This window comes from Diceros bicornis, chromosome 24 (genome assembly GCF_020826845.1).
Source record: "Diceros bicornis minor isolate mBicDic1 chromosome 24, mDicBic1.mat.cur, whole genome shotgun sequence".
NCBI lineage: Eukaryota > Metazoa > Chordata > Mammalia > Perissodactyla > Rhinocerotidae > Diceros > Diceros bicornis.
The window spans coordinates 37950028-38022116 of NC_080763.1; the positions used below are offsets into that span (position 1 = coordinate 37950028).

At 40.8% G+C, this 72089-nt stretch overlaps 1 protein-coding gene across 1 annotated transcript; it reads left to right on the plus strand.

Moving 5' to 3' along the window:
- The first annotated feature begins 317 nt into the window (after positions 1–317).
- CPSF2 (cleavage and polyadenylation specific factor 2) lies at positions 318–29808 on the plus strand. The gene is made up of 15 exons (XM_058567576.1): positions 318–381; positions 5107–5289; positions 6680–6839; positions 7237–7342; positions 8359–8488; positions 9962–10077; positions 11311–11498; positions 12186–12476; positions 20028–20128; positions 20470–20670; positions 23376–23528; positions 24975–25200; positions 26571–26870; positions 28341–28475; positions 28844–29808. The coding sequence occupies exons 2-15, from the start codon at positions 5141–5143 to the stop codon at positions 28934–28936; spliced, it is 2349 nt and encodes a 782-aa protein (XP_058423559.1). The 5' UTR covers positions 318–381; positions 5107–5140; the 3' UTR covers positions 28937–29808.
- Positions 29809–72089: the final 42281 nt, after the last annotated feature.

Sequence of the window (72089 nt, forward strand, 5' to 3'; positions counted from 1 at the left end):
CTGTAACATAAACTAATGTCAATTTTTAAAATCTTATTTCCTAAACTGCATATTGCAGCCTCTGATAATAACTAATTTGGTTCATTATTATTTATTTTTGTCTTTTGTTATTATCTTTTATTATTTTATTCTTGTTTTATGTAAGCTTAAACTTCCTAAAATTATGGTTTCTTTTTTAAAAAAGGACCATATATTATACTACTTGTTGCTGCTCACAGTGTTCATCTTAGAACAAGACATAGAAGTTAAACACCATAATTAATAACAGAAGTAAATTGTTATACCATGTTCATGAGACCCTTGTTTCTTCACTTTTTAGATTTATAAAGAACTCTTCCTTTGAATTCATGGTGTTTCATCCGATATACGACTGAGATATCAGTAAGTAATGAATATCTAATAAAGATATAGTTTTATTATATTATGAGAAATTGTAATAAAAATATATTTTCATCTGTTGAAATCTGGGTCTGTCTGCAAAAAAATTTAACATGAACTCATTCAGTTCTATCTGCAAGATACTTTTTATTTTCACTTCGTAATCTAAATAAAGACAGTGAGAGTTAAGGTAGATTTCAGTAGAAAAAGAGTTTCTCTTAGGCCATGAATATAATTGTGGTACAGGAAGCTTTCTGGCAGTGAGAATTTCTTAGGTCCTTTCCAAAATTATATTTATAAACATTTTTCATCAAATAGAGAATTAGTATCTTTGTACTTCTCATACCTGACAAATAGGAACATGTTAAGTCAGTATATTTTTAATTTGAACTTGTTTGTTTCAACAACAATTTATTGACCAACCACTATGTGTAAGACGTGCTAATATAGTAAGGATACAAAAATAGATCAAGCCTAGTCCTGCACTCAGAGAGCTCTCCCAAGCAAGGGGAAATGCATGCAAATAGGTAACTGTTAATAGTGTGGTGAGGGCACTAAGCTCAGGTAATACTAGTCATGCTTCATGCATTTATTCAAGAGGCATTTGTTGACCGCCACTCTGTGTCAGGCACTATGGAGGCACTGGAATATAACTGATCCAAATAGACAAGGTCTGTACTTTCATGGAGTCCATATTCTAGTGTAGGGGTTAGGAAGAGAGAAGAGGACGGACAAGGAGAGTAAACACAGACGTTGCCAGAATAGAAAGCAGGAAGTATTTTGAGGGCGTTAGAATGATGTCATAGGCTGTAACTGAGGTGGGGAAGGACGTTAGGGTGGTCAGAAAACTGTGTCTGAGAGAATTAAGTTTGAGGCAGGGAAAATAGACAAACTAGTTAGAGGTCTTGGTGACAGTGGAGATAGAAGGAAATTTGAGAAATAAAATGGAGGCAAAAAATGCAGTACTTACTGATGGATTGGATGTGGGAAGCAAAGGAAGGAATCAAGGACGATGCCATCAGAGATCAGATGATATTTAAAGCTATGGAACTGGGTGAGATTACCTAGAAAGAGAAGAAAAGAAGTCCTGCTGAAAACCATGGCCACATTTAGAGGCTGAAGAGCGAAAGAGGAATTAACAAAGGAGATTGAGGAGTGGCCAGTTAGGTAGAAGGAAAGCCAAGAGAGGGTTGACACAAAAGCAGAGAAAGGAGGGCGTTTCAAGGAGGATGGAGCAGTTCATTTGACTGAATGCTGCTGTGATTTCCAGAGAGTTGAGGCCAGAGAAATGTCCATTGGCCTAAGTTGTATAGAGGTTTGTCAGTGACCTTGGTGAAAGCACTTCTAGGATATCGTGGGGAAAGATGCCAGATTTGGTGGTGTGAATGGGAGGAAAGAAAGTGGAGACATGTTTGTGGGCAAATATTCTGAGAAATGTTGCTGTGAAAGGGGAGCAGAAATGAGGAAGTGGTTGGAGGGATTGTAGGATTAAGAGAGGGTTATTTTAAGTTGGGAAATTCTAGAGTATCTTTGTATGCTAATAGGAATGGTGCATCGATGATACATAGATGATGCAGGGGAAAGAAGGAATGACTGAGGAAGTTCAGTCCTTGAGAAGGTAAATGAGAATGGGATCCAGAGCACACATAGGACACTGGCCTTGGACCAGAGCAGGGCTCTTTATTCCATATAATAGGAGACACAGCAGTGTACACGCAAATAGGTTAGTAGATATGGTATTGGAAGATGAGAAGTGACTGTCTGATTACTTTTATTTTCTAATTGAAGAATGAAGTGAGATTACCAGCTTTGAGTAAGGTGGAGGGGGTGGTACATGATGCTTGAGCAGAGAAGAGATGTGAAATAACAGTCTCAGAGATGGAAAGTCAACCTACTAAGAAAAATCAGATTCATAGGTAGCGCTTAGTGCCTGTTTGAGATCTTTGGTCATGAATTTAAAGAGCAAACAGCACAGTTGTGTGATTGGGTTTTTTCCTTTGGCAGCGTTCAGCTGCTGGAAAAGACAAAGTGAAGGACTGGAGTCAGTTAGGGTTGGGGTTTTGCCACGCTAGTACAGAGAAGGGCTAGGGCATCAAGGTACTTGAGAGTGTTTGCAAAATAATCCTGAGGGATCGTGGATTGATGGCAAGACAAGAATGGAGACAGGAGGGGGTCATGGATAGTGAAAAAGTGGTCAGTGGGTTAGAGATACCAGTGAGGCCAAAGGATTTTTGCAGTGGGAATGCTAGAGTAAGTAAGGTGGTAGTGAGAGGGTGAGGTGCTTGAACGTGAAATTTTGAAAGTGGCATGGCTTATTGGTAGTGATAAGGTCTAGGGTGTAAACGTGATTGTGGGTGGCTGAAGTGAAGTGAAGATTGTTGGAGTTGAGAAAGTCAGGGGACTAAGAAGTCAGTATTGAAGCTCCTGAAAAAAAAAGGCTGAGTCAGGAACTCAAGTCCTCAATGACAGGTCAGATTACTGCATACCAGCGATGATGAGGAAGTGGAGAAGGCTCATAGTGAACTAGCTGGGTAGCGTGAGCTGTGATGGGACTGGAGTATTTGAAGGGGGAAGGAGAAGACATGGTTTGGAAGCTGCAGTGAGGAGCAAGGAACACATACCTCCTGCTTTTGCGGTGCAGTAGTCCCCCCTTATCCAGGGGGATACGTTCCAAGACCCCCAGTGGATGCCTGAAACCGCAGATAGTACCAAACTTTATATATACTATGTTTTTTCCTATACATACATATTTGAGGTGCAGCAGAAAAACTAGGACAAATTTTTTTCCTTCACATTTTCACAGAAGATTCCTTCTTACTGTAGATCTTGGCAACCTCAGCATATGATTTTTTTCTTTCCTTATTAAGTCGAGAACTTGCACATTTTCACTTAAAGGAAGCACTTTATGGCTTCTCTTTGGCATATCCGAATTGGCAGCATCAGTACCCTTGCGCTTTGTGGCCGTTGTTAAGTAAAATGAGGGTTACTTGAACACAAGCACTGTGATACTCCAACAGTCATTCTGATAACTGAATTGGCTACTAAGTAACTAATGGGCGGGTAGCGTATACACACATACAGTGTGGATATGCTGGACAAAGGGATGATTCACGTCCCTGGTGGGCCAGTGTGGGGCAGCATGAGATTTTATCACGCTACTCAGAGATGGCGCACAATTTAAAACTCATGAGTTGTTTATTTCTGAAATTCTTCATGTAATATCTTCAGACTGGCTAACCTCGGGTAACTGAAACCACGGAAAGCAAAACCGTGGATGAGGGGGGACTACTGTACAGGGAGTACAAGAGGAAAAAAAGCCTTCAGAAGGCTGCAGGGGAAACAGTATCATTTGGGAAAAGCCGGGTGTCTGTGAAGGTAAGCAGGTGAAGAAAACCTTCAGAAAGAGGTTGAAGTTAACAGGTGAGTATAATCATAGTTGCAGAGGGCATACTGGAAGGATTTGGGAGGGAGAAGAGGTAGGGGATTGGGTCCAACTAGGAGATGTACACATGAGTGATAATGGAAAACCTAGGAGTCTTGGATTTTTTGGCGTTACTGAGGAGAACAAAGATGGGAGATATGGTGGGATGAGTCTCCTGATAGCCTGTTATGGAAGGTGGGCAGTCACTTTACCTTACTTTGTTGATATGACCTTGGGCGGATGGTGGTAGATCATCAGGTATGCAGTGACCTCTCCTACTTGCATGGTTAGCCAGGAAAGGCTAATTTATTTTAAGTCACTAAGATCTGAAATGTTGCTGTGGAGCTCTGCTTTGCCAATGAATATTTTTATAACTTCTATTTAATAGCACGCAATTCTAGGTCCTAAATCCCAATAGATGTGTTCATGTTATATCTTCTTGAAATATATTAGTAGGCATCCCAACATACATGCCATCAAATAAATGTTGAACACCTATTGTGTGTCAAGTTCTTTTTTAGGAATTGCAAACATAAGATACTATCTCTATTTTTCAGTTTCTCGCATTCTAGTGCAAGGGTTCTTAACATTAAACTTCCTGAAAAGTAAAGTGAATTTCTGAAAAGTATGTGAATTTCTATGTGTATATTTGCCGTTTTTATTTTTGTTTTTGAGGGCTGAGGGGATAAAGAAGAGTCCATAGCTTTTTATCAGATTCTCAAGGGAGTCTGTTTATTTAAGGACCGGTGGTCTAATAGGAGAGAAACACTTCTAAACTAACAATTGTAATGCAATGTAATCACTGCTATCATAGAACAAATAAAGGTGAACAAATTCACCTTGAAAGATGAGTTCATTAATTCGGTATACATTTATTTATTGAGGAACTTGGTGGTCTCTATTCTAGGTAATTTACACATTATTTGAAATCTTCGAGCATCCTTTTTATGTATATATTAATACTTATGTTTTATAGACTGAGATACATGAGTGAGGAAAGGTTTATTAACTTGCCAAGAATCACACAGGAGTAGATTCAATTGTGGGTCTGTCTGATTCCAAAGTCCACTGCTTTTTATTAAACCACACTGGGGAGCCACTGAAGGACTCTTTGTAAACCAGAGTGTGTAAGATCATGTTTGTACCTTGAAACTTAGCAGTGATGGAAATGGGTCTTTAAAATCTTTGCTTTCCATGTTTATGGAAATTCTGTGCACTTAGAAATCTGGTATAATTTCAGTTAATTTGTCTATTATGTATATTAGACAGTGCTTTTATATTTAATTATATTTTTATTTCTTTTGAAGGAAGCTTTTGGATTGTTGTTATTGGACCAAGAAAATGACATCTATTATCAAATTAACCACCCTCTCTGGGGTCCAAGAAGAGTCTGCTCTTTGCTATCTTCTCCAAGTTGATGAGTTTAGATTTTTATTAGACTGTGGCTGGGATGAGCACTTTTCTATGGATATTATAGATTCCCTGAGGAAGTAAGTTACTTCTCATATTTCTAGACTTTTATTAAATCAACTTCTCTTTTCTACACTTAATACCATTTTGATGTTCCACAGTGTTTGCTTTTCTGCTCTTATTTAGTTTGTAGCAAAGACTTAGTTTTACTTATGCCAAAGAGCCAAACAGTGACCATTTTCACTTGTAAAGTTTTGATTGACTTAGAAGCTATGTTTATTGAAATCAGCAAAACTTTAATTGTTACTTGGCTTATGGATCTCAGTAGCGATTTTTGTACCCTAATTTTAGGAAAGAGCAAGATTAAGTTTGTAAGAATTTGGAGAGGAAAAACCTTCCGTGTGAAAGTTCTGCAGTCAGATCACATTAGGATACTTTCTATAGCTTTTTGATGCTAGACTTTGAAAATTGGTTCTCAGAATAATGACCATAAGATACAAAAGGATCCTAATCCACGAAAGAAAAATTCAGTTATGTTTGCAGTATTGTACTAATTATGGAAGGAAAGAGGACTTCGACATTTAAAAAACTTAGAACTTGGGGCCGGCCCGGTGGCGCAAGCGGTTAAGTGCGCGCGCTCCGCTGCGGCGGCCCGGGGTTCGCTGGTTCGGATCCCGGGCGCGCACCGACGCACTGCTTGGTAAGCCATGCTGTGGCGGCGTCCCATATAAAGTGGAGGAAGATATGGAGGAAGATAGGCACGGATGTTAGCCCAGGGCCGTCTTCCTCAGCAAAAAAAAAGGAGGAGGATTGGCAGATGTTAGCTCAGGGCTGATCTCCTCACACAAAAAAAAAAAAAAAAAAAAAAAAAAAAAAAAAAACTTAGAACTTGTAGCATAAAAAATTTTTTTCTAACTAGAAAAACTATTTATTAGTTAAATAAATTAACTATTTATTAGTTAAATAAATTAACTAATTTATTTTGTCAGTGACAGCGTATGCGTCATCGATTAATTGAGGTTTTACTATAATGAGTATCCTGTCAGTCAACATGCTAAAAAGCTGAGGCAAAAATTCATAATAAATATGTGGCCATTTAAATATCCTCCCCCTGAACAATTTGTGAAATTCCAAGCTGAGTTCTTGAACTTAAATAATTATTATACAAGATAGCCATTTGAAATTGGCTTACGTGTGGTGTCTACTGTTTCTCTGTCTTTTTTTTTTTAGTGTGTCTAGACACCATATATTTGTGTGCAACTTATAATTTTAATATTTATGCAGGACAGGGTAGCAATAATTGAAATTCATAGGTATAATTTTAGCTCTTAGTTTTGCTCTGTTACTCCAGCATAGTCTTCAATCCAGAATACTAAGAGGAATCAGAATTGGTGAATTGATTTTGAATATCTTGCCTTTAACCTTAAAAACAAGATTTGAGAAGTAGTCATTTTGATTGTGTTCTCCTAGGCATGTTCATCAGATTGATGCTGTCCTGTTGTCTCACCCTGATCCTCTGCATCTTGGTGCCCTCCCGTATGCTGTTGGAAAGCTGGGTCTGAATTGTGCTATCTACGCAACCATTCCTGTTTATAAAATGGGACAGATGTTCATGTATGATCTCTATCAGGTAACTTAAGCAATTAAAAAAAAATTTTAGGGGCCGGCCCTGTGGCTTAGCAGTTAAGTGCATGCGCTTCGCTACTGGCAGCCCGGGTTCGGATCCTGGGCACACACCAACGCACCGCTTGTCCGGCCGTGCTGAGGTGGCATCCCACATACAGCAACTAGAAGGATGTTTAACTATGACATACAACTATCTACTGGGGCCTTGGGGAGAAAAAGGGAAAAAATGGAGGAGGATTGGCAATAGATGTTAGCTCAGATGTTAGCTCAGTCTTCCTCAGCAAAAAAAGAGGAGGATTGGCATGGATGTTAGCTCAGGGCTGATCTTCCTCCCAAAAAAAAAAAAATTTTACACTCCTGCAGTGATCATTTTTAACCTTTTATTTGTGTTATTCTTTTAGTCTCGACACAATACAGAAGATTTTACACTCTTTACATTAGATGATGTGGATGCAGCCTTTGATAAAATACAACAGTTAAAATTCTCTCAGATTGTGAACTTGAAAGGTAAAAGATGTTTCCAGTAGTAAATAATTGGACTAATGGGGTTTAACTTACTGAAAAGTACAAGGGGAATTTGTAGTAAAAATTATAGGCACTATGGTCTGAAGAATAAATAATTAGCATTTTCTGATATGGAGCTCTGAAATTCTCCTAAGTCATTTGGATTTTAAATTCTAGACCAGATACTAACAAAATGTTAACACTTAGGCCTTTTCACATTTAACTTGAGAAGGACTTATTTAGTGTTTATACTGTATAATGCACAAAAGTAATGTGGCCAGATCTTCCTTGTAGGAGCTCACAATTAGGTTGAGGAGATAAAGTAGCTCAGATGACTAAATATAGTGATTGAAGTAAATGATGTGCATTGGTAAGCACAAAGTAGAAAATGACTGAATTCTAGAATTGGACGTTAAGAAATTTATTATTTAATTAGGCTGGGAAGTCATATATTAAGTGTGTATTATATCATCTATAGAGATAATATTATTAAAGATTTTCATAGATATGAACCCCGGCATTGAAAAACTGGTGCAACAATGGATTCTGAAGATGTCGCCAGGAAGTAACAGTGGTCTCAACAGTTTTGCTTGTACTTAATTTTTCCATAGGATAAATTCTTTACCCTGAGATTTGAACTGTTGTTTTGTCAGTTTAGAGGTTAGCGAAAATGGAAACACTTGATAATTATATGTACAATATAAATATTAAAATTTATTAGTCCATATTAGGTAATTTAATAGTGTACTAGCTTTTAAGTCCAATCACTAGCCTTCTGTTTATAAGCACAAATATGTCTGCAAGAATGCATAATAAAATGATAAGAGTGCTTGCCTCCAGTGAGGGAACGGAGTCACTAGGGGACGGGAGAATGAGACTTGCATTTCACTGAATGCCTTTTTACTTTTTAATTTTATATCATTGCATATATTACCTATTAAAAAATAGCTTACAAGTAAATAACTTTTCTTTAGGGTTGTAAAAGAAATCTGAGTGTTGTCATTATCTTGTTGACATAGGTAAAGGACATGGCTTGTCTATCACACCTCTGCCAGCTGGTCATATGATAGGTGGAACAATATGGAAAATAGTCAAAGATGGAGAAGAAGAAATTGTTTATGCAGTTGACTTCAACCACAAGAGGGAGATGTAGGTATATCATGACAAAAGCTAATGGAAATGCAATTGCTGTTATTTCATTCTTTGGAGGGAAAATTAGAAACAAAGCAATTTTTTTAACCAGAAATATTGAGCAATTTAAAAGCATCAAATAGTGAATATTTTCAAAATTACATAATTATTTGCATTGTAAGGGAAAAAGTTTGCTATCAGAGATAAAAGATATTAAAATTTATGTGTAAGTATCCATTCTATAAAACAGATCTCTCCCTGGAGATGTTGCAAAGGAGATTGCTTTTTGTACATCAAATTATATTTTATATGCTCTTGATCTGCTATTTAAAGGAACTTTGTGGATTTTTTTTTTTTTGTAAAGTTAGTAATTACCATCTAATATAACTGTTTTTAAAGCCAGACCTCCTTTAAAAGGGGACACAGTAGTATAATTTTAAATACTTCATTTTGTACTCACAGCCTTACACTATAAAATTGTTTTGGTGTTTAGTCTAATACAGTCTTCTTTTGTTATTTCTGTAGATTAAGTTCATAGCTATTTTGTATTAGAGTACAGTAGCCTCAAGATCTTTTGTGTCTTATATTAAGAAATATTTAAGACTAATAAATTGAATTTTAGGCTCTTGTAATCACAGATTAATGAGGAAAGGATGGATATTGGAGTAAGTGGTATTCAACCATTTTGGGAAAAAAGTCAGTTTGTGTCTTTTTTAACCATATAACGAAATGAATTTCAGGTGGATTAGAGTTAAATAGAAAATGAAACAGTGTTGGTAAGTCTGATCTCTGATTTGGAAAAGACTTTGTAAGCATAAAGGCAATGGACCATGTTATTGAGTTGGTCAGTGTTTCTGGTTGAACCTTTCTGGAAAAGGGAGAGCTTCCTGGAAAAGGTTAAACCTTTCTAGAAAGCCATTTAGCAATAGAGTATATTCCAGTAAATACATTTCTAGGAATGTGTCCTAAGGAAACAATCAGAAATGCAATTGAAGCTTTTTGCAAAAATATTCTTTGAGAGATTATTCATAATGGCAAAAAAAGTAACCTAAATATCAATAAAGGGAAATGATCAAATAAATATAGTACAGACATAATAGAAAGTTTTTACAATTTTTAAAAATTAGATTTAGAAAAAAATTTTAATGTCATGGATTAAAAACCAGGATATAGAACTGAGTATATAGGAGAATATATGGGAAATCACCTTTGTAAAATACATACATATAACTATGCAGAGAAAAATTTATTTATGTGCTTAGAAGGATGTACACTAAAATATATCGATTAGCTCTGAGTGATGATACTCTGGAAGATCTTAATTTTCCTCTATACTTTTTCGAATTTACCAGATTTTCTTATTAATAAACATGTATATTTTTATAGGTAGAGGAGGAAAAAAATCTTATAAAAGAAGCTTAATTTTTAGGTAAGATAAACTTGTTTATTTGAAGTGATATAAAATATTCCTCTTCTTCAACTGTGTTATAGCCACTTGAATGGATGTTCCCTGGAAATGCTAAGCAGACCCTCGCTACTTATCACAGATTCATTTAATGCTACGTACGTGCAGCCTAGGAGAAAACAGAGAGATGAGCAACTTCTGAGTACGTATTCCATAATGTCCTTTTTAAAGAGCTGTGGAAGTGCGTGGTAATTAGTGTTTATTCTGTGTAACACTTGGTCAGAAGAGATTTGCTAACTCTATTATTTTTGAAAAAATATGTGACCCTATCAATATTTTGTACAAAAAGATACTTTAGTTGGTTTGAATTTAACTTGTGTGGGATAGGTATCAAGATTGGCTTCTCCCTGCCATTCATCACATAGCTAGCTCTCCCTGGTGCTCAATGCTGTGTGTCTAGGGAACACCAAAATATATAAAGATCTCGTATAAATCAATTAGAAAAACATATACACTAAGAGAAAAATGAGCAAAGGAGATAAATGAGGGTGCAAATGGTCCTTTGATTTTGGTGATGGCTGTTTTACACTGTAATCTAGAAGTCTTGGTTCTAAAGAGGTGCCTCTGGGCCATCCCTGGTTGCTTCTGCTTTGATTTGAGCTGCTTTCTCTTATTATTCCCTTTTTATAAGGTAGATGGAATTTCAACAGGGAAAATTGGATTCCACTTATAAACGTCTTTGAGACCACTGCCTCTGTCTATCCATTTAAAAAGTATAACTTGTATTCTGTGTTGCACTAACTTTAAGAAGGTCTTCAATTCTTGGGGTTTTTTTTGTTAGTTTTTGCTGGAGTTTGGTTTTACCAAATATTTCTAAGCAGACTTTCATCTAGAGCAAGGAAATCTATTTATAAAGATACTTTTATTGGAAGAGGGAATATGATCTATATTTTATTCTACAGGAGTACATACATACAAAACATGCATTATAAATATAAAGTGTATTGTGTGTGTATGTAAATTTGGGAATTATTTATACCAAAGTTCACTGAGGGGACAGGTGAGACCAGGGTGACCTGGAAATCCCAGGCTGGTTGCATTTGACCTAGTCACCCAATTTTCCCAGTGTACTATATAAATACCATTTTCTATGTGTGCTATGATGTGAAAAGGGTTAAGAACTACTGATTTGTAATTTTTCAGTGAAAAAAATTGGGAGTTAATGGCATTGTTTTTCACTCCTATGAAGATGTATTGACAGAATAAAAAGTAGTTATAATAACCTGAATGAAATTCTTTTATTTTGTCCCTGACATAGTAATTGCTTATTTATAAATTATGATCTTTATAGTAAAAACAGGGAGATAAAGTTATCTTTAATTTTGTAGCAAAATATTATTATGTTCTATAGGGATTTTACATTCTTGTTTTCTAGCAAATGTCCTGGAAACACTTCGAGGTGATGGAAATGTATTAATAGCAGTGGACACTGCAGGCAGAGTTTTGGAACTTGCTCAACTTCTTGATCAAATTTGGAGAACTAAGGATGCAGGATTGGGTGTTTACTCATTGGCACTCCTAAATAACGTCAGTTATAATGTGGTAGAGTTTTCTAAGTCCCAGGTTTGTTTTCATGTTAATCATTTGTAATAAAGAAGTTTGCTACAGTGATTGAGCGTATGGAAAACAATGTCTTAATTGCCCTTTGGATTTTATTATTCTGTTGAAGAGGTTGATAATAATAATAATAATAGCTAAAAATTAACCACTTACTGTTGTGTGCTTTACATACACTATTTCATTTAATCTATATAGTATATAATACTTATATACTATGAAGTAGTTTCTATTTTTGTCCTCATTTTACAGATTGGGTGAGTTGCTTCACCTCTAAGCCTTAGTATCCCAATCCATGAAATGGGGACAAAAATAGAACCTACCTCATAGGCTATAAATGTTAGAATTCATTTTTCCCTTCCTTTTGAGTAAACTCTTTCCCTTGAAATAGCAATCTCTGCGGTAAGATGTTCATTTAGAAACTTATACACTACCTTCTCAATAAGATTTAAGGTGACTTGTAACTGAAACATAATGCAAACTTGGATTTTAGGGGTGAACGTTGGGGTGGGAGGATCTAATGGAGAACAGAAGCAGAAAAAAGCTGCTTGTCAAAATGGTGCAAATTTAAGCAGCCGATGGGGGGAAAAGACTTACAACAAGATAGAACTTGGACTCCTTGACTGTTGTAGAATACACTGAGGTTATAATATAGTATTTTCTAATTACTGTCGTCTTTTCCCCTTATATTAGGTAGAATGGATGAGTGATAAATTGATGAGATGTTTTGAAGACAAAAGAAATAATCCATTTCAGTTTCGCCATCTCTCTTTGTGTCATGGTCTTTCTGACTTGGCTCGAGTACCTAGTCCTAAAGTGGTACTTGCCAGCCAACCTGACCTGGAATGTGGATTTTCAAGGGATCTCTTTATTCAGTGGTGTCAGGACCCTAAAAACTCAATCATTCTAACTTACAGAACTACTCCTGGGACTTTAGCACGTTTCCTAATTGATAATCCTTCTGAAAAAATTACAGAAATAGAGGTAAGTACTTGTATGTGAACTATCTTAAAACTATTTGGGGGATACATTATGCATGATGTTTATAAAAATCAGTGACCAAAAATAAAACTTGAAATTGTTTCAGGATTTTTATTAGAGTAATAGTAGAGAGCCTTTAATAGCACAAATTTCAGAGCTCCTTAATTGGAAATTCTCGTTTTTGAACCCGTCCGTGGTACCCTCGGGAACCATGTCCAGAGGGTATACATATACACTGTATTGTCAATCTCTCTTTGAAATATTCCTTTCACATCCTTTCCTTAATTGAAATCTGGCTCTTTCCTAGTGATACTCTTTTTCCTGTAGCCCTGTCAAGTGGAAGCTCTTTTTTTCTCTTTCACACTTCATGTACCTTGGGTGAGGTAAGCATCCTTGTTGTGTTTTTTTTTAAAGATTTTATTTATTTATTTTTCCCCCAACGCCCCAGTAGATAGTTGTCTGTCATAGCTGCACATCCTTCTAGTTGCTGTATGTGGGACGCGGCCTCAGCTTGGCCGGAGAAGCGGTGCGTCGGTGCGATCCCGGGATCCGAATCCGGGCCGCCAGGAGCGGAGCGTGTGCACTTAACCGCTAAGCCACGGGGCCGGCCCAGCATCCTTGTTCTTTATTGCAGCTTTCAAGCCGTTTCTCTTTCCTCTGTAGTTCGTGCCACCAGACTTGACAATACTCTGACCCCTCCTTGTTTCTGGTACTTGCTGATCTCTTGGTCATTCTCTGTCATTCATGGGTGACTTTAGACCCTGATTTACAGTCTTCCTGTCCACTTACACTTAGGACTCCATTCTTGATGACATTAGCATCCATATCTATGATCTATCCAATTCCTTGGCCCTCAGTTCCTTGACACCCTGTTTCTTTTTTTTTTTTTGTGAGGAAGACCAGCCCTGAGCTAACATCCAATGCCAGTCCTCCTCTTTTTGCTGAGGAAGATTGGCCCTGGGCTGACATCCGTGCCCATCTTCCTCTACTTTATATGCGACGCCGCCACAGCGTGGTTTGTCAAGTGGTGCGTTGGTGCACGCTCAGGATCCGAACCTGCGAACCCCGGGCCGCCGATGTGGAGTGCATGCACGTAACCGCTGCACACTGGGCGGCCCCAACACCTTATTTCTTAATGATCTTTTCCTCCACTTCACCTCAGCCATCCATTCCCACGATTATGCTGTGCACTCCTGTGGTCACACCTTTAACCTTTTTAGGATTAAACAATCTCCAGGTCTCTACCTCAAGCATCCCACTGTGATCCTACAGCTGACTTTCTCTATTACTCCCATGCCAACAGGTCTTTGGTCCCATTGGGACTGTCGATTCATGAACCTCACCACTTTTACTATCCATCATCCCTCCATCTTCGAGTCGGTGGTCCATCATTATTTTGCATACGCTTTTAGCTCTCTTACTCTCTTTGTGTTTATAATACTCACCTGGCAGAGCCTTGACTCTAAACCATTTGCTTAGTCTGTGCCTATACCCAAGCGGCTTTATGTTACTGAAGTTCAACACACTACTGTGTGGACAGGTTTCCCTTCACATGCATGATCTCACATCTCAGAATGGCACCCAATCAGCATCAACACTGTAGGATATTCCTTTTCCCACTCTCTAGTAAGAAAATTTCATACCTTCTTTCTGCTCAAGTGTCCTACAACTGAATCTCAGCCCTCACCCAGAGCACGTGACCTTGTTTCAAACTTAATTGAGAAGTAGAAGCAGTCAGACAGGAATTCCCTTACTTCTCACCGCTAAATATCCTAATCTACTTCTGCATCTGCATTTGCTGCCTTATCTCCTGTTATAGAACCAAGACAATTAGCCAAATGACCAGTATGCCAAAAGATCATTTTGCTTAATAGCCAACTCATCAAGTCTATCAATTTTCCAAAACTAGTATCATTAACTGTAAGGTTTATAGCAATTAAGAATGGGTTGGTTAATAACTGCCAGAATTGTGCAAAGTTTTAGATGACTGCTTTTCATTTTGCCTTCATAGCAGCCATTTTAAGGAAGTTGCAGTTTGTTGAAAGCTGAGTGGTAAGGGTATCTTAGCCTTATAACTCTGCTTAAGACAAGCATAACAAAAGTAACTAAAATCTGATATGCATGCATTGTGAATACAGAATTGTTGAGGAAGGATTCAGAGCAAGCATACCAAAGTAAAATACTGTCCTTTGGGTTATTTAACAGCTTAGAAATACAAAATTAAAAGAACTCAAAAATATTTGAAACAGTTTGATGAGATAGGAAATACTGAATTTGAAAATATTAATTACTGGAAATTTAATTAAGGCTGATATGCCATTTGAGGAATTAACAAAAGATTATTAAAAGTGGTTTAAGGTTGAAAAAAAGAAAATGACATTCAGAAGCTTTCCAAAGAAATCAGAAGCAGCTGAAACTTGAAACGTTAGGTTTTTGATTTTTAATAACTAGTTGTTATGCTCAGGATACTTTCCCCTCTCACCTTGTTAGGAATATTTCTTCTGTAGTTATCCCTTCTCCATTATCTATCAGTTTTTCCCTCTGCTTGGTCACATCCAAAATAATTTTTACTGTTCCTTCTCCCCCCACTCCCAGACTTGCTCTTTGCTGGGTCTTCCTCATCTCAGAGCATAGCAGCACTTTCCACATATTTACTCTAGCCAAAAATCTCGAAATTTTTAAAATGTTCATTGAAATATAGTATATACTGAAAAGTGTGCATATTGTAAGTGTACAGCGTGATGAATTTTCACAAATTGCATACACCTATCTAGTCTCTACCCAGGTCAAGAAATAGAATATTACCAGTACCCCAGATGCCCCTTCCTGATCCTCCCTGTCCCTGCCGAGGGTAACCACTATCCTGACTTCTAATGCACAGTTATAAAAACTTATTTTTAATTCCTTACTTTTCTCTCAGCACCCGTATCTAGTCCAGCAACAGGTTTTGTTGACTCGACCTCCAGATATATCCTAAATCTCTCTACTTTTTTCCAGCTCCGCTGCCATCATCCTAGCCCAAGCTAAGTGGTCTTGCCTGGACTGTGCAGTGTTTTCCTAACTGGTTTTTCTGCTTTTACTTTTTTTATTCTCTCAATCTTTTCTTCTCATAGCAGCCAAAGACAGCTCTCTCTGTCTCTGTCTCTCTCTATTGTGGTAAAAACCACATAACAAAATTTACTTCCTTAACCATTTTTAAGGGTATGGTACAGTAGTGTTAACTTATGAACAGCATTGTACAACCGATCTCTAGAACTTTTATCTTGCAAAACTGAAACTCTATGCACTGAACAGCCCCCAAAGGCATGTTTTAAACATTCATTGTTTCATGTCACTCCCTTGCTTAAACCCTCCAATGGCTTCCTTCTGCTCTTTGAATAAATTCCAAACTCCTTACCCAGGCTTTCAGGATCCCACATGATCTGATCTCCACCCACCTTTCAGATCTTATCTCATTCCACTTTCTCTATGCTCTACACTGTGTCAGGATCTTTGCACTAGCTGTTCCTTCTGCCTATAATGTTCTTTCCCAGCTTTGCACGTGGCTGGCTCCTTGTCATTCAAGTCTCAGTTTAAGGGTCACCTCCTCAGGTAAGCCTTTAATCTAAAATAACTTCTCAGGTAGCTGCCAGCCCATCCTCTTAATTTGATTATTTTTCCTAGCCCTCATCACCGTCTGATATTTTCCTTGTTTGTTGTCTTCCTCTTCCTACTACCAACTAGACTACAAGTTCCATGAGAAAAGAGATCTCCTTATTTTACATCCCTAGCACCCAGAACAGTGCCTGATACGTTGAAGGTCCTCAATAAATGTATTGGTTGAGTTCGTGAATGACTAAATGAGTGAATATGTAATAAACCAGGTTTCTGAGCATGTGAGACAAGAGTTTACTGTGTATGATATTTTTTCACCTACGTTTATCGCTTTCCTGAATCCAGTCTTACTCATTTAAAAAGAGCAAAGACAGTAATTGAATAAAGATGAATAAATTGGAGCAGATTTGATTAGGAAAAGGAATAACTTGGAGGTAATACAATGAAGGAGTAGGAAGAAAAGTATCGTAGGGTGATTATTCTAGAAATCTGTTTCTGAGTATAGTCATTAATTTTAGATATCGCAAATGAAAAATAAGATGGAGAGTAAAATTTATGATAGCAACAGGCATAAACTAAATCATGGGGTAAATTTTCTGTTAGAACTTATTTGTGGGTAAGACAGGCATCTGTATAAGTTGCTAACTGTAAAATAAGGAAAATAATGACGCTTTTCTAAATGAAAGTTATTTTCAAGTAAGCAACTAGGCAAATGTTGAATGCCAGATGTAAAATGTAAATCACTCAGTCATCCTGTACAGGAGAATCACTTGATTTTGGTTTAATTTGTTTTTTTGTTACTTCTTATTTTGAAAAAATTTCAAAGTTAACAGAAAAGTTGTAAAAAATAGTATACCCAGATTCCCCAGTTGTCAACATTTTACTGGATTTGTCTTATCACTTCTTTACATACACATAGATACAATATTAGATGTTTTTTTCTGAACTATTTGAAAGTAAGTGCAGATATTCCATCATTACCTGTAAACACAGCAGTGTGTATTACCTAAAAACAGGGACACTCTCCTGCAAACCAGAGTACATCCACTGAAATAAGGAAACAAGCACTGATACTGGACGACTGTCATCCGCTGACCCCATTCGATTTTGCCGGGTTACCCCAACAACGTCCTTTATAATTTCCCTTTCCCTTTTTGTTCAGGATCCCATTCGGGATTACACATCGCATTTAGTTGTCATGACTGTTGACATTTTTGAAGCATGTATGTTCTGTATTTTTTTCCTATTCACATACAGATATCTGTATGATTTTTTTAAAAAAGAAATGGGACCAAATTATCCACATATTCTTGAACAGTAGAAGTAGAGACAGATTCACATTATGTAGTACTTGCTTTGTTATAAACATTCAGATGTTTTTGAATGAATGAATGCTTTTTAGTAATTTTATAATACATGGTATATACGTACTGTGATTATTGAATCCAGTGGTTCTCAAAAGTGTGATGTGAGGACCCCTTGGGGGGGTCCTTGAGACCCCTTCAGGGAGTCCACAAAGTCAAAGCTATTTTTCATAATAACACTAAGATGTTATTTGCCTTGTCACGGTGCCTACATTTATATTGAATAAAAGCAGTGGTGGGTAAAGTGCTGGTGCCTTAGCATAAATCAAGGCAGTGACACCAGACTGTACAAGTAGGCACTGCATTTTTCATCACCACACACTTGTAGGTCCAAAAAATAGGTCAGTTTCACTTAAGAATGTCCTTGATGAAGCAGTAAAGGTTATTTTATTGAATCCTTCTAGTAAAAAGTTTTTTAATAAACTGGGTGACAAGATGGAAGTAGGCATAAAGCACTTGTGTAGCATACTAAAGCGTGATGTTTGTCTCGAAGAAAGCCACTTGTATAATTGAGTTGTGAGTTAAGCAACTTTTTTCTTGTAACACTATTTTTACTTGATATAATAACATGGTTATTCAGACTTGGATATTTGGCAGATATTTTCCAAAAATGAATAAATTGAGCTTGTCACTCTGAGGAAGACAATTGATAGCATTTGTTGCTTAAATCTGATAAAATTCAAACTTTCAAGTGAAAATTAGAATTTTGGAAAACTTAAAAGTCTTTGCTAATGAGATTGGTGTTGATATTTGCAAATATGATTTTTAAAATATTGTCAACATTTGTAGGATGTGTATAACTTGGTGAACCAGTATTTTCCAAATAACTAATCCATGTAGTTACAAAATAATACACAAATAAAAGATCCATTCAAAGTGCAAGATAAATCAATAAATTTTAATATAATGGTACAAAAAGTTATTGGTATGGTTTCAGATTCCATATTACAACTAACCTTTAAGAAACTACCACTTTTTGAGTTTTAATGTAATATCAAAGGAGGATATTCATGAAAGCCTATTTAAATATTTTTCCCTTTTCCAACTATACATTTGTGTGAGGCTGCATATTCATATACTTTAACCAAAACAACGTATTGCAAGAGATTGAATGCAGAAGGAGACGTGAGAATCCAGCTGTTTTCTATTGAGCTAGACATTAAATGGCAAAAATGTAAAATAATGCCATAGTTCCCACTAATTTCTTTTTTGCTTTTGGAAAATATAATTATCTTTTGTAAAAATATGTTAATGTTAACATGTAATGGTTTTATTATTTTTTAGTGAACAGATAAATATTTTTAAAATTTTTCAGTTTCAATTTCGGATATGGTAAGTGTTAATAATGTAACCTACAAAAAACAAAAACTCTTTGGAGTTTTCAGTAATTTTTAAGTGTCTCAGGCAATCCTGAGATCAAAAAGTTTGAAACCTACTGATCTAATCATTGATGGATTTTAAAGTTGTGTCCAATTTTTGACTATTATAAACATTGCTGCAATGTACTTTTTTTCTCACATTTGTGTGATTGTTTCAGTAGGATAAATTCCTAGAAGTAGAAATGCTGTGTCAGATGACAAGCGCATTTTTATATTTAGATGTTGGCAAATTGCCTTCTAACGTAGTTGCAGTCATTTTCCCATAGATAGTGGATGAAGGTACATACCGTTTCCATGTATAGTAATTACCATTGCCAATCTCATAAATTAAAAGATGGTATTACATTTTTTATTACATTTAAAAAATTCTGCATTTTTAAAAAATCATTAGTGAAATTAGACACTTTTCATAGCTATTATTTATTTTTCTTATTTTGTAAATTGCTTATATGGGTATTTTGTCCTTTTTTATTTCTTAACTGATTTGGAAGACCTCTTAGGAAAAAGTAGCTTTTTTGTGAGGGCTGCATGTAGGGCTGCAAGTAATTTTCTCAGTTTCTTTTAATTTTATGAGATTTAAAATGTCAAAGAGATGTTTTTTTTCATGTTGCCATATTTATTCATTTTTTTCTTTATGGCTTTTGGGTTTTATATCATGTGTAGGCCTCAACTACTCCAAATTATAAAAATATTTTCTGGGGGCCGGCCCTGTGGCTGAGTGGTTAAACTTCCGTGTGCTCTGCTTCGCCAGCCCCAGTTCGCAGGTTCGGAGCCCAGGTGCAGACCTACTCCGCTCATCAGCCATGCTGTGGCGATGTCCTACATACTAAATAGAGGAAGACTGGTACAGATGTTAGCTCAAGGCTAATCTTCCTCAAGCAAAAAAAGAGGAAGATTAGCAATGGATGTTAGCTCAGGGCAAATCTTCCTCAGCAAAAAAAACAAAAACAAAAACAAAAAACTTTCTGTATTTTCTTTTCCTGATTGGTGCATTTTAACCAATTTGATTTAAATTAAACCCATCCTGGAAATGTGATAGCTAAATTTTAGTACTGATCTACATAGGATCTGTAATTGCATGTAATGGAAACTTGAATAATTTCAGAGGAAAATTTAGTTAAAGATACTGAATCAATTTAGAGATGTGATATATCTCACACCCCACTGCCTTAACCCCCTAATATTGATGTTTCCTTTCGTCTGCTATTTTTCTTTAGTTGAGGAAACGTGTGAAGCTTGAAGGGAAAGAACTTGAAGAGTATTTGGAAAAAGAGAAACTAAAGAAAGAAGCTGCTAAAAAACTTGAGCAGTCAAAAGAGTGAGTTATTTTCAGACAGATTAAAAGTTTATATATATAATTTGAGAAGAACTTGTTTCTGACAAAAACTTTTAATTGAAAATGTTTAAATTTTCTTTAGATTCCATTACTTTTGTTACATCTTTCAAGTGCTGCTAGAATGCCACATTTTTTCAGTGCTAATATTAGTATGTATTTATTTAAATGGCAGTTAATGCTATGTTTGATAAAATATGAATCCAATAATATTGATTATTATTATATTATGTTATCATTGAATTAATTCAATAATAATTTTCTAAATATTAATTCAAAAATTTGGGGGGACTTTATAACCTTTATCTATTCCAAAATCTTCTTAGGGCAGATATAGATTCCAGTGACGAGAGTGACGTTGAGGAAGATATTGACCAGCCGTCGGCTCATAAGACTAAGCACGACCTGATGATGAAAGGTGAAGGTAGTCGGAAAGGAAGTTTCTTCAAACAGGCCAAAAAGTCTTATCCAATGTTTCCCGCCCCAGAAGAAAGAATTAAATGGGATGAATATGGAGAAATTATCAAGTATGTGAGCAACACCAGCTTTCTTTCTTACAGATTAGAGGTACCAACTGTGTTATCATTTGAGCTCAATGCATTTGGTCTTTCTGGTCATCAGGTACTTGTTAGTTTCTGTGTACCTTACCCTGAAAGATACAGGCGACTTGTAGTTTGAAATGCAAAAATAGAAAGGTTGAGGAACATCTAGAGAACTAATATTAAAGGAAAACTGGTAGTTTTATTACTTAGGTATGTGAAACATTTAAAAAGATGATCAAGACTTTTTTTTCCCATTTAAGAAGAGAGATAAGGACTATGCATTGGAGAAAGCCATAGGATAGGAAGGATTTTTTTTTTTTTGTGAGGAAGATTGGCCCTGAGCTAACATCTGCCAATCCTCCTCCTTTTTGCTGAGGAAGACTGGCCCTGGGCTAACATCCACGCCCATCTTCCTCCACTTTATATGGGGCGCCGCCACAGCATGGCCTGACAAGTGGTGCATCGGTGCACACCCAAGATCCGAACCGGCGAACCCCGGGCCGCCGCAGCGGAGTGCATGCACTTAACCACTTGCGCCACCGGGCCGGCCCCAGGAAGGATTTTTGATGGATGGTGACTGTGTTAAGTTTGGGAAATGGGTTATATCTCAAATAGTGTTGCACACATGTTTTAGTTACAAGAGGAATACGAGATAGCATGAGTGGAGCCATTGAAAATCTATACCCGCTATCAGAAAAACAACTGAAATCACATGTTCTGATTACAGAGTTGAAAATGCTGCTATCCTGTGTAAAGATCTTTCAGGATTACTGTTGTTTTCAAATGCGTTAGCACAATGCACAATGTCTTTCACGATCTGCTTTCTCTCTGCTTTCTGTTATGTTTCTGTATATTTCTGTTATGTCAGTGTGTGTTCTCCACTCTGGTGGTACCAGCCTTCTAACTGGTACTTTCCTTCTGCTTGGCATTTTCATGTCATGCCCTTGCCCCCGTTTTTCCTTCAGCCTTGTTCTACCTTCCAATCTCAAGCTTCCAGGCTGCTGAATCCGGCCTCACAAACTACTGGAAACCTTTCCTGTTTCTTCATTGCCACCCCAACACAGTTAGGTCCCTCCCTTGTACTTTCTTTGTACTTCCATAATGCTTCTTTTTTTTTTCCCCCCAAGGAAGATTGGCTCTGAGCTAAAATCTATTGCCAATCTTCCTCTTTTTCCTTGAGGAGGATTTGCCCTGAGCTAACATCTGTTGCCAGTCTTCCTCTATTTTGTATGTGAGCCACCGCCACAGCATGGGCACTGGTGAGTGGTGTAGGTCCATGCCTGGGAACCAAACCCAGGCCGCCAAAGCAGAGCGCACGGAACTTAACCACTAGGCCATCAGGGCTGGCTCCCATGATGCTGTCTTGAGCATATAGTGGTCTTAGGTCATTCTTGGATTTAATTAGGAAAATTCCACTGTCTACTTGGCCCTCTAAAATAGTAGGGAGAAACAATAATCTAAATAGCGTTGGTGAGTTTGTTTACCATTCCACTTAATTAGTAGCCAATCTGTTTAGCATATGGACAGTGTTCTCTACCTTCAATTTCCTTATCTAAAAAATGGAATAAGAATTAAATGAGGTTGTGTTTTTAAGGCACTTAACATAGAACCTGACTCACAGTAAATGCACTTTACGTGGTTGCTACTGCTATTGTTAATATGTGGATTATAGTTGGGGATATTGGACTCCAGGGGCTGAGAAGCTGCTGCAGCAGTCTAGGTGTTGGGTAACAGAGGCCTGGATTCTCAGAGAGGAGTCTGAGTGGATTTGGGGATGAGGCATAGACAATTGTAGGAGGTTAGAGAGAACGTTTTTAAAAGTTTGTTAGTTTTAACATACAATTCTCTCTGATACTGGAAGTAAAAATGGGAAGATAGATGCGTCAATAGTTTGTTGAAATAAAGTTGAAGGCTTTTGAGGGAGCTAATGGTTTTGTAACTCAATCTTCTTGGTAATGTGCGAATGGAGAGTCATCTGCTTTCTTTGGGGAGGGATGGAATAACTGGGGGTCTTTAAGGAAATCAAAGGAGGTCTTGGATTTATAAGAATTGGGAGTTGGCAAGGGAAACCACAGAAATTGAGAAAAAAGACTGAAACAAATGCAGGGCCAGGTTGTTACAGTACTTATGATAGCTCCTAAGATCTTCTAATGATCTGTCCTGGGCCTTTCCCTAGTCAACATGATGTGTTTTAAAGAGCACTCCTGGGGCCAGCCAGGTGGCATAGCGGTTAAGTGTGCATGCTCCGCTGTGCGGCCCGGCGTTCGCTGGTTCGGATCCCGGGCGGACATCCACGGACCACTTGTCAAGCCTTGCTGTGGCAGCGTCCCATATAAAATAGAGGACGATGGGCAAGGATGTTAGCCCAGGGCCAGTCTTCCTCAGCAAAAAGAGGAGGATTGGCATCAGATGTTAGCTCAGGGCTAATCTTCCTCACAAAAAAATAAAATAAATAAATAAATAAAAAACTTAAAAAAATAAAGAGCACTCCTTAATGGTCATGAAGAATATAATATATGCAGTCATCTGATAAATGATATTATGAAGTGGCATTGGCTTTGGATCAAATGTATATTTAAGTCTTGAGATATGTGAGAAGTCTAAAAATTATGCCATCTACTAGTTAGTTATATAAATTATATAATTTTAGCTTGCTTATTACTATTTCTAATTAGACATTTATTATTTAGACCAGAGGATTTCTTAGTGCCGGAACTTCAAGCTACTGAAGAAGAAAAAAGCAAATTAGAATCTGGCTTGACAAATGGAGATGAACCCATGGATCAGGATTTATCTGATGTTCCTACTAAGTGTATTTCTACGACAGAGTCCATTGAAATAAAGTAAGTGCTTTCATGGCATTTTGAATAGATTACAAGATAAACTTTCAAGCACTTGAGTTATATAATTTATATTTCTCAAAAGTGAAATATCTGAATATTTTCTAGTAAGTTTGCGATCTTAAAATTTAATTTCTTTTTTCATGCAAAGACTGGTCAAGTATGGTGGTATTTTCTCTTCATTAATGATATTTGAATTCCAAAGTAATTGAATTGGTGGTGAGGAGGGGGTTAAATATTAAATTATACTTCAATTTATATGAAGAAACATTCTTTCTGGCCTTTTTAGTATATCTAGTAGGAGGTAAACTTGTGCAATTCACAAGTTTCATTTTTCGAAGTGCTTGCTTCATAAAATATACTCCTTGACTTAAACATCTCTAGTGCCCTAATGTCTTTAAAATACTATTGTGATCTGAAGTAGTTAAGAAACCTGTTTTTTTCTTTTCTACTTGGTGCAGTTAATGACACCAGTAAATCATCTTTTTGGAATTAAGTCATTAGAGAGCAAAGTGGCTTATTTGTCCAGTGATATCATTTACTGTATATTCCTGAGTATGGCTAATATCTAAATGATGCATATTAACAGCATCACAACATTCTTTCCAGAATGGCTGCACAAGTTTGTTTTCACTAGCAGAGCAGGAGGCTTCCTGCATCCCCATTTCCTCACCAGCATTTGATCCTATCTAACTCTTTAATGTTTTCTAGTCTAATAGCTATAAAGTAATGTATCAGTACTGTTTAAATTTGTTTTATTCTGATTATTAGTGAGTTTGGTTATCTCTTCAAATGCTTGTTACCTTTTCTGTTTTTTCTTCTATAAGCCCATGTTTATGTCCTTCATGCATTTTTCTCTAGGGGTTGCTGCCTTTTTGTTACTGATTTGCAGGAGTTCATTGTATATTCTGGATATTATCCCTGGTTGGTTTTGGACAATGCAAATATCCCCTCCCATTCTATTATTTGTTTATAAGAGTTGTCCATGGTCTACTTTGTTTAAAAAAAATCTTTTATTTTGATGTAAAGAAATAAATTTTGATGTAATGAAATAATAAAGTATTTTACGTTATGGTTTTTGGGGTTTTCTTATATAAAGAAGTCTTTCTTTGTCCCTAGTCACAAAGGTAATTCTTATGTTTTATTCTATTAAATTTGAAGCTTCACATTTCTCTTTTATGGCTTCAGCTCACCTGCTGTTATATGTGGCATTAGGTCAGGATCCAGTTTTACTTTTTCTTATATATAGTGAGTGATTTTTTCTAATAATACCTATTAAATGATACATAATCCCCCCAATACATATTAACAATATAACACGTGTATTCCTTAAATCCTTATTTTATATATATGTATGCATTTCTTTCCTGATGTTAAAAGCCATTAAAAACCTAGTTTTAGAATTAACTTATCAGAAAAGTAAGCTTGAATAATTATGTCTAATTACAGAGCCAGGGTTACTTACATAGACTATGAAGGACGCTCTGATGGGGATTCCATTAAAAAGATCATTAATCAGATGAAACCACGACAGTTGATCATTGTCCATGGACCACCAGAGGCCAGTCAAGATCTCGCAGAGTGCTGCCGTGCATTTGGTGGGAAAGATATTAAAGTGTACATGCCAAAGCTACATGAAACAGTTGATGCCACTAGTGAAACTCACATCTACCAGGTAAGTATGCTGGCCACATAGAAGTAAGTACTTTTTGTTGCAAATTGGGGCAGATACATTAGGAATACAGTAGTGAGTAAGACAGACATGGTCCCCTGCTGTAGCAGACTTTATAGTCTGTGGGGCTTGTAAGAATGAAATAGCACTTATCACACTGTTATACCTCTGATAGAGAAAGGACAGGATGTTATGAGAGTATATATAAAGAGGGAGACCCAACCCAAATTTGGAGGTTTAGAAAAGATTTCCCAGAGGAAGTGATAACTAGGCTGGATCCTGACGGATGTTTAGATTGGGTTGTCAGGGTGGTATATAGAGTGGGAAAGAGGGAGAAAGAGTGTTCCAGGCAGAGGGAACAACATTTGCAAAAGTGCAGAGGTGAGGTGAATGGTGAGTGTTTAAGAATTCAGAAGTTTTCAGAAGTTCACAGATGTCAAGGTTCTATTCCTAATCAAAAAAAACAGGGACAGGGGGCCGGCCCGGTGGCGCAAGCGGTTAAGTGCGCGCGCTCCGCTGCGGCGGCCCGGGGTTCGCTGGTTCGGATCCCGGGCGCGCACCGACGCACTGCTTGGCAAGCCATGCTGTGGCGGCGTCCCATATAGAATGGAGGAAGATGGGCACAGATGTTAGCCCAGGGCCGTCTTCCTCAGCAAAAAAAAAAGAGGAGGATTGGCGGATGTTAGCACAGGGCTGATCTCCTCACAAAAAAAAAAAAAAAACAAAAAAAACGGGGACAGGTACAGAAAACAGGAATAGCACAGGGAAGAGGGTGATTAATCTCCTCTGCTGGTGGGAGATGGTGTCAGTTAAGGCAGAAGTGATGTCCATATTTGTTTGAAAAAATGGATTGGAATTCACCAGGCAGAAAAGTCATTCTGGGCAGAACAAGAGGAAGCAGCATTCCAAGAATATGGAGGTGTGAAACTGCATGGTATGTTGAGGAATCCATAAGCAGTTCAGTACTCCTGAAGGAGCATCAAGTACTGGAGGATGAGGCTTCTCCACGGCTCTCAACCTCTGCTGCATATGAGACATCTGGAGAGCTTTGGGGGAGTCAAGTGGACTCACATTCTGGTCTTGGTCTCACCAGTAATATTAGAATCACTGAAGGTGGAGCTCTGGCCCTTTTTTTTTTGATCCCAATGTGCAGTCAGGATTAAGAGCCTTTAGTTTGGAAAGTAGACAGGGACCCTAATGATCTTACAGGTCGTTAGGTCGTTACTGGTCACGGTGAAGATCAGACAAGTGAAAGATTTTCAAATTTTAATACACATTACCAGAGTTGAAAATGATAATAATAGGTTATATTTAATTGTTAATTTATACTCTGTGGGTTTTATTTCTCTCCCTCTCCTTTGCATCATATCTAGGTGAGATTGAAAGACTCACTTGTTAGTTCCCTTCAGTTTTGTAAGGCAAAAGATGCCGAATTAGCTTGGATAGATGGTGTCTTAGACATGAGAGTTTCCAAAGTGGACACAGGAGTTATTTTAGAAGAAGGAGAACTGAAGGATGATGGAGAAGACTCAGAAATGCAAGTGGACGCTCCTTCAGATTCCAGCGTCATAGCACAGCAGAAGGCCATGAAAAGTCTGTTTGGAGATGATGAGAAAGAAACAGGTGAAGAAAGTGAGATCATTCCAACTTTGGAACCCTTACCACCTCATGAGGTAAAAAAAGCACCTGCTGCTTCTGTCTCTTCTCTAATTGTCGTCCTTAATTTCCCTATTATGTTTTCAACCATTTAAAATATGTGTCACGTGTAGACTGATTCTTGCGTTTTTATTTTTATTTATTTTTTTATTTTATTTTTGTGAGGAAGATCGGCCCTGAGCTAATGTCTGCCAATCCTCCTCTTTTTTTGCTGAGGAAGACTGGCCCTGGGCTAACATCCGTGCCCATCTTCCTCCACTTTATATGGGACGATGCCACAGCATGGCTTGACAAGCAGTGTGTCAGTGCACGCCCGGGATCCGAACCGGCAAACCCCGGGCTGCTGCAGCAGAGCGTGTGCACTTAACCGCTTGTGCCACTGGGCTGGCCCCGATTTTCCAGTTTTTAGAAAGGTTACTTACGGTATGTTTGTGTGTGTGCATCCACGAGCATGTGTGTGTGCATGTATCCCATAGGGCTAGGGAATGATAACAATTTAAAGGAAACCTTTAGAAAATCTTTTAAGATGCATAATTGTCTCATGATTTGTTTTCTCAGTATGGATTTTTAAATATTAAGTTTGATGAGTGTAAGAATCACCTGCCTGCTTCCAATCAGGCGATTTCTAGTTTTCCACAAACGTCATATTCTTGCACTCCATTTTTGTAGCCAGTTCAGTTTAAATCACTTTTGGTTTTGATATAGTTAGAAATCTTTTAAGTATAGATATAATTCTAGTCTAGTATTTATATGTTCTCAAGAGCTGTCTAGTTAATTAGCAAAGATTTCGGGTAATTAACTTACAGCAATATTAAAAGTGTATTTTAAGAGTCCTGCATGTATGTCAAGTGGTGTCCTTAGCGTTTCTATGCAATCAAGAATAGAGGCAGCCTCTGTCATTGGATTCTCCAGTGCTACTCTTGAAATGGAGAGAGGAATTAGATCTTTTTCTCTCTGAGTTAAAGCTAGCAGTCTTCAAACCAATTTCAGAGTAGCAGCATTAGGTTGAACCATTTGCCTTTCTGATTCTAAAACCCATGGCATCCATTGCCTTCGCTCTCAGTGGGGGAGGGAAAGTGAAAATGGGATCAGGAGAGAATTATCCTCTGAACTAAGCAAAGGACTAGATCTGGGAAATGAATTTTTGGTTCAGTTCTGCCTCCTGGCACTCTAGTTGACCCCCTCAGGCAAGTGGCAGAGTGAAGAGCATAACATTACCAAACGTCTCTCTCTTATTATGAGGCATGACTAATACACTGATTGTGAAACATTCAGAAAATGTGAAGGGCTTTGTAATGTTAAATAGTGAGGTAACATTCAGAATAGCAACTTGGAATGTGATTTACAGTCTTGAAATGATCTGTCACAGGACTTCAGGGAGTAATAGAAAATATCTTAGAGATCGTGTGTTATTGCACTTTATTCAGTACAACTATGTGTCTGGTGTTTTATCTGAAGTTATTCTTTCCCTTTTAACCTTATCTAAGGTTCCTGGACATCAGTCAGTTTTTATGAACGAACCACGACTATCAGACTTCAAACAAGTTCTTCTGCGGGAGGGGATTCAGGCTGAATTTGTAGGGGGTGTACTTGTTTGCAACAATCAAGTAGCGGTCCGTAGAGTAAGTGTGTTGAATTGAACAAACGCTTCTGATGTTTTCTCGTTTTGAATTCTGCAATTCTTGATTGGTAATTTCACAAACTGGAGATCAGTAATTTATATTCATAATGATGACCTTGAAGACTTTCAAAAGTAACTCAAGGAAATGATATAAAATTTTATTGTAAATTTTTATTATTTCAATCCTCTGACATTTATATGTCTGTAAAATTCATGACTTGACTATTATATCCATATTCTGTGAATCAGAGCAACCCATTTCTGGACCAATCATAAAGTAATCTAGTTAATATATTTTGATTATTATGTCTGCATATCAACGGATAGAAAATGTACTGAAAAGCACTTATTTTTTTTCTTGGTTTCTAGACGGAAACTGGACGCATTGGATTAGAAGGCTGCCTTTGTCAAGATTTTTATAGGATAAGAGACCTTTTATACGAACAGTATGCCATTGTGTAAAGGACGTGATGTCAAGAAGTATTTGTTTGACCTTTCTAAGAAAAAAGGAATCTTATCGTATTCTAAGCTTTTGCTTTTTTTGTTTTCTAACACACAAAAGGAATTGCCAGAAAAACTTCACATGCATTACCTTTTTAAAAATGTAAACAGAGACCATTTTGCTAATGCTCGAATGAGCATTCTATCTTTTGGCTTTCAGAGTGATAGAGATCCTAACAAGTGTGCAGGCCCGAGAGTTGAAGGTGAGTGGTTTCCTTTACAGACCCCTTATTCTAGAAGGGCTTTTTACTTGAAACAGACAATGCAACTTAGCAAACCAGTTCATGGCCTTAGAGAAACATGTTTGCATGAGTTCTTGCAAACTGTTTCTTAACATTTTCTGAATGAAAAGTGAGAATTATTTAGAAAAGATGTGCTATTAAAAAAAAACTGATAAAACGGTTTTTTGAGGCCTGTTTAAAAAACAAAAAACAAAGAGTATGTGCTATAACTCTTCTTTTGAACTCTGATATGCAGTTGTCTTCACGTGGAGCGTATCTACTCCATGCCTGTATTTCCCAGTGATTCACTCTAGTATGAGATGGTACACATTTGGTTCAGAAATCAATTTTTGTTTCTCGTTTTATCAAGATTTTGTTGTTGTTCAGTTTGAATTAAAACACCATCATTTGGATATACATAATTCAAAAGAACTCCTTGATGTATTATAGTCTTAAGTGTTCTGCATACGTTTTAGACACATCTTAACTATCAGCTAGCTTGCTGTATTGGAAACTGTTTAGTGCTCTGTTTTTAAGGAAACAAATGTTGAACCTCACATTTTTTTATAAGGTAACAGTATAATTTAATTAAAAGATGTAAATATTTTCATCTCTTAGGCTTGCTCTCTCCTAACATTGCCAAAGCGGTGGTTGGATTTTATACACATTATTACAAAAATAATACTGAAGTTAGATAAGGTCACCCTTTCTGTGTTCATGTCTTTCTTGGGGCTAGCAGCCCTGATACAATGTAAACCACTTGTGTTTGCAATTTTCACTGAACTTAAAAATGAGAAATCGTGTTGTCCTATTGTAATCTCTTGATGTAGCTTAATCATGGCAGACCTTGATGTTTATTTCTTAAGTATTTAAGCCCTCCTCTTTACACTTAGCATTTTTAGAAGGATCTTCTTTTTTAACTTATGGAACTATGTATAGTACAAGTCAGTGATACCAGACTAGAATTAATATTTCATTCTATTTCAAATGTTTATGAAGCTTTTATTGTGGATTATAGTGCTAATGCAAAGTTTACAGCCTCCTGATACTGAAAACCAGATATACAAAACAATGTTACAGAAGATGAAGATAAATAGTATGTTTTCTTTGTAGAGCTTTGAAAAAATTTCACTCAAACTCTTATTACTGAACAGCATAAGCCTAGAATCCTATTTATATTCCAGGGGAAAGAAAGTCTGCGTTTGTTTCATGGCTTAAAGCATCTAGTTAGACATATTACATTGCACTACTAATATTGAAAAACCGTTTCCTGCTTAGCCTTTTTATTGTCCTATGAAGAGGAATTAAATTTTAAAGTACTGCTTGAAGATGGCTGTGCTAACTAATGTCATTGCAGGAGCAATACTTTTACCTGTTTCTAGATGACAGTATTACTAAAATTTCTAAAATGGAAGACATTTGTTTAGCCTCACTTACTTAAGAAAAATATAAATTTAAAAAAGGACTGTGAGATAAATCATGAGCTCAGAGGAACTTTCAGATCTTTATTGTTTAGAAGCAAAATAAATACAAGTGAACCATCAGTTGATATCTATAAATAATTTGGCTAAAAAGAAATTTCATTGTAGTATTTGTGGCAGTGGGATTAGAAATGTCAAATATCATTGCAAACTTTTCTACATTTTCATGAACTAGTAGGTGGTCTGAAACAGGTGAGGAATTTTAGAAATGAAATTATAAATTAGAAATGAATTTTCTAAGGAGGGCCATTTGCCTTTTTAAAAATTTAAGATACAGTTCACATACCATAAAATTCACTCTTTTAAAGTGTACAATTCATTGGTTTTTAGTATATTTACAGAGTTGTGCAACCATTACCACTGTCTGATTCCAGAACATTTTCATCACCCCAAAAAGAAATACTGTACCCGTTAGCAGTCACTTCTCATTCTCCCTTCTCCCCAGCCTCAGGCAACCGTTAATCTATTTTCTGTCTCTATGAATTTGCCTATTCTGGGTATTTCATAAAAGTGGAATGATACAATGTGTGGCTTTTTGTGTCTGACTTCCTTCACTTAGCATTATATTTTCAAGGTTCTTTGATGTTGTAGCATGTATCAGTATCCTTTTAATGGCTGAATAATATTCTGTTGTGTGGATATACCACATTATGTTTATCCATTCGTCAGTTGATGGACATTGGGGTTGTTTCCACTTTTTGGCTATTACGGATAATGCTGCTGTGAACATTTGTGTACGAGTTTTTTGTATGGATGTATATTTGCAGTTTTCTTGGGGATATACCTAAGAGTAGAATTGCTGGATCACGTGATAACTCTGTGTAACCTTTTGAGACACTGCCAGACTGTCTTCCAAAGTGGCTGCACCATTTTACATTCCCACCAGCAGTGATGAGGATTCCAATTTCTCCATGTCCTTGACAACATTTGTTACTATCTTTTTTATTTTTGTCATCCTAGTGTGTGTGAAGAGGTATCTCATTGTAGTTTTGATTTACATTTCCCTAATGACTAATGATATTGAGCATCTTTTCTATCCTTACTGGCCATTTGTATATCTTCTTTGGAGAAATGTCTGTTCAGATCCTTTGCCTATGTTTTAATTGGGTTATTTATCTTTTTATTGTTAAATTATAAGAGTTTTTTGTATAGTCTGAATACTAAACCCTTATCAGATATATTATTTGCAAATATTTTCTCCCATTCTGTGTTTTTTTTCACTTTCTTGATAGTGTCCTTTGAAGCACAAAAGTTTTTATTTTGATGAAATCTAATTTATCTGGTTTTTTCTTTGGTTCCATGTGCTATTGGTGTCACATCTTAGAAACCATTGCTTCATCCAAGGTCGCAGAGATTTATACCTATATATTTCCTAAGAGTTTTATAGTTTTAGCTCTTATATTTTTCTTTGATCTGTTTTGAGTTAATTTTTGTATATGGTGTGAGGTAGGGGTCCAATTTCATTCTTTTGCATGTGGATATCCAGTTGTCCCAGTTCATTTGTTGAAAAGACTATTTCCTCATCAAATTTTCCTGCCACCTTTGTTGAAAATCAGTTGCCCATAAATGTATGAGTTTGTTCTTGGACTCTCGACTCTATTTCATTGATCTATATATCTATCCTTATGCCAGTACCACGATGTCTTGATTACTGTAGGTTTGTATTAAGGTTTTAAGTTGGCAAATGTGAGTCCTCCAACTTTGTTCTCTTGGAAGATTGTTTTGGCTGTTCTGGTTCCCTTGCATTTTCATATGAATTTTAGAATCAGCTTATTAATTTCTGCAAAAAAGCCCTAGGAATAAGAAAAGTAGTTGAAATTTACAGCTTAAAATCTTAGAATGTTATGACTGAGAGGGACTGTAGAATTGATCTAGTTCAACACACTTATTTTAGTATTGAATGGATGGGCCTATGGAAGGGAAGGGATTTGCTTGAGGACCACATAGCTGGTCAGAGACAAAATTGGAATTGGAACCCAGCCTTACAGAGTCCATTCATTCAATCCTAAGATCAGTTCATTGAACTAGATGAATTGTACTGTCCCTCTCAGCCATAACATTCTGAGATTTTAAGCTATAAATTTCAACGTTTTTTCTGCACTGCTATGCTGCTTCAGTTCCTTAGTTTCCATTCACCTTGCTTAGGAATATGTTCAGTTTATCTGCTCTAAGAACAGCACCTGCCAGTCAATCATTGCTTAGGACAATAGCGTGCTGAGAGAGATTGATTTTCATTCTATGTGATGACCAGTAAAGGTGGGGGAAGAAAGGGTAAATGTCACTTGCTGTGCTTTTCTTCTGTTGTAAGTTGTAGAGTATTATCACAAGGTTATTGTCCTTTAGATATGGATGGAACTGGTTACCACCTAAGTCAAAGGATGTAAATAGTGGTTAGTAATTCAGTGATTGACAGGTTAATTGTTTGTTTGTTTTGGTGGTGGTTGTTCCCTGCCACCCCCAACCCCATTTTTTATTCAGCCATTCGATAACTGTAGAATGAACGTGTAAGTAAAGATGCAACGGCAACTAGAGGAACATTCAGATCTGCCTACCTGGGCACAGGTCAGGGAAAGAGTTTTTTCCTTCTTCTTTTGCTTTTCTCTCACTTTAACCACCTCAGTTGTATTTGTGAGAAAGTACCAAAATAATTAAAAACCCAGGACTTTGCTGGAAGTGAGAGTATCTCTGCCTCTCTCTCCTTTTCATCTCCCCGCCCCCCCATCCCCTATGTGCACACACAATTCTATATTTTGGTGCTTTTCATTCATTACTCAGGCCCATTTCATTTTAGTTCTTGAAGTCAAAATGTGATTTCAAGGAGCAAAATAGAAGTTTGGAGAGTTTTAAAACCCTCTTCACCGTAGTTGAAGAGAACCAAAAGTGTATGTGCTTCTTTTGTGAAATTGTTAATGGATTCCATGGATCCTACTCAAATTTTTGATACCGAAGGAGAATCTCAAGTGGAGAATATACAAAGGATTCATAGGACTTACTATCTCATTTTCTGAGGTTTTCTTGATTTTAATGTTCAATATCCAATTTATTGTATGTATCTCCTTTTTTTCCCTTGACACAATTGTTATATTTTTTTAAAAAGACGCTACTAATTTTACATTCAAAACTAGTGAAATCCTTAAACAAATCTCTGTAGGAAACTGTTTTTATTCCAAAGGTGCTGCTGTTGTCCTTGTTTTAAATATTTTTGGAGCTCTCATTTCTCTTCGGATTCATTTACCAAGCTTATGAGAAATGTAAATTATTTTAGAAACACATTGTGGTCTTGGCCCAAAATGACATTACCACCTGACTCTAAATGACAAGAAAAAAAGATTAAAAAATCCTTCTTCTATGGACAGACATTTGCTACCATAGGAGATTTTTTATATTAAAAAATTATCTATTTAATATCAAACTATAATTAAAATAAAAGTAATGGAATGTAACAGAAATCATAAAGATACCTTCATTTTCAACATCACCCAGAGGTCATAGTTCAGATTAAATTTCATATTTATATATCAAAGGATGTAAGTCTCTAATGAGATTGTGTAAATCCTTTATCAGTTACAAGAAAAAAAATTACCCTAAATGTACAGGATTCAAAGTCTCAAGGTTTTTCCATATCTCATGTATGTGATTTTTTTCAAGGCAACAAACTATTGCAGGAAGAAAGAAGTATGCTTAATAAGGGCGATTTAGAACATTGTGCATTTTTAACTATTAAGCAGAATTTTATAGCTATATTATTGCCCATTAAGAAAAGCTTCTTTCACATTTATTTCAACTATTCTTTTAAATAGTTTTACCTGAGATAATGAAGCCATTAAGCAGAGATTTTTCTAGTAGTATAAAAACCAGTGTAATAAATTCCTAATAGCTAAAAGACCACTTGCATGTGTCTTATTTTTTTAACTTCTTATTTTGGAATAATTTTAAATGGGCAGAAAAGTTACAAGAATAGTTTAAAAGATCCTGTATAGCCTTCCCCTAGATTCTTCTATGTTGACATTTTACCGTATTTACCTTATCACTCTATCTATATATACATGTATTATTTTTTTTTAAATTGTTTGCTACTAAGTTGCAGTTATGATGTCCCATTAGCCCTAAATGCTTTTGTGTGTAGTTTTTTTAAAGACAAGGACTCTCCTGCATAACTACAGTACTTCCATCAAAATCGGGAAACCAAACATTGAAAAAATTCCACCGTTTATTTATTCTTTTTAATAATTTTATTTATTTATTTTTCCCCCAAAGCCCCGGTAGATAGTTGTATGTCATAGTTGCACATCCTTCCAGTTGCTGCATGTGGGTCGCGGCCTCAGCGTGGCCGGAGAAGCGGTGCTACGGTGCGTGCCCGGGATCCGAACCCCGGGCCGCCAGCAGCGGAGTGCGCGCACTTAACCGCTAAGCCATGGGGCCGGCCAAAATTCCACCATTTGATCCGCAAACCCCATTCAAATGTTACCAATTACCGCAAAAATGTCCGTATAATAATCCTTTCCTTTTGGTCCAGGATCTAGTCCAGGATGATGCATACATTTATTTATGTTTTTTCTTCAGTCTTCCTCAATCTGGAGCACTTCCTCAGTTTTTCCTTGTTTTTTTATGACCTTGCCATTTCTGAAGAGTACCGGCCAGTTTCTTTGTAGAATGACCCTTACTTTGGGTTTGTCTGATGTTTCTTCATGATTAGGTTAAGGTTATGAATTTTTGACGGGAATACCAGAGAAGTGATGCTGTGTTCTTCTCTGCATTGTATCAGGAGGCACATTGTGTCAATTTTTCCCATTACTAATGATGTTAATTTTTAGCAATTGGTTATGTCTGCAAGGTTTCTCCACTGTGAAGTTAATAAGTATTTTGTACTTACTAATTAATGAGGAATAAATATTTTGTGGGGTGCTCCTTTGAGACTATATCAATATCCTGTTCTTTATGAATTTTTATCCTCGGGGCCGGCCCCATGGCTTAGCGGTTAAGTGCTCGCACTCCAATGCTGGCGGCCCAGGTTCGGATCCTGGGTGTGCACCGATGCACCGCTTCTCCGGCCATGCTGAGGCCGTGTCCCACATACAGCAACTAGAAGGATGTGCAACTATGACGTACAACTATCTACTGGGGCTTTGGGGGAAAAATAAATAAAAAATTATAAAAAAAAAAAAAAAGAATTTTTATCCTCTAGTTTTAGCATCCTTTGATGATTCTTATCTGAATCAGTTATTGCCAAATGGTGATTTTCTAATTATACTTTTGCATCCACGTTTAATTGGCATGCTAGTGGAAACACTTGCTCTTCTCCCCCATTTATTTATTTATTCATTATTCATATTAGTATGGAACGTGGATTCTGTTTTATAATCTGCAAACTGTCATGATTTATTTTGATGCTCCAGTTGTCCTGGATTTGACTAGTGGGGGCACTTTCAGGGTGGCTTCTGTGTTCTTTTCACATGTCATCAGGTTCCTTGTTTTTTAATTGTGGTAAAAAAGCACATAACATTAAATTTACCATCTTAACCATTTTTAAGTGTGCAGTTCAGTAGTGTTAAGTATATTCATGATGTCATGCAACAGATCTCTAGAACTTTTTCATCTTGTAATACTGAAACTCCAAACCACTAAACACTAATTCCTCCCCCTGCCCCAGGCCTTAGTACCTTTCTACTTTCTATGATTTTGTCTACTTTAGATCATGAATGGAATCATACAGTATTTGTTCTTTTGTGACTGGCTTATTTCACTTAGCATAATGTCCTCGAGGTTCATCCATGTTGTAGCATGTGACAGGATTTTCTTCCTTTTTAAGGCTGCATAATATTTCATTATATGGCTATACCACATTTTCTTTATCCATTCATCTGTTGGTGGACGTTTGGGTCGCTGCCACCACTTTGCTATTGTGAATCAGGCTGCGATGAACATGGGTGGGCAAATATCTCTTCAAGATCCTACTTTCAATTCTTTTGGATATATATCCAGTGAGATTGTTGGGTCATATGATAATTCTATTTTTCATTTTTCGAGGAACTTCCAACTGTTTTCCGTAATGGCTGCACATGCCCATGGTTCTTTGAGCACTTCCTTACTTTCAGGTACGTTTCAAGATGTTCCAGCTTCCATCTTGTATTTTCCCTACCCCGGTCCTGGGATCAGCCATTTCTCCAAACAGTTCTGTTTCCTTTGGTGGAGAATGGCATTTAGAACCAAGATCTGGGTGCCAGGTTGTGCTCATTGCCACTGTGTGGTCATTGCTACTAGGTCCTCTCAGCGGACAGTTAGGAAATATATACATCTATGCTTGTTTCCTTATCCATCCATCTATATATCTTAAAAACCACAATTTCACACCAATCTCCAATTCCACTTCTACTCTAAAAGATTTATTCTAGTCTTCCCACTTTCCATATTTGTACCTCCTTTACCCCATAGTAAAAAACAGGGCTCCCGTAATCCTCAGTAAATTGACTTATTTGTTCATTTCCCCTGTGATTAACCAGTCTCTTGACCATGGGGCTGGCTGCTTTGCTGCAAGCCCCTGCGCATGGCTGCTGCAAGGGTTGCGTTTCCTCCCATTCCCCAATCCATGGCAGCACCTGCCAATTGAACCCCATAGTGGGTATTTTAAAGAAGGCACCTTTGGCTCAGATGGCAATGCCACAGCAGACGTTCCATTCCAATTTACAGAGTGGTCTAGCCATGGTGAAATAAGCACAGATTCCCCAGGTTTCTGCTTTGAATGGGACTGTATGATCTTTGTCTGTTTGTCTTGGTTATTTTGTTACAATATTTTCCTCATTACTTTCTACTCTATAGTTAAGCCAGACAAAGTAATGATCGCTGTGGAGCGGGGTTAGTGGAGGAGGGTGTGGAAAGGAAGGAGGTGGAAACCCAGTCTTAAGGGGAGTAATGGGTCTGGTGAGAGGATACCACACAGTAGTGATCGCAGTTCAAATGCTATCTACACTAAAACACACTAGCAGTTAAAGATCTTAAGTTCTGTGTTAATATTATTTTATAACTGTCCTTGCAAAAAACTTTAACTGTCAGTTCATCATTTGGATCATCCACCCCCTTAACTTTTAAGTTTTAGGAATGTCAGGACCAAGTTCACTACACTGAGTGCTGAGGTGTTCTTTTATTAAACAGTCAGTTATTCTTCTATCTTAACAAGTTGCAGTGGGAGGAATAATCTCATGCCCCTGGACAAATGATTACTTTGTAAGCTTGGGATGGAGTCCAGTTATGCAACAAATGTGGGAACCTGTATAATAATTATTCGAACTTATTCCTACCTGTGGGAAAATGGAGTCTATCACCATAATTATTTTCTTTTTAGGGATTTGGTTCCCCTAATGGGAGTAATTGCTCAAGTCCTTTTTTACTAAAACATAATTGAGCCCCTTGCAATAGTAGCTGACATTGGAGTATTTTCTATGTACCAAATACTGTGCCAAGTACTTTACATGCATTGTCTCATTTAATTATAACGATTGTGGGCAGAAAAGGCACTGTTATTACCCCATTTTACAGATGAAGAAACTGAAGCTTATGGTCTCTCATTAGTCCCCCAGTTCTCATACATCATAGGCATTGCAGTGTGTACTTATATTGGTTTTGATATATTATCAGAGTTCTTTAATTTTGAGCAAAACAAATCGTCTCTGGCTAACTTAGGAAAAAAGGGAGTTTATTGGGACAGTAACCCCAGGTAGCTCTGGGGATCCAGGCAGCAGGCTCGACAGTCTTTCAGGGCACCACTAAGAAAAGCAATCAGCTACAGTTTGGGTCCCTCAATATACAGAGTCATGAGGGAAATCCATCATTGGCCTGGCTTTTCTTATATGCTGACTCTATGGCTAGAGAGATGGGCACCTTGATTGTCAGTCTTACCAAGATTAGACACAAGTAGTGAGACTTCACCACAAGAATTTGAGGGGCTTTTACCACAAGCTAGAAGAATGGATACTGGGAGGCAAAAACACAACAACATATATCCACTCGTTAGGACATATGCTAAGAGCACAGGCTCTGGAGTCAAGGGCTTCAGATGCTAAGGCCACCACTTCCTGTGTTGATTGGGCCAGTTGCTTTCTATCTTAGTACTTCAAATATATGGGGATGGTAATGGTACGACTTCTGAGAGTCGCAGTGATATGAACCATGCAAAGCACTTGGAGTGTCTGGACATAGTAAACACCTCAATACATATTAGCAATTATTTAGTGCTACTTTCATATACATCGCCTTATTTGCTCTTTATTACAACCCTAAAGGCTAGGTATCACCTCCGTTTTTTCAAATACAGAAACTGGCTCTCGGGGTCTAAGTGGCTTATTGAAAGTCACACAGCTCATCAGTAGTGAATTGTATTCTTTTACTGTACTACTTGACCTATAAAAAGGTGCTCTAATATTTATCCTTTTAGTTTCTAGAAAAGAATCCTTTAAAGTAACTTCTAATGTATTACTGTTTCCTCTAAATAACAGTAGAATTTACACCGTATGACCGAATGTGGATCTAAGACATTTTAATCTTCCGACATTTTCTAAGACATTTAAATGCAGCAAACCTTCTGGTTTGGTCAAAGTGATAATGCATTAATATAGAGATACTGAATCTTTTCTTGTCTTTATTGCTGATTTTATTCTCCATAGAATTATAGAAAGGCATCCCTTGGTCAAAAATGAGAAAATCCACAGGCTGCCTGAGAATCTTGGAACATATTTATCCAGGAATGCTTATGTATTGATTCCAAAAAGCCATCTAACACCTTCCTGTAAAATCTTCGTGGATAAGAGGGAGAGATGGGGGTTGGGTTAGGATTTAGTCAAGTGGGTTTCCACCCCTTATAAAGCTATTTACAAAAGCTCACTGATGGATATGTGCCAGTCTGAATTAGTGGATTCTGCCCTCATCTTACCTTATTTGACATTTTTATAAATTTTCTAGTTGGGGATATTGGTGATAGGTTAAGAAAATTTGCAAGTGACCTGCCACTGGAGGAAGCATCTCTTGTATGAGAGTACAGAATTGGTGCCTACAGAGATCCTGACAGTTTGCACAATGATTTGGACAATGGGCAAAATCTAAGAAAATGAAATTTCACCTGTCTTGCTAAACCGAAGGCACAAATGTGTAATGGAAAAAAGAAGCATAGAATTCTAGGTTTAAAAAAAAGCATTTTATTGGACTATAAACTGAGTATAAAGATGGCTACCAGAAAAGGTAATGACTTAGAGCCACATTACTAATAGACTAATGGACTCTCTAATTGCTAATAGACTGTTTAAAATAAAGATGGTGATGGTCCTGCTTCATTCTACTGGTTAGATCTTGCTTAGAGCCCTTCATTCAGTAAACATTTTTCTCCCTCTTCCTCCCCCCCTTTTTTTTACTTTCTACTCTAATAAGTAATAAGTGCATGTTATAGAAAATTTAGAGGGTATAGAAAAGCATAAAGAAACAGGGAAAAGCCCTATACTAAATGTAGCACTTTTATCATTTTGGCCTATTTCCATCTTTTTTCAATGAAATGTTTATGTAATTGATATGTATACAATTTTTCATTGTGCCATTAGAGAAAATTTTCCCGTGTTTATAAACATCTTTTAATGACTACAAATAATCCATCATATGGCTGTATCATTATTTATTTAGCACTTCCCAATTGTTGGATAGTTTCCAGTTTTTCTCTGTAATCTGAAATGCAGACAGATTTATTCATAAAGTCATGCATCATGGTGATATTAATACTAGCACATAGTTGCAAGCAGCCTAAATACCACTTTTTAAGGACATTAATATCTGAGTTAGGTCCAGAGGAGAGTAACCAGCTTGTTGAATGACCCAGAAACCATAGCAAACAGGAACTAAAGATATAGGCTGGAGTATGCAATAGGGCTCATTTTTGGAAAAGAGAGTACCTTACAAAGAAATGAGCTAATGATCACTAAATGCATCCAGGAAGCTGACTATCAGGAAAGTTGCGGTGTTCTTCAGGTTCCCAGCAGGGAGGGACCTGGCTTTATGTACTCCATCTGCAGTAGCCCTCTTTCTTTGGAGAAGAGGAGTTAAGTCTTCCACATTCAACAACTAAATGAGAGCATCAGTAATCTACCCACCACCCACCCCCAAACATAGTTCCATAGTTCCCCAGTTCCATGAATTTGCTTCCAGTGCCAGCATCTTATATGCAAATTATCTACGTTTATTTTTCTTTCTCTTGCTGCCTTTTTTTTTTCAAAGAAGGTTTCTCTCTCAAAACTTTTGAGACTACATTTGATCCTGACCATCCCAGGGGAGACAGAACAAATTTTTTTAAAAGGTTTGTTAGAACTGTCACTCTTCTCATTGCCTTATTGATAGTAATTATTAAAAATATGTTTCACAGTAGGAAAAAAGCAGAGCTACTGTGGCAACCGTATAAAACTCACCCACAGACAGCAGCCTCCAGTGGCCACCCCAAGAAGCACCAATGCTTAAGTCTTGGGTGAATTCTTTTGTTTGTTTGTTTTTGTTTATTTTATTTTTTTAATTTTTTGTTTATTGCAGTAACATTGGTTTATAACATTGTAAAAATTTCAGGTGTACATCATTATACTTCTATTTCTGCATAGATTACATCATGTTCATTGGGTGAATTCTTCATTCCATGACTTTGGTTTCCTGAAAAGTGAGGCCGATATTAGCATATTTAGCTCTCAAGCACTCAGAAAGGATTAACTTCTATTGGCAATCCTAAGGAAATCGATGAAGGACAGCAGAAACAAATTGTAATGATAGAGATACACTTTAATACACTAGGGCAGAAAAGGATCTGTGTTTCTATTTAGTTGCTGACCCAGAATGAAGAGGACTGTTACCACTTACTATATATCACGTATGTGCCCTGCATTACTTTTATTTAATCCTCACAGCAGCCTACCCAGATCTAAAAGTTACCCTCACTTTATAGATGAGGAAGTGAAGACTGAAGCTAAGGATTTCTCCCGTTGTCAGTCACTAGTAAGTAAGAGCTGTAGCCAGGATACGAATCCAGATTTCTGAGTATTCCAAAGTCCACACCTTTGGACTAGGATAGATTAAAGACTTCAAAAGAGTGACTACGATTGTAGACCTATCCCAGTGTGGCAACAAATAGGTGTTCAGGAAAGAGGAAGGAATCAGTTGAATGGATTGTAAGGATGTGAAGGCTTTCATAAAACAAGTAAGACACGGGTATTTCCTATCTTTCAGAGAAGGAAACCTCTGTGTTCCTCTGTCCACTGGGTTGAAACTCCAGGGTCTGTTTATTCCCAGAGCTTCAACTTGCTTTCCTCGCCACCATGTCAAAATAGAAACAGTGGTTGTCTTAGTTAAAGCTGGTGTTTAATCTGGAATCATGCGATATTTCCCTTGTTCTAAATGTTTCTGCAGCACACTGCTGCTTCACCTGTCCCACTTTTGGAGTGTTTTTCTGCTGCTGTTAGAGCTATTCTAGACAGATTTAACATTTTGAGATCTCCACCTTTGAAATAAAGTAGGGAAAAGACTAGTGTCAAATACAAATTCAGAAACTAAGGAAAACCTGTGAACTCAGGAAGTAGAGATGTACAAAATGATTAGTGGGTCTTCGGAGTTGCAAATCTCCACTTCTGTTCTAATTCCCTTTCTGGCTGGGAAGGTATCAAAAGCTAAGGAAGGTAGGGAGCCTGACATTTGGTTTTTCTGTACCACAGGCACTGGACTAGGCACTATATTACTGCATTTTTTGCAATAGCGAACCTGATTAACACTGAACATCCACGTATAGGGAGTAATGGAGTTGATTACGGGATATCCACATTGTGGAATATTTAGCACCTATTTTAAAAAATAATTTTGATTGATAGATAGATACTCCTTACTGACCTGGAAAGATGTTTATGTTATATTAAAATGACAAATTGCAGAGTAATATGTAAGGTATGCTTACATTTTTGTAAAAACATATATGCAAATGGCTGAGGGAAGATTTTAACCCAGTTCTGCATTAAAGATGAAAATTTTCCCAGTTTTCAGTTGATGAATTTACTAATTCTTTTCTTTTGCCTCAGTGAGTACTTAGTCTGAAAGGACACTGTTATGGATGTCATATAAAGTTCCCACCTGCCCTTTCCTCAGCTGCCCTTAGTGCCAGTGTGCCACGGAATTGCAGAAAGGCAGGAGGGAGGTGATGGGGAGAGGGGAGGGAGGAGAAAGAGCGGGAGGTAGAGAAGGCTGCGTGGAAGCGTTTCCCCCAGAGCATCACTGCCCTTGGCTTTCATTGCTGTCCCATTGCCTACCCTTCTAATGAATGGACCCCTGTCTTTGCAGACACCATGAAGCTCATCTCATTTCCAACGTATGATTCATTTCCCTTTAAAAATCGTCAGTCTAGACAAATTCTGATAGTTAATAGGGCTTCAGGCGAGATGTTTAAGAACATGTACACTTGGCTTGGCACTAGTATTTTGAATCTTGTCCCCAGCTTGGCCACCCAAAATGGAGGAAAACATGGTAAGTGAGAAATAAGTATCTCAGTACAGAAAAAACATTGACTGGAGATTTGGAAGGCTTGATACTGCCACTTCCTGTGGGACCTTGGCCAAGTCTCTGGTACTCTCTGATCCTCAGTTTATTTATCTGTAAAATGGACCTGGGGTGGGGTTAGTCTGGATAATTTATAAAACCCTTTTCTACATTATGATTCTATCATCCAAGTCAAATATATTATGCTGCTTAGGGCATGGCATTCTGTTTTTAGATCCAAGACACTGTGAGGAACAGGTAATAAAAACAAGACCAGGCAAATGAATGCCTTTCTGGGTCCCCACAGCCTTCATCCTTCACACAGCCCTCTCCTTCCTCATTACCATTATAACCCAGTGCATAGAAAACAAGTATTACATTAATTCAGCCCACTGCTCTCAGCAAAGGGGAAAACTGCTCACATCATTTTAGCACTTGCAACCAACATTCCTCTGTTGGGTGGATTTACTATAGATCTCCTCAAACCTGAACTGGGGAAAATCTTTCTTGGACAAATGCCTGTTCCCTGGAGGTACCTTCGTATTGAAGCCACATTTCGTTCATAATTGGTTTTATTAGTCGTTTTCAATGGTGGTAAACCTAAAGGCTTCAACCTAACATCTAATCTTAAAAAGGGTAATTAGTTAGAGTTATTAAAAATTCACCATCCTACGGATTTTTGAAAACTCATGCAGGGCTTCAGAAAACATTAATTCCCCTTTAAACTCTTTTTTTCTGCAAAATAACCTAAGCAAATGAGATATTCCTTAGAAATAAGAGAAGTCTTATAAAGAGCGATGGAGGTGATAAATCTTTAATGCTCCAGATAAGCTAACTCCCTATTCTCAGCCTGAAGTAGGGGATAGAATATAAAGAAGACAGAAAAATTTGAGGGAAATGAAATATATTAATTCATCTATATCTATAGATCTCCTATAGAGATCTCCTCTCTATATAGAAAGAATGAGTATTCCAGAGAATGAAAAGAGAAATGTAAAAGAGGGGCTTTTTCATTGTGAGGAACTAGGCTAAGAAAGGACAGCATTTGGAGAAATTATATTCTAAGAAACACACTGTAAAGCAACTGAAAGATGCTTTGATTAGAAGAATAACCCTAAGACCAATTTATACCCTATGTAATGCTTATGGAATTGCTCCCATCCACTCGGGAACAATCTGTGGCTTCTGGAATAACCTGTGATCAGAAAATTTAGAAATAGAAGTGATTAATGCCTATCACTGTGCCTTCTCATCGTCTATTCAATGTTAACCCTCAAGTTACCCTACACGTGGGGCCCACACAGTGCAAGTCAGAATCATTTATTGAAGGCTGACTATATGCAGGGTACTAGGTTTCACTCTGGGGGAGAAAAGAAATTCAGCACAGTCCCTGGCATTGAATAGTTGTATGTTTAAGAACAAGGCACAGCAGCTCTTAAATAGATCAGAACTGTATTGATTAGATAGATGCCCAAAAGCAGGGTGATAGGGAGAAAGAGGGATGTTGGGGAACACTACTGAGCACCTCCTACTGGCCTGGCAGCAGGGGTGGGGTGGGGCGGGGCGGGGCCGAGCTCAGAAAGGAATGGAGGCTGGGGCTGGAGGGCCTTCCCTTTGCCTCCCAGCAAATCTGAAGAAAGAACATGGGGAGGCTTGACCGTTGACGTGAGAGTATATTCATTCTAAATGAAAGGTGGTGTTTACAGAGGTGCTGGTGAGAGATTAGCTAACAATGGGAAGCCTGGTAGGGTGGGTACAAGCTGGGATTTCTGACAACGAGCGTGAGTTCAGAGCTGAAGAGCAGATGGGCTGAGTTCTGGCATCAGTTCAGCCATTTTAAGGCATGTCAGTGGATTCCTCTCCACCACAGGCCGTGGGATCTGGAGTCAGATCTGGCCATGGGACCCAGGCAATGCCCCTCTACTTCAGTTTTCTCAACTGAGTAGTGAGAATGGTGAATGTGATAGACTTGTGGAGTTTTTGCCTACCCAGCAACCATTCTCCCTTCTGCTAGTAACAGCACTTGGTTTGCCTTTGAGAGCCTCATCCCTTCCTGGCTCTCGTGTCGTTAACTGGAAGGAGAATGACCACACCCCAGCCACAGTGATTGGTTCGGGGCTGGGAATGTGACTCAGGCCAGGCCAAAGAGGCCCAGCACCAGACTTTCATTGCAACACTGGTGGGAAAGGACCTTGCTGTCCTCAGGCCGCTAACTTGGTGGAGTCTAACCCCGGGGGTGGTGGTCATCTTTGCCTGTTTGCCACTTCTTGGGGGACAGCCTGCCTGAGAATGAAGCCAACACAGGAGAAAGCTAAAGATGGAAATGGAGAGTGGGTAGAGAGAGCGAGCTGGTGACATTGTTTGAGGTTCTCTGAATGCACCCTGAATGCACCCCTTGAACTTCTTATATGAACCAATGAATTCCCTGTTTTGGTTTGCTCATTTGTTTAAGCTAGTTCGAGCTGATTTTTCTGAAACTTGCAACACAAGAGTTCTGACTAAAGAGAGCCCACCCCATACATCAAACAACTGTGAGAGCCACACAAATGTGTTCGTTTTCGTTTTGCTCTAAACCGAAGCTTCTTTGATCTGCACACTGGAGATAATATTTGCCCCACTTACGTCACAGGGTTATTCTGAGGGGATCAAATAGGATGGATAGACGAGCACTTTGAAAATCAAAACACCACACAACTGTACAGCTAAGTAATTTTTAGTCAACTGTTCTCTCAAATCAAAATTCTATGGGGAATTGTAAGCGGAGTGGAAATGTTGCAAAATCAAAAATTTTCTTTAATTTTTTTTTTTTTAGTTTCTCAAAATATGACACCTAATTTCTTTGTAAATTTTTTTCTTTTTCTTTTCTTGCAAGAGAAGCACTAAGCAGGCACTGTGGAGAGGAGAGCAAGTTGAGTTTGGATTTCTAAAGGTTTCCTAATGATAGGACATGGGGAGCTCCGTCAGGCCTCCGCTGGGGCCTCCTTGGCTGCTGCTTTGCTCCCCTCCCTCCCTGCTCCATCCCTCGGCTGTTCTCCCTCCATCTCTGTGAAGTTCAGACCTTCTCCTGCCTTGCTGGTGTGGAAGACTCTTACCTTTGAGGGGGTGATGGAGGTGGGCATGAGGTCAGCAGTGTCCACCTCGGTGACTGTGGCCAAGGCTTGCTCTGGCCTAAGAGCCATTCTGGCTACTCCAAGCAGAACTGGAGGGTGTTAGCCTATGGGCTCTGAAGCAAGACTCCAAGGTTAGCCTCGGACATTTCCGTGCCTCATCCCTAAACTCTCCATCTGTAAATTCTCCACCTGTAAATTCTACTTTATATTATTGTGAGGATTAAATGAGATTATACTTGTAAAGCACAAAGAACAATGTCTGGTGAATAAGTGCTCAATGAATGCTAGCTATTTGTGTTATTTAAAGTATCTGAGGGGCTGGCCCCGTGGCGTAGTGGTCGCGCTGCGCTGCTGGCAGCCCTGGTCCGGATCCTGGGAGCACACCGGGGCACCGCTCGTCAGGCTATGCTATGGCCGCGTCCCATATAAAGTGGAGAAAAGATAGGCACAGATGTTAGCCCAGGTCTTCCTCAGCAAAAAGAGGAGGATTGGCATGGATGTTAGCTCAGGGCTGATCTTCCTCACCAAAAAAAATAAATAAATAAAGTATCTGAATAATTTTGATTTTATCTATTTTATGTGGATTATATAATTTACCCTTAGAGGTCAATTTAGTTATATCATTTCCACGTCTTTGGGAGGAAACTCTGTTGCCCTTTAACGGTCGTATATATCATCCACATCTACTGCTTCATTCATTCATTCAACGTTGAATTCTAACTGTCTCCCTGTAGGTGACAATTTGGTCTTTTTCTCTGTTGTTGTTGCCTTTAAACCCAGTAGGAATCCAAAATCGACCTTTTCTCCTCCACCCCCTCCCTTTCCATTTGAATCATGGTATCTCAAGAATGTAAGAGGTAAATAGGTCTGACAGGTCATTTGGCCCAGCACTCTCATCTTACAGGTGACAAAAAGGAGGCCTGGAAAGGGAAGGTGCCTTGCCCAGGTCGCACAGTGAGTGACAGGGCAGGGACGCACTCGAGTGTCCTCGTTGCCAGCTGACACGTGCCCATCCTCTGCAGAACTGGTGCAGCTGCTCAGAGGTCCTGGGAGGGGAGGCCGGGAACAGGGCAACACCTGCCCTAAGGCTGTGAGGGTGCCTCCTCAAGTGGCTTCTCTAGCTCGTAACCGAGTCTTCTTCCTGTCGGTGCTTGCTCTCCGCTAAAGGCAGCACCCAGGCCTTTGCAGATGGCAGCTACAGATGAGCCACGGGTTGGAAGGCTGCCCTAATCCTGCTCTCTCCTGCTCTAATTCCCTGCAAATAATCTTCCCAGGCTGGCCTTAGCCTACTTACTCGGGGCTGGAAGGCACATGAGGTAAGCCACTTGGCTTAACAACAGAATGGCCAGGCTCTGAACCTACAGCATGTCACTAACACAAACCACCCAGAAGGGTGGGTGCTGGAACTTAAGTCCCAGGCCACACAGCTATGGAGTTTGAATTCTGACTCCGCACCATGTAGCTCCGGCTGTGGGAAGATTAGGCCCACGCCATGAGGTGTTAATTATTTATGAGGCCTGCTCCCAGGCTCCTGGAGCCTGTCCGCCTTCCTGGGGCTGTGCTAATGAGTGAGCCCGCATTGCTGCAGCCCCTGAGGGGAATGTCTGTCTAGTTTTCCTGAAATGACAGGTGGAGTGGGCCTGCTCATCACCACCACTAAAGACTTATTTGTGAACAAGCACCGTGGAGCCCATTCACGCAGGCCAGCTTGTGGGTAGGTGGGCGGCTCCTTCAGGTCTCCACATGGTGGCTGGACCACCTGCAGTAGAAGAGTTAATTTGTCGGAGGCTTGAGATGTTATTCATTCAATAAACACTAATAAAGCACCTACTATGTGCCAGGCCCCATTGCAAGAGACTTGCAATGTTAGTTCTCACAGCAACCCTAGGAAGTAGCTTCTGTTATTGGCCCCAGTTCCTCAGTTTATAAATAGGGAAACTGATACACAGAGAAATTAAGTTACTTGCCAAGGTCACACAGTGAGCAGGTTGGCAGAGCAGGGATTTGAACCCACACCCTCTGGCTCCAAAGCTATCATGTTCTTAACCACTGCATGTACAGCCGCTGTCAAATATCGCTCCTCATGCAGCCCTTAGAGATGGCTCAGATGGAAATGACCTTTCCCCCAAAGATACCGACTGGAATACCAGCACCTGTAGTATAAGGCACAGGGGGACAGTGCCAGGAGCAGAGTACAGACAAAGCTCCCGGGACTTCAGAGAAAGAAGGATAGCATTTAATTTACTGATTTAGTTAATTAAATTGTTAAATTGAGCTCTATTTATTTGTTCACATGTCTGTTGTCTGTGTCCCCACACTAGAAAGTATGTTCCATAAGAGCAGGAATTTGTCACCCCTGTATTCCCAGCACCTATAGTAGCACCTGGCATGCAGTGGGTGCTCAATGCATGTTCATTGTTTCATAAAATTGGTAAATATGGCCATAAATTCTTAGCTAATCCTCCCACTCAAAGGTGAGTCCAGTTCCTACTTTGAGTCCAGGCTTGCCTTAATGACGTGTTTGACCACGAGAATACAGCAGAGTGATGTGCTGGGACTGCTGAGGCTGAGTCGTGAGAAGCATTACAGGTTCCACTTGGGTGTTTCGGAACTCACTCCTGGAATGCTCCTTCTCACAACCTGGTTTTCTTGCTTCGAGCAGTCCAAGGCACACGAAGAGGCCTTGTGTAGGCAGCGCAGTCAGCAGCGCCACCTGTGCTCCCCGCTGACAGGCAGCAACAACTGCGGGCCACAAGAGTGAGCCGATTTGGACATTCAGCCCAGATAAGCACTCAGATGACCGCAGCTCCAGCCAATATACGCCCGCAACTACACAAGAGACCCTATGGAGAACCACCCAGCTGAGCCCAGTCAACCCTCAGGACCATGAGAGATGGGGGGTGGTGGGGGGGTGGTTCTGTTGCGGGATGAGAGGGGAGGTGGCGGCATGCCCACGACGAAACACCACGTATGTTCTGGTCTCATTTATGTAAAATCAGGCATGTATGTGTGAGCATGCATGAAGAGAGGCTTGAAAGATGATTACCAAATTGTTAATGGTGGTTATCTCGGGACGGTGACATCCAGGTGACCTTTACTCCCTCCTTTATATTAATGAATTGTTCAGGTTCTTTACAATGAATATATATCATTTATATAATTACATATAATAAGCCAGGTTATTGAGGGTGGAGTGGGAGAAAAATAAGAAACTCAGGCTTTTACTACAACACAGCAGATAGCTTTGAAGATGATCACAGCTATTTTATTTAGGTGGTAGAACTAAAAGGACTTAAATTTTCATCACTAGGCTTCTGTTCAGATCCGGCTCAGGGAAGGTTAAGGAACTTGCCCAACTTTGTAAGGCTAGTATATCAGTCCGGGCCCCTATTTTCAACAGAAACTGACTCTGGCTGATGTAAGCAGAAAAGAAATTTATTAAAAGGTCATTGGGCATCTATTCATGATAAAAACTCTCAGCGAACTAGGAATAAATGGGAAGTTCTTCCCTCTAACAAAGAGCATTTACAAAAACCTACAGCTAACATCATATTTAGTGGTGAGAGACTGGACATTTTCCCCCAAAGACTGGAGAAAAGGCAAAGATGTCTGCTCTCACCACTCCTAGTCAACATCCTCATCAGCACAATAAGGCCAGAAAAAGAAAGAAAAGGCACAAGGCTAAGGAAGAAATAAAACTGTAGGCAATATGGCTTTCTACAAAGAAAAAGCCCAAAGAATTTACGAAGACGCTGTTGGACCTAGCAAGTGAGTTTAGCAAGAATGCAGGACACAAGGTCAATATATTAAAATTTATTTATTTATTTAACTGTATCTTTATACACTAGCGATGCACAAATGGAAATGGGAATTTTTTTAAAGGGTACCATTTGCAGTAGCACCAAAAACATGAAATACTTTGGGACAAATAATATGCGAGATTTGTAAGCTGAAAACTATAAAATATGGATGAGAGAAATCAAAGAAGACAAATAAATGAGAAATACTGTGTTCATGGATCGAAAGACTCAGGATTGTCAAGATGCCCAAGTCTCCCTGAAGTGATCTTAAGATTCAATACAATCCCAATCAAAATCCCAGCAGGCTTCTTGGGAGAAATTGACAAGCTGATTCTAATAGGTGGAAAAGTGAAGGACCTAAAATGGCCAAAACAATTTTGATAAAGAAGAACAATATTATGGGACTCATACCACCTGATTTCAAGACTTACTGTATAGCTAGAGTAATCCGTACAGTGTGATATTGGTGAAAGGATAGACATATAGATCAAAAAACAGAAAACAGAACCCAGATAAAGACCCATACATAAAATCGATTTTTGACATAAGTGCCACAGCAATTCAACGGAGAAAGGATAATCTTTTTGACAAATAGTGCTATTGGACATCTATATGCAAAAACAAAACAAAAAACAAAACACAAACCCTCAATCCATACCACATACAAAAATTAATTTGAAATGGACTATAGACCTAAATGTAAAAGCTAAAATTATAAAACTTCTAAAGAAAACAGAAGCAAGTGTTTGATACTTTGGGTTAGGCAAATATTTCTCAGAACACAAAAAGCATTCATCGTAAAAAAAAAGATGATAAAATAAACTTTATCTAAATTAAAAACTTCTGCTCTTTGAAAGACACTTATGAAAAGAAAAGACAAGATACAGGCTGGGAGAAAATAATTGCAAAACACAAATCTTATAAAAGACTGGTAACCAGAGTATATAAAGAAAGACCTCTCCAAACTCATTAATAAGAAAATAAACAACCCAGTAAAAATTAGCAAATGATTTGAACCGACACTTCAGTAAAGAAGATACATGAATGGCAACAATCAATGAAAAGATGCTCAGCGGCATTTATAATTAGGCAAATGGAAATTAAAACCAAAATGAGATATCACTACATACCTATTTAAATGGCTCAAATTTTAAAAACCTGGCAATGTCAAATGCTGGTGAAGTGGAGCAACTGGAACTCGCATACATTGCTGGTGGAACTGCCAACTGATATGGCCAATTTAGAAAACAAGTTAGCAGTCTCTTATAAAGTTATACGTGTTTACCATATGACTCAGCAATTCAACTCCTTCATATTTACCCAAAGGTATATATGTCCACACAAAAACCTCTGTGTGAAAGTTTGTAGAAGCTTTATTCACCCCAAACAGGAAGCAACCTAAATGTCCATCAACTGGTAAATCGATTAACAAATTCTGGTGCATCCATAAAATAGAATACGACTCAGCAGTAAAAAGAACAAACTACTTAGACGTGGAACAACATGGATGATTCTCAAAAGCATTATGCTAAGTAAAAGAAGCCAGACTCAAAAGGCGGCATACTGTCTGATTCTATTTATAGGACATTCTGGAAAAGACCAAACTACAGGGAAGGAAATCAGACCAGTCATTGCCAGGGTCTGGAGGTGGGGGAGGGGACTGACCAGAAAGGGGCACACGGGAACTTTTTGGTGTGAAGGAGATACTCTATATCTTGATTGTGCGAGTGGTTATGCAATTGTATAATTTTGCCAAAATTCATAGAACTGTACACTTAAAAAGGGTAAATATCACTACATGTAAAATATACCCCAATACAAATGGCCTAGAAGCACATGAAAAGGTGTTCAACATCACTGATCATCAGGGAAATGCAAATCAAAACTACAATGAGATATCGCCTCACACCTGTTAGAATGGCTATTATCAAAAAGACAAGAGACAACATGTGCTGGTGAGGATTTGGAGAAAAGGAAACCCTTGTGTACTGTTGGTGGGAATGTAAATTGGTACAGCCACTCTGGAAAACAGTATGGAGGTTCCTAAAAAATTAAAAATAAAACTGCCATATGACCTAGTAATCTCACTTCTGGGTATTTATCTAAAGGAAATGAAATCACTATCTGGAAGAGATATCTGCATTCCCATGTTCATTGCAACATTATTCACAATAGCCAAGACATGGAAACAACCTAAGTGTCCATCAATGGATGAAGGGATAAAGAAAATGTGATATATATATATATAATTCAGCCATAAAAAGGAAATGCTGCCATTTGTGACAACATGGATGGACCTTGATGGCATTATGCTAAGTGAAATAAGTCAGACAGAGAAAGACAAATACTGCATGATTTCACTTATATGTGGAATCTAAAAACGTCAAACTCATAGAAACAGAGAGTAGAATGGTGGTTGCCAGGGGCTGAAAGTGGGAGGAAATGGGGAGATGTTGGTCAAACGATACAAACTTCCAGGTATAAGATGAATAATTCTGGGGATCTAATGTACAGCATGGTGACAATAGTTAACAACACTGTATTGTATACTTGAAAGTTGCTATGAGAGTAAAGCTTTTTTGTGTGTGTGAGGAAGATCGGCCCTGAGCTAACATCTGCCAATCCTCCTCTTTTTGCTGAGGAAGACTGGCCCTGGGCTAACATCCATGCCCATCTTCCTCCACTTTATATGGGACACCGCCACAGCATGGCTTGCCAAGCGGTGTGTCGGTGCATGGCCCAGATCCGAACCGGCGAACCCTGGGCCGCCGCAGCATAGCGCGCGCACTCAACCGCTTGCGCCACCGGGCTGGCCCCGAGAGTAAATCTTTAATGTTCTCACCATAACAACAACAACAACAACAAAATGGTAATTATGTGAGTGAAGGATGTAACTAACCTTATTGTGGTAAACATATCGCAATATATACATGTATCAGATTATCACGTTTTTCACCTTAGCAGCAAAGGGCGGGGGACTGGGAGCATCTGGCATTTTCAACCTCTGTAGTGGGAGGCAGGCTCCACCTTTTCAGGTGGGGGATTTACCACAAAATAAAGGGGTTCAGATGCTAGAGGCCAAAAGGGATGATAAATGTCCACTATGGTTAGTAAATACGAAAGTTGGGTTTCCAACCCTCATCAACTAGGGCCGAGCTCTTAATCACTACATGGCAGGTCTTGAGGTGGTGCCTAAACACCGCTCTCAGGATCCAGAACCACTCAGTCTGGAATGGGCTGAAAACTGTGGACCCACAACCACATACCGTACACACACATTCTCTCCACCGCAAGAGTGGAGAGCTCTCGGCTTCCCCAGGGCTCAGCTGCTCCCCTCAGCCCTGCCCACACTGAGATCCTATCTGCACCCTGCGGCACCATGTGTGTCTTCAGAGCAGCCAGGTCCCCAGAGAACAGGAGGAGGAGCAGGAGGGGTGCCCCCTCTCTGGGCCCAGCACCAGGAGGCTGGAGCTTTGAGAAGCATCAGTGTCCAGACAGAACAGGAAGGAGGAGAGGGAGGTCAGGGCAGGTTGAGCAGGAAGGGCAGAGGTCAAGCTGAGGTTTTGAAATCAAAGCCCTGTCCTCCCCTCTGTCCATTTCCCCTGTTCCAGGAGAAGGTCTGGCTCAAGGCAGCCCAGGCTCTCATCTGCCTCTGGTCTTCGCCTCTCTTGGCCCTCCCAGGCTGCTCAGCGCTGTCTTCTTCCCCCCTCCAGCAATATCTGGATCTCTTTCTACCTCCTCCTTGCTAACTCTCAGCACATCCTCAGCCTCGAAACACCCACGCGTCTACAAAACAACACCTGCAGGCCTTTCTTTTCAAACGGAATAACACAACTGAGAGAAAGGGACCGACTTCCTAACTCAAAACCAACAAAGCCTGGGAGGGCACCTTGGGAAAAGGAAATGCAAGCAGAGCAGAGAGAAGAAAGGAGAGAAAAGATGCAGGGAACCTCTTGGCTGCACACCCACCAACCATTCTCCACCCCCGCTTCCTCTCCTCCTATAGAGGCTGAAATGGCCAGACATGCGCCTCCCCATCCTCCTTTGCATAGTAGTGCAATAGTAGGAGCATATGCTCCAATCCTGGCCAACGGGACCAATGAGAGGAGGAGTTTGTTGGTGTCTTCTTCCCTAATAAGAGGAGATGTATAGGTGGAAATGCTCTTCTTCTCCAGCCAGAAGTTGTCACATCTATATGTGATGTTGGAACTGTGGCAGCCATCTTGTGACCATAGGGACAAGCCTAGGATGTAGCTATTATGCTGAGGAAGGCTAAGCAGAAAGATGAATAAGAGTCTGGGTCCCTGATGACATCGCTGAGACCCAACCCTGGACCTTCCCTAATGTAGGTGTTCTAATTATGTGAGACAATGAAGCCCTATTGTTTAATTCTCTTGTATCTAGGTATTTTGCTCTGTATAGCTGAAAGTATTCTGACGGACATGGAAATAAACCAGCATTCGCCAAATTCCCCAGCATGTAAGACTGTGTTAGGAGCTTTACATAAGGTATTTACTACATTATCCCCATTCTACATTTGAGGAAACTGAGGCTTAGAAAGGTTAAATAGTCTGCACAAGGTCACATATTAAGTGCCAAAGGCAGGAGTCTAAGCTATTGTGACTTAAAAAAACGTATTGAGTGCTTAGTACACGTTAGTACACGTTAGTTACTCTCCACGGGCTGGGGACGCAGTGCCAAGGAGACAGACAAATCTAGGCTTTCATGGAGGTTCCATCAGTAGAGGAGGCTGGCAATAAACAAGTAAACAAATAAGCAAGGTAATTGTAGACTGGTGATAAAAAGGTAATAAATAGGGAGAGACAGTGGAAAGTAATTGGAGTTTCTGGTGTGTGTGTGTGGAGGAAACATTTTGGAAAGGGTGATTGGGGAAGGCTTTGTTGAGGATCCACATCTGAACTAAACCTTGACAGATGGGAAGGAGCTGCCATCATCGTGTGAAGACCTAGGGAAGGGCCTTCCAGGCAGAGGGAGCGACAAGTGCCAAGTCCCTGGGGCACAAAGAACTGGGGACATCTGAGGAGCTGAAAGGAGGCCACGGGGACTGGAGCTCAGTAAGCGACGCAGGGAGCGGAGAGGGCTGAGGCTGGAGGAAGGCAGGCGCCGGATCCTGTAGGGCCTCAGGTCACGGTAAAGGGTCTGGATATTATTCTGATTGAGATGATTTGATTTTAAGCAAGTGATGACATAATCTGATTTACATGTTTGATAGGTCTCTCTGGACGCTGTGTGGAAATTGGGTTGTGAGGAGTAAGAGTGGAGGCAGCAAGACCTTTTGGGAGGCCGTTGGTGTGGCCCCAGAGAGAACTGATATTGATGAGGAATTGGGGGGGGCTGCCTGGAGAGGGATGAACAGATTCCATCCAGGTTCCCAAGGCATACGCAACAGGACTTACCAGTGGGTTGGGTGTGCAGGGTACAGAAAAGGGAAGACTCAAGGTTGACTCCTAGGGTTGGGGCCTGGGCACCTGGGTGGATGGTGATGCCTCATGGGAGAAGAAGAGATCTGGGGCAAAATCAAGAGTTCTGTTCTAGAGTCCAGAGCCGATGTTCTCTTTCCACGCTACTCCATTGCCTCCCTAAAGTTAATACTATGAACCTCACACTTGGAGTTATTTCTGCCTCAGGGGCAAATCTACGTGGTGAGTGATGTGAGGTTGTAACGGGAAGCATGAAAGGAATCTCAAGTATAGCAAAAGCTCTGAGAGAGCATTTTCTTATCACCTCCAAGGCGCTTATAAAGCACAAGTTCCACGATTTGATGGTGGGATCATTAAATTAGCACAGCGTCTTAGATAGGGTGCCCCCAGAAGCAGATCCTGAGACGAGGATGTGAGTACCTGTAGTTTGGTTGGGAGGTGGTCTCAGAAAGCACAGGTGGGTAGTGGGGATGTGAGAGAAGAAAGGGAAGGAGCCAAGACAGGGTTTGCTAATGGGCAGGTTACCACTGAGGGCAACTGAGGTGTAGTCCTGCTGGGGACCTCTGAGAGAGGGTATAGAACATGCATCAGAATTGTCTCACCTGAGGGGCAAAAAGCTGGGCTGTTTATCCTCCAAATCCTGTTCACAGACCAAGCGGTGCTCCCAGGGGCATCAGCTCTCAGCGCTTCTGCCTTCCCCTCACGTTGGCCCTCAGAGAGAGCCCGCAGGTGGAACATCGCTGGTGCTGCAGGGGAAAACTGTCAGTGTGCACTAGAACGGCGATGCCAAGGGGATATAGAGAGGGGGCAGCAACGGCTTCTGCTATTGCTCTACCAGCAAAAGGTTTTTACTTCTACTAACCCTTTAGAATAAGTCTCAAAACTCCTAGACAATACTATTCCAAATGTAGTCAATAGATCAGTGTCACAGACTGTTACCATTTACTATAAAGAATTTGTAAATCAACCCACGGCTTCTTTCACTGAGAAAGTCTTACTATCAAAAAAAGTCAGCTGATCTAGATGATGTGCCTAGTGATGAAAATTGATTTACATTCTGGTGCAAGCTCCTTATCTTGTTGCAGGCCAGTGACAAACCATTCACAGACCGGCACCGTGCTAAACTGTGGATCCCTGAGGGCGGATGCCGTGACATAGTCATCTCTGTATCCCCAGGGCCCAGCACAGTGTCTAGTACACAGAAGGCACCTGGTGGATCTGTATTGTGCCATTTTACAGATGAGGAAACAGGGACACAGTGAGGTGGCCTCTCGGTTCTGCTGCTTGATCCCTCTAAACCAGTGCTGCCTCCTGCCCTGACAGATCCACTTGGGATGAGCTCCCTCCTAGGAGAGTGACACCAATTGGAATCAAGGCCAGTGTCATTATCCCCCTTTAAGGATTGTGTATTGGGCTGTGTCTATCCCTAGGGACCAGTCATGCAGCCAAAGCTCTTCCCCATCCTCCTTCTGCCTGGACCAGGCTGCTTTCTGTGCTTAGGGCCACGAGTAACTAGGTGGCCACCACTGAACATTCCCTTGATGCGACCGATGATGATTGTATGATTCCTCAATGAAATGGGAAAACTCAGGTATGGGGGAGTTGCCTTTTAGTGGTTTTTCTTTTTTTTTTTTTTGTGAGGAGATCAGCCCTGAGCTAACATCCGCCAATCCTCCTCTTTTTTTGCTGAGGAAGACGGCCCTGGGCTAACATCGGTGCCCATCTTCCTCCACTTTACATGGGACGCCGCCACAGCATGGCTTACCAAGCAGTGCGTCGGTGCGCGCCCGGGATCCGAACCAGCGAACCCCGGGCCGCCGCAGCGGAGCGCGCGCACTTAACCGCTTGCGCCACCGGGCCGGCCCCGAGTGGTTTTTCTTTTTAACCTCATAAGGCTGGCAAAGGACTCAGAAACCCTTGAGGGTTCCTGATGAGGGAAAACTTTCATCATTGTCACAGTGACTCATGGACAGAGTGCAAGGGTCCAATGGCTAGGCTAGGTTAGGTTATGCTGCAGTGACAACCCCGAAATCTTAGCGGTTTAACACAACTAAAGATTATTTCTTGTCCACGCTACATGTCTAAGGATGTGTCGGCAGGGGGTTCTGCTCATGTGTCCACTCAGGGACTCGGGCTGGTGGAGGCTCCACCGTGACGTGTGCTTGCATGACCACTGCAGCAGGGAAGGGAGGGGAGCCGGGTGAGCAGCTCACTGGTTCTTCAAGCTTCCTCCTGGCAGGACACATGCCCCTCCTGCCCAGGTTTCATTGCCAGAGCAACTCACATGACTCCTAACTTCAGAGGAGGTGGGGAGGTGAAATCCTACCAAGTGCCCGGAAAGCAGAGTCAGCACTAATGGGGAACAGCGCTAATGATAACCGCAGGTATGCCCTCTGCAGTTGGCATGATTCCCACCTCTCGCTAGTCTCTTACATTTAGGTCAGCTGCCTGTTCCGAAAGGCATTTAGGTTTGCTGACCCTTGAGCTGGAGAACTCCGTGGAGCATTCCATGTCCAACTCTGTGAAACTCACCATTTTCTAACTCAATCTCAATCCTTAGGCATAATCACTAGACTTTTGTTCCTTGTGACTTGCCCACTATACTACCTGCCCACCTGTTAAGTTGTTAGCTCTTCCCTGAACCTGGATTCCCCACCAGCATCACGTTGACCCCCTATGCCCTCTCTACCTGAACTGCTCTAGGTTGCCAATCACTGTACCCTTCAGGTACCATGGTCTTTGCTGAGCATAGGAGGGCTTTTTTCTGGGACCCACTGCTGACTCCTTCCCCTGGCCTATCCCCAGCCTCTGTTCCTCACTACCCTACCACGGGTAGATCTGGAATCAGCCCCATTCCCCACTCAGTTCATTCATCCAATTAAACTGACCATGAACATCTCTCCTGAGATGTTTGCATCCCAGATTACATTAAAGCTACATCCAGGGCTGGCCCCGTGGCTTAGCGGTTAACTGTGCATGCTCCGCTACTGGCGGCCCAGGTTCAGATCCTGGGCGCGCACCGATGCACCGCTTCCCCGGCCATGCTGAGGACATGTCCCACATACAGCAACTAGAAGGATGTGCAGCTATGACGTACAACTATCTGCTGGGGATTTGGGGGCAAAAAAGGAGGAAGATTGACAATAGATGTTAGCTCAGAGCCGGTCTTCCTCAGCAAAAAGAGGAGGATTAGCACGGATGTTAGCTCAGGGCTGATCTTCCTCACACACACACACAAAAATAATAAAATAAAATAAAATAAAATTCGTTAAAAAAAAAAAAAGGCATATCCAGATAAGCCATGTACCCACCCATTTTTTCCCATACCCTTCAACCCCAGGAGGTGTAACTAAGATTTATATAACACTTGCCTCAGTTCTTCACCGTCTGCCAGAGCCAGGTTGCTAAGTTTGGGAATACTTTCTGTTCCTACTTGTGGTACCCAAGCTGAGTACCACCCACAGGGTGGAGGGTGGAGGTAAGGGACATTCCCAGAATAAGAGGTGTCAGGACCAGGTTGAGCTGGGAGGAGCATCTGTTAAAGACGGCATACCCAGAGTGTGTTGGGTGTCAGCCAGAGAACTGTCAAGGGGAAGCCAAGGTCCAGGCCAGACAGGCAGGGCCAGGGACAAGAGGCAAAGAGGATGAAACACAGGGCACAAACCACAAGGCATTAGCCAGGAGGATCAAGAGTAGGACACGGTGCGGGTGCGGGGAGGACAGGGCACAGACCAAGGCTGTGAACCCCCCGAGAGCTCTGGGCCTTCCCTTCTCCCCATACTTTGCAAGCACATCTAATCCAGTGTCAGAAACGTTGGCTTAAGAAACAAAGACTCAAACAGAAGCTGAAAACCTGTGCCTGTGGCTGTGATAAAACTACCTCTCAGCGAGTGCAGTGAACCAGTGGGCAGAGCCAAGAATGACTAATATGAGGCTTTGGGGCTGGAGGAGTCCTGCTCCTGAGAGAAAAAGGACACGGGGTTAGAGTGTCTCTCAGGTACCCCTTGGCCTTGCCCCGCACGGCCGACAACTGTGGAGGGACAGGAAGAGCGGAAGGGCATCAGCAGTGTTACTTTGATGCCTGATGTGAGCGTGGGTGGGGGCAGCACACTGCCCCCTGCTGGTGGATCCCAGAGGGGCTTTGCTCAGCGAGGACGCCCGGGAGGGCGGCACGCACCCTGGCAGTCAGGAAGCACAGGGAGGTGGCAACCTCCCCGAGCGTGCCAGCAAGAATGGCTTCACAGGCAGCAGGCCCCAGAGGGGCCTGAAGAGGAAGAACCGGAGAGGACCACTCATGACTGCGCAGGAGCCGCCTCTGGGGGTCACGAGCTGCTGGGGGAGCTTGTGTTGGGCGAAGGTGGAATGTGGGGGTCTGGGAGGAGGCCCCTCACCTGGGCCTGTGTTCAGATTGGCTGAAGAAATCTCAGATACCATTAGTGTCAGACCTGGAGTCTCTAAGGAGAGACTCCTTAAGGAAATGAGGACCCTTAACAGCAAACCTTAGCCCCTCAAGGATCCTTCTGTGTCACTTGCGGTCTTTGGGGCTGGGCGGCATTGGGGGAGATTTCAGTCTAAAGGGAGCGTCCAACACTGGGGGCCGCACTCCCAGATCTCCAGCATCCAGGAATTCCCCAGGGCTCTGTTCTGTGTTCTCCCAGGTCCTGGACGTACATCATCAGCACGGGGTGCCTCTGCTTTCTGCACCCTGAGGGCAGCGGGCAGCACACCCCTGATTCAGAGGAGGGGTGGATGAGGGCTCTTCAGGTCCACCCCTGTGTGCAGTCATTTTTCCTTCTCTCAGTTCCCTACAGCCACATCTTTCCTTTCCTTTTGTCTTCTTATCACAACCAAAGAGAACATAAAAACACCACGTGCTCTTTGGAGCAAAGTCTTTTAGCACTAGACCCAATAGAACCCCCCAGAATGTGCTATCCTTCTTTCCCTCTGTCTCCTGGAACCAGGGAAGAGTGAAGAAGTCATATCTTGCACGTCCTGTCCCACCCATGGAAGGCACCAGAAACACTCACCACCCATGTTTGACACCCTGTGCTGTACTGACACACCAAGTTTCCAACTCACATCAATGAAACTCGAGACAAGCCAGGTCCCAGAACCCATCATCTCAGTCTTCTTTGGGAGCATTTGCTGCCTTCAGGCCTTCAACAAGTAAAAACCCCGATCCGCATCAGCAGCCCCCTTGCTTTGTAAAAATGGCAGATGCAACACGCCTGCAAAGCAAGGTAATTTACAGGCACAGATATTTTTCTTTTCCTTTTGGCTTACTTCTAGCTACATTCCCAGAATGCTGAGGGAAAGAGATTCTCTGGTCAACTCCATAATCATTATGCCTGAGAGATAACGCAGAGGAACTCCCTCACAGCTCTGCAGACATAGTCTTGTCACGTTCTGATTAAGCGAGTTTCAAAGGTGAGAGTCTGCTAAGCTCATTCTCAGCCGAAAGAAGTTGACTCAGAAGCTGATTTATCAGAGAGCTGGAAGGAAGCCGGCTGGAGCGGTTGCCGAGGGCCCCCGCGCAGAAGTGCTGAATGTGTAAACCGTGTCATTGTTTAAAAATGAGCCAACCCAGAAACCCTGGCTTCAAAGAGCTCAGCCTCAAACAGCAGCGGGAAGCAGTCAGGAGAGGCTCGCCTGTGATCATATTACACAGAAGGGGTTCGCTTGTGCTCTGTGATTCCAGCCATGGGAAACAGCAGATGGCAGGCCCGGCTCCTGCTGGGGTCTGGAAGGCTGGCGCTCTGGGGCGGCAACACAGAGCATGGCATCCAGAGGCCAGAGGGCCAGGTAAGGGAGAGAAAATAAAGGAGCAAGGAATGAGGAGGAAGACCTTGCCTAGACAGTGCCTGACCCATTGCAGACACGCAGTAAATATTTGTCGAATGAATGAAGGCCTAATACCTGCCAAGAACTGTTCTAGGTACTGGGGATACATCCATGAGCAAAAGAACCAATCAGATATTCCAATCCCTGTGGAACTTCCATTCTAGAAGCAGGGGAAACAGACAGTAAACACACCAAATACAAACATTATCGAGTGTCCTGGAAGGAGATACGTGCCCTGAAAAAAACAGAGAAGGCTAAGGGGTTTGGACGTGCCGGGGGTGGGTGGGTGTTGCAATTGAAAGCAGGACGGCAGGGCAGGCCTCCCTTATCGCGTCAGAGCTGAGCAAAGACTCGAAAAGGGATGAGAGCTGGTCACGTGGGTATCTGGGAAAGAGAGCTCCAAGTAAAAGAAAAAAAGCCTGTGCCTTAAAAATGTATATCCACACAAAAACCTGCACGTGGATGTTTATAGCAGCTTTATTTGTAATTGCCAGAACTTAGAAGCAACCAAGATGTCCTTCAGTAGGTGAATGGATAAATAAGCTGTGGTCCATCCAGACAATGGAATATTGTTCAGTGCTGAAAAGAAATGAGCTATCAAGCCATGAAAAGACATGGAGGAAACTTAAATGCATATTACTAAGTGAAAGAAGCCAGTCTGAAAGGCTGCGTACTATAGGATTCCAACTATGTGACATTCTGGAAAAGGCAAAACTATAAAGACAATAAAAAGATCAGTGTTACCAGGGGTCTGGGGTCAGGGGAAGGATGAATAGGCGGAGCACAGAGGATTTTTAGGGCAGTAAAATGACTCTGTATGTTACCATAATGATGGATACATGTCCTTATACATTTGTCGGAACCCATAGAATGTACAAGAATGAACTCAGTGTAAACTATGGACTTTGGATGGGTTCATCGATTGTAACACAAGTATCACTGCTGGGGGAGATGTTGATAATGGGAGAGGCTGTGCCTGGGGCGGGGGCAGGGAGTATATGGGAACTCTCAGTACCTTCCACTCAATTTTGTTGTGAACCTAAAACTGCTCTAAAAAAATTTAAGTATCAATTTTAAAAACGCAAAGTCAAAAAAAAGGCTTGTGCAAAGGTGAGAGTGAACCTGGGGAGTCTGGGGCACAGCGAGGTGGCTGAGGTGGAGAGAGTGAGGGGAGAATGACAGAAGATGGGGAGAGGGAGATGAGAAGGGGAATGCCAGTCACGGTCCTGGCAGGAAGCAGATGGCCTGCTCACACTGGATGACTGGAGGAGAGTCTAATTAAAGGACAATTTGTGAAGCGTAGACAGGATGTAGAGACACCCCTGGGGATAGTTCAGTACCCCAGATGCCATTGCCACCCCTAGAACTGAAGGGGCAAGAAAAGAGAAGTTACTGGAACCTGGGGGAGAGGGGATGGCTGCTCGCTGCTCGAGTGACATCAGCCAGCCCCTGGGGAGCCCTGCAGGGAGGAAGCTGGTGGAATAAGCCCCCCAGCGTCACTCTCCTCTCTCTCTCCAGTCTCCTGCCCAGGTTCCCCTGCTGTTCAAACCCCACTGGAAGCCAGAGAACTCAATGCAGGTCGGCCTTCCGGGGCGAGAGCAAGTGGAGAAGGGTGGGGAGTGGAAACAGAGGGGCCAACCAGCGATGCCCAGGGCAGAGCAGACCACGCAGGACCCTGGGGCCACCGAAGGGCTTTGGCTTTTACTCTGAGAGAGATAGGAGCCCGTGGGGCTGCTGCACAAGGAGTGACATGATCTGACTTCTGTCACGAACGAATGGACAAACGTCGTGAATGAACCCCAGGTGCTGACATCAATGCCCGCGTCAGCAACCGGGAGCTAAAGGAATAGCGCGAGCCCGAAGGGTCGGTGGGGAGGCAGGCGCAGGACTCAGTGACGACGGTGTGTCCATTCTGAGGGAAACAGGCCCGGCGGGGAGGGGAGGGTGCTCAGCACCCTGGACCTCCAGACTGAGGAGGCTGGGATCTGCCAGGGCTGCCTTTACCCTCTTGCCCTAAGAGAAGTTTCCAGATCCACGGTTCCCTCTAAGATTCCACCCTAGCCTGGAGAGGCGGGCCTTGATCCCTAAAGGACAGCCACGGAGACACTTGTGGGTGTGGTCTCGAGCCATCCTGGAGGGACTTCCTCAAGGCCCTGGTGCCATCCTGCGTTTGACAGTGTGCCACCCTTCGCCTACTGTTAAGGGGCTGAATTGTGTCCCCCGAAAATACGTGCTGAAGTCCTGACCCTGGTACCTCGCAAAGTGACCTTATTTGGAAATAGGATTGTTGCAAATGGAGTTAAGTCAAGATGAGGTAGCGTAGGATGGGCCCTTAATACGATATGTCTGGTGTCCTTATAAGAAGAGGGAAGACGATGTGAAGACAGGCACACAGGGAGAAGGCCATGTGGGGACAGAGGCAGAGACTGGACGGATGCTGCTGCAAGCCGAGGATCAACGGCCACTCCCAGAAACTAGGAAGAGGCTTGGGAGGAGTCTGTCCAGAGTTTCAGAGAGAGTGCGCCCTGCTGACACCTTCTTTTCAAACTTCTAGCTTCCAGAACTGTGAGGGAATAAATTTCTGTTAAGTCACCCAGTTTGTGGTACTTTGTTACGGCAGCCGTACCTAAGGAATAGCCATACCCTCCCAGTTCAAACGCCTGGGGAGGTGTTTTCAGGCTGCTGTGCTGTGCAGGCTACACTGTGCTGGCTTCCTGATTGGGGTTCTTTTCCTGGCTGCCCATGATAATTTCACAGCCAGACTGATGGGGAGAAAGTGACCCCTCACTCGCCAAGCCCTGGCCCTCCTTGACTTGCTGGGGACAACAACTGTTAATGGCTGGCTGGCCAGGTGCTGACTGAGATAAAGGTGAAGTAATTCCCTGAAACACCATCAGGCTTCAGATGGGAGTGTTGCAAAGGAGACCCAGCCCAGCACGAGCCTGGCATAGAGTTGGCATTAGATAAATACTTCACAAGCGAACTTTCAATTAGTCGGTATAGTGGGTTGAATGGTGGCCTCCCAAAAGATATGTCCATTCACAAATCCTGGGAGCCTGCGAATGTGACCTTATCTGGGAAAAGGGTTTTTGTAGATGTCATTAAGTTAAGGATCTTGAGGTGACATCATCCTAGATTAACCAGGTGGACTCTAAATCCAATGACAAGTGTCCTTATAAGAGACAGGAGAGGAGAAGGCACAGACATACGGAAAAGAAGGTGATATGAAGAGGGATGTGGCCACGAGCCAATGAAGCCAAGGAATGCCAAGAGACGCCGGAAGCTGGAAGCACAAGGAACGGATGCTCTCCTAGAGCCATTGGAGGGAATGTGGCCCCGCCAAGGCCTTGACTTCAGAAGAACCGTGAAGGAACAAATTCCTGCTGTGTCAAGCCACCCAGTTTGCGATAGTTTGTTAGGGCAATCTCAGGAAAAGAATAGAGTTGGTAACCTTAACTAAAGGATAAGCCAGCTCTGATGGTGACACAAGCCACTAACAACTAAGGAAAGCCTGTGGGTGGCATTGAGTCATTGGCTGAACTCGGGAGGGTTCAATTCTAAGAAGGTTCAAAGTGAGTTAGATCCACTGAACCCATTGGTAGAACTCAGACAGAGAAAGTTATTAGCCAAGGCTGGCAGTTCGTGTGCCTTTCGATCTGGCTCTCATTTGTTTATCCTGTTTTGTTATTCGTCCAATACTAGATAGTGTTCCTGATGAAAACTTCTCTCTCTAATGATTTCTCCCCATTGAAAGAAATGGCCTGGTTATGGGCCCATCGTAGGGGGACGTTCTCTTGACAGTCAGCTCCTTTGCCTTCCTGGGAGCCCATCAGCGTTGGCGCAGTCCCTCAGCCACCAGGAGGATGGTCTACCTCGGAGTTTCCTGGACAGCTGGCTTGGCGTGAGTGGCCCAGGGCAGGTTGCTCACCTCTCTGCTGAGCGGCTCTTCCTGCAGACAGCACGGCGCCGCCCCATCTGGCTTCTGAGACACTTGGAACAAGACGGTTCGGACCAAGGCCAGGCCTTCTGCCCCACGGTCCCCTTCCAGCTGGCCTTGCCAGCCGCCCTGCACACCCTCAGCCCAAGTCAGAACATGAGGCTTGAGCTTCCCGTCTCTGCCTTCCTCGCTCACGTCTGCTTTTTCAGACTGAGTGTTCTTCTGACCAAATGAAAATACCAGCACGCTACGAAGAAGAGATGAAGAAACTGAGGGTGTTGGTTGAGCCTGGAAAGCAGAAGACACGAGGGCCCGTGAGTGTAGCCTTGGATATGGAAAGGAGCTCCATAGAAGATTGACTGGACTTGGTCTGGAAGGTTCCTGACCCGGATGGGGCAGATTCAAGAGACAGATTCTAGCTTCATCTGCAAACACAAACATGATTAATTATCAGAATGTGGTGGTTGTGCGTGGAGCGCCTTCCCCACTCTCTGTCCGTTGCTGTGGTAACAACTCAGCCCGGTGCCTCTGCCGAAGGAGCAGGTCATGATGCTTTCCCAGATTCTGACCACCCAGCCCTGGACGACTGGAGTGTGGGTCACCACCTGACCCAAGGCCAACCAGCCCATTGGCTGGACCTGATTGGTGCTCAAGGTAACTTGCTCAATAATGCCCCCTTAATTGACTTCCTCCTTCTCTGTCTCACTTCCTCATGCCGCACCGTGCTGTGGGCTACCTCCCAAACAAACTACTTACCTAGAATCCTTTTATCAGGGTCTGCTCCCGGAACAACCCAAACTAAGAAAGGGCTGGATGTACTAGGTTGTGCAAACTTGAGGCTGGAGGCTGTGGTGGGTCAGGCATTAGCAATGAAAAATCCAGGATGCCCCATTAAATTGGGGACATACTTTTATTAAAAATTTATTTGTTATCTGAAATTCAAATTTAACTGAGTGTCCTGCATTTTATCTGGCAACTGGATATATTATAAGGCAAGTACTCAATATCATTTTACAGACGAGGAACCAGAGCAATTAAGAAACTTATCCAGGTTCACACAGCTGCTAAGTAGCAGGGCTGGGCTGTGCACCCAGGCAGTATAAAACTCTAGTACTTGTCCTCCCAGCTGTCTTGGTGGAGCCTTGACTGGTTTCATATCACTCAACAGCGAGGTGCACTGTATCTCAAAGGAGTGGGTTCCTTGTCACTTATTTTTTGTGGTCAAGCAGTTAGGGAGCATAGTGGATTGGCGTTTGATTCCTGCCTAGGAAAGCTTTAAGGTAAGAGAGATGGGCTTGTGAGCAGCCTTAGTGGAGGAGTAAAGGGAAATTGCTACTGTGTAGGGCCCAGAGCTTCTCCAGGCAATGGATGTGTGGGCCCATTATGGCCGTTGGTAAACGACCACCTGCCCTAGTTTGCTGGGGACAGTTCCAGTTTAGATCTGTTGCTTTGGAGTCTCACCTGTTCAGTATGTCATTTCTAAACAAAGTATGTTATATTCATAGTTTCATTCAAACAGACTGGATGGGTTTGGTAGACCTCCACTTGGTACTTCTAGCCTCCACCATGGTCTCATCTAATAGTGTGTGACACATATGAACACTTTGACATGAGGTTAAATCCAGAAGTTTCCTAGCAACATCTCTCTTTCCCCATTGCACAACTTAACCAACATCTTTCTTTTAAGGACAGCATGGAGGGCGCTGGCAAATAAATAAAGTGCGCTATGACATGAGTGGCTAGGGAAATCTAACTGCTGTCAGTCTTGTCTGGTGGTAGGAGAAAGTATTTAATGCTGCTGATCCAGTGGCCACTTGGTATGCCAGCCAGTTGTACCAGTGACCTGTACCGATAGCTTGTGCTGTGGCCTGCAAAATGCTCGAAGCCTCCAGGCTGCCAGTTGATGGTGTCAGTGGGAAATATGGGGAATTGTAGATTAGGTGTATGGAAAAATGTGTGGGAAGTAGAAGCTGAGCAGTCCTATCCTGGAGCAGACAGGGAGAAGTCAGTGCTCTTGCTACAACGGTGTTGTCACTTATCATATGGTGTATCTCTACTTATTCACTGTATTGCTTGGGAATGCTTGTTAGATTTTTCAATAAACCCTTCCAGCCATAATGAGCTCAAAAACATTTGCCTGCATATTTAATGAAAACTTAAGCACCACATTTCTGTTTCTCAAGAAAGTTGATGATGAACGTGTACCTAGCACAAAATGTTGATGTTTACCAAGACACCACAGGGCCGCGGTCACCGACCACACAAAAACCAGAAGACACAAATCTGCCAGAGGCATCAACAGTCATTGCGTAAGGTGGTGATTATTTTTAGGAGACGACGCTCAAAGAGGATGACTTAACATGTGCAGCTACAGAAAAGTACATTTACACTCCACTCCGTGGACCATGATTTTTCGTTCACATCAAATGATTGTTCTTTAAAATTAACCTTGCTCATTTTTGGGGCAAAGGACTTGAATAGACATTTCTTCAAAGAAGATATACAAGTGGCCAATAAGCACATGAAAAGATGCTCAACGTCACTATGATGCAAATGAAAACCACACTGAGATACCACCTCATACCCAGCAGGATGGCTGTTATCAAAAACAAATAACAAGTGTTGGTGAGGATGTGGAGAAATTGGAACACTTGTGCGTTGCTGATGAAAGTGTAAAATGAAAATGTAAACATTGCTGGCCTCTACTGAAAATGGTATGCCAGTTCCTCAAAAAATTAAACACAGAATTACCATGTGATCTAGGATTTCCATTTCTAGGTGTAAACCCAAAAGAGTTGAAATCAGGCACTTGAACAGATATTTGTACAGCCATGGGTACCGAGTTTCAGATTGGGATGATAAAAATGTTCTAGAGGTGGATGGTGGTGATGGTTGCACAACAATGTGAACGTACTTAATGCCACTGAACTGAACCTTTAAAAATGGCTAAAATGGTAAATTTTGTTATGTAGATTTTGCCACAATAAAAAATTAATCTTTCTCCTTTTTGATTCCAAGTTTTCTTGTACATGTACAAAGAGAAGTGATAACTGGCAATGTGTGGGCTCCATTGGCAGATCAACTTTGCAAACAGTTAAATGATGCCAATTTGATGTCAGTGTCATCCGATGTTTTAAGCAGATCAGTTAATTCCAATGAAGATCTGATTTTTTTCAACCAATTCATAGAATCAAAATAAAGCTTTAGAAAGTTCATTCTGCCAAAGGTAAAACATCCAAAATTAACGTCAACACTATTGTAAATTTAATTAAAATATCCATGAGGCCGGCCTGGTGCTGCAGTGGTTAAGTTCGCGTGCTCCTCTTCAGTGGCCCAGGGTTCGCCAGTTCGGATCCTGGGCTCGGACCTACGCACCACTCATTGAGCCATGCTGAGGGGGCGTCCCACATAGAGGAGCTAAAAAGATGTACAACTAGGATACACAACTATGTACTGGGGCTTGAGGGGAAAAAGAGAATTCTTAAAAAAAATATACATCCAGCACTGAAGATAAAATTGTTCTTGAGGTCTCAAAACAAATATATATTTTGGCAAAACACAGCTTTATGATCAAAATGATGTTTTAACTAAATTAAACTATCAAGTAGCAATGACCTTGGAACTGGTTGTGATGCACATGTAATTTCTAATTCATTCAAACCAGCTGTGCTATTACGCCAACTGAAATAGAAGCTGCCATTGTTAAGCAATACACATATCTTTATATATACTCACAGCAACTGCCATAAAGCTGAAGCAGCATTAAAAAAATACTTCAGCGGCTGGCCCCGTGGTGGAAGCCGTTAAGTGCACGTGCTCTGCTGCTGGCGGCCTGGGGTTCGGATCCCAGGCGCACACTGACGCACCGCTGTCAAGCCATGCTGTGGCGGTGTCCCATATAAAGTGGAGGAAGATGGGCGTGGACGTTAGCCCATGGCCAGTCTTCTTTAGCAAAAAGAGGAGGATTGGCAGATGTTAGCTCAGGGCTGATCTTCCTCACCAAAAAAAAAAAAAAAACCCTCTTCAGCATAGTGGTACCTACTTTCTTTCTTTGCTGCAAGTCATTCATCAGATGTTAGAAATGCTGGAGTTTTTGAAGAAGTGCTTTGTAAATCAGCCCAAGAGTCTTACAATGGTACCAAGCTTTTTTTTTTTTTAAAGGCAATCTTCTACTTTTTTGTCAAAAATCAGTTGGAAGTATTTAATCAAAGTACTCAATGAATGGAACACTAAAATAAAACGTCAGCTTTGAAAACATTTTAGCAAATTGCAACGATTGAAAACAAAGCTTGCAAACAGGAAGGCATGGAAACTGACCTCTGAGAAAGGAAGGGAGGAACTGAAAAGATTCAAGGATGCGAGCATACATAGCAGAATCTTCCACTGTGATTCGGGAAATCTTAACCTGAGGGGAGACTCTTTGGATGGAGTTTCTCTTTTTAATTGTATAAAATTTATATTCTGTACCCGAATGGAATAAAGTTGAAACAGGCCTACAATCTAAGTTTGGCAAAACATTCAAAAGGCTCATAAAGAGGACCTCTTATTTGATGCTTTTTATCTTGTAAGAATACTTGCCAAAGAAAAGTACTCTGAAAGAAGACAGTGCCTATGAAAATGTTTGGGCTGAAATAATTACACATTTCAATATGAAATAAATTAGAAATGAGAATACCCTTCATTTCACAGAATTTCCTTTGAGCTCACCAGGCACCTCAGCTCCTGTAAAGAATATTTTCTCAATTAAAAATATCATGATCTGTAGAGGAGTCTTTTGAAGGTGTTAACAATTTCAAATTTATTAACAATTAAATGCAACTTTGAAGACAATTTCAGGCTATGTTACAAAAATCTAAAAATAATGAGCCTAAATTGAAAAAACAAAACAAAACATATTCTTCTGAAGAATATTTGTGATACAGTATTAGAATCAGAGATAGCTAAAAAATGGGTCAAAGTACTTGATTGTGTACCCCAAATGATTATTCTTCTAATTTTTTTTTAAATTTTTATTTATTATTTTTTTTGTGAGGAAGCTCAGCCCTGAGCAAACATCCGATGCCAATCCTCCTCTTTTTTGCTGAGGAAAATTGGCCCTGGGCTAACCTCTGTGCCCATCTTCCTCTATTTTATATAGGACGCCGCCACAGCGTGGCTTGACAAGCAGTGCACTGGTGTGCGCCTGCGATCCGAACCTACGAACCCCGGGCCACCACAGCGGAGCTTGTGCACTTAAGTGCTGTGCCACCGGGCTGGCCCCGCTTTGTAATGTTTTTTAAATGTTCACATAATTAGTATGAATACTTTTAAAATTTTGCTCAGACACATACAGATACAGATATACGTTATTTTATTTTGAGAAAGAATTTTATTTTTAAATGTAGTTTTTGAATAGAACTATTTTATAGGTCCATTAATGTAATAAAACCAATTTCTTGATCAATATGTAAATATTTTTATGTAATTTTGATTATTTTTAGTATCCCCTAACCTCATGGGAGAGAGCCAGTCTGAGAATTTTAAATCCTGCGCAGAAGACATTTTGGAAAGGCCTTGGGACTCCACAGTGACGGTGTGGAGGGAGTGGGCCACAGCAAAAGAATAGAACGCATTGCCCCCATCAAGGTGTTTGCAGTTGTAGTGTCCCAGCAGGAGCCACCGAAGGATCCAAAGAAATGCCCTTGGGAGAAAGGTGTGGAATACAATCAGACAGAGAGCTGGAAGCCACTCACTGTAGTACCAGTCAAATAGCAAATCTTCTGCCCTCCTTTCTCTGCTTTCCCTCCCTGCACTCCAGCCCAGAGGGGCCAGAAACCAGAAACTGGAGTTAGCAAACTAGGGAGGAGAAGAGAAGGAGAGAAGGACCACAGCCTGCCTTCCCCGGGGAGGTGGCGGGAGGTTGGCGCAGCAGTCTTACCTCTGAGTTAGGACTTAAGTATTGATTGGATTAGAGAGTTGAATTTCTGAACTGAGTCAGTGGTTGCAAAGAATATTACCATAGGACTTTTTAAAACCAAAGAGTAAGCAAAAATCAAGGGGCTGAGAAGAAGAAATGAAGCACTGATGCACGCTACAATGTGGATGAACCTCAAGAACGTTATCCTAAGTGAAAGAAGCCAGACACAAAGGTCACCTATTGTAGGATTCCACTTACATGAAACACCCAGAATAGGTTAATCCATAGGGACAGAAAGTGGATGGGTGGTTGCCAGGGGCTGGAGGGGAGGCGAATGGGGAGTGATTGCTAGTGGGGATGGGTTTCCTTTTTGGATGAGGAAAATGTCTTGGAACTAGACAGAGGTAGTGGTTGCACAACACTGTGAATGCACTAAATGACTCTGAATTGTACACTTTAATTGGTTAATGATAAATTTTATGTTATATGAGTTTTATCTTAATTAAAAAAAAGTATCAAGGGGCTGCCCCAAATGTTCACCCAGGGACAGGAGAAGGGCGCCCCCTACTGGGCAGATCTAAAGGACAGTGCCAGACAACAATCAAGTTTTTGTAGGGATTGTACCCCACGCATTCTGCACGCAACACACATTGCTAAACAGGGCTCTATGCACCAAACCACATCAACTGTGCTCTCTGGGGGACTGAAAGAATTTTCAAGCACAGATTTTGACTCTACTGAAATTTCACTGAATGTGCTGACTTCAGAACGTTAGCTCCACAGACTCTGAGCAGCCGTAAAGCATTAGGCAGGTGAAGGCAACACAGAAAGAAACATCCTGAGTTGTCTCCCTGAG

Bases quoted from the DNA above. Each gene is read 5' to 3' on its own strand.
- CPSF2 (XM_058567576.1), top strand. From the start codon at position 5,141: ATGACATCTATTATCAAATTAACCACCCTCTCTGGGGTCCAAGAAGAG. The intron at 8,489-9,961 runs GTAGGTATATCA...ACTGTGTTATAG, and splicing joins TTCAACCACAAGAGGGAGAT to CCACTTGAATGGATGTTCCC. The intron at 20,129-20,469 runs GTGAGTTATTTT...AAATCTTCTTAG, and splicing joins AAACTTGAGCAGTCAAAAGA to GGCAGATATAGATTCCAGTG.